Source organism: Peromyscus maniculatus, chromosome 7, assembly GCF_049852395.1.
Source record: "Peromyscus maniculatus bairdii isolate BWxNUB_F1_BW_parent chromosome 7, HU_Pman_BW_mat_3.1, whole genome shotgun sequence".
Lineage (NCBI taxonomy): Eukaryota > Metazoa > Chordata > Mammalia > Rodentia > Cricetidae > Peromyscus > Peromyscus maniculatus.
In genome coordinates, this window is record NC_134858.1 from 5,446,708 (window position 1) to 5,518,796 (window position 72,089).

The 72,089-nt window shown below is 40.4% G+C and overlaps 1 pseudogene; it reads left to right on the forward strand.

Moving 5' to 3' along the window:
* Nucleotides 1–354: 354 nt before the first annotated feature.
* LOC102909935 (prostaglandin E synthase 3-like) lies at nt 355–7,368 on the forward strand (annotated as a pseudogene).
* Nucleotides 7,369–72,089: the final 64,721 nt, after the last annotated feature.

The following is a 72,089-nucleotide window of genomic DNA, read 5'->3' on the forward strand; positions in this document are numbered from 1 at the left end:
ACAACAGTAGCCCAAGAGATAATGGTATCAGTACCTGGACTATTGTTGGAAGTTATATAGTATGCTGTGACTCCAAGTTCAGAAGACGAGCTCAAGAGAGAGGGCTGCTAACGACCCCTTGCACTCACACATGCTAATTCTCTGTCCTCATGCTCCTTCTCCTCCACTTTCCTCTTCTGAACTGAGGGAGCTGCTTTCCACGCAGTGCATTCTGGGCATCCAGGTTGAGCCCATGGCTGCTGTTGCCTTAGGGCAGCAAGAAGAGGCCTCAACTGGGCAGAAGATGTTGGAGAGGAGTTGACTCACATGCTGCTGCCAGTGAGACCCACTTACCTGCCCCCTGCCCCATTTACCATGCAGCCTGCTTCTGCAAAGTGGTACAATAGAAGGGACCATGTAGTCACTGAATTTTGTGTTGAAGACAGTTAAAGATGTTAATGTAAATTTTGAAAAATCCAAACTTATTTTCAGTTGTCTTGGAGGAAGTGATCATTTTAAGCATTTAAATGAAATTGATCTTTTTCATTGTATTGATCCAAATGATTCCAAGCATAAAATAATAGGCACATCAATTTTATGTTGTTTTTGGACAGGAGAATCTGGCCAATCGTGGCCTAGGTTAACAAAGGAGAGGGTAAAGCTTAATTGGCTTAGTGTGGACTTCATTTTGTTGGTATCCATGGCTTTTCTTGTCCTGCAGAAACAAAGCAAAACCCCTTCCCCAAAATAGTTTTGTTATCCTGGTTTCCATTCTGAGGTCAACACATCTTTGAAGTAAACAGGTTGGTTTAGCTCAGGAATTTTTTCTGTTGTCCAATGTCTCTCTGCAGCTGTTCGTTTCTCTTCAGCATTGAGAAAATTCAAGGTTACTAAAGCATTATGCAATCTATTTCTAGGGGTCATTGTTACCTCTTTCTGTTTATTTAGCATATCCTTTAAATTTAAATTAGATCTTTCTATGACTACTTGGCCTGTGGGATTGTAGTATTCCTGTAATATGCTTTATATTGTAATATGCAAAAAAATTGTCTCATTTTATTTGAGACATATGCTGGAGCATTGTCAGTCTTAATTTGTACAGGTATTACCATGATGTCCATAACTTCTAATAGGTGTGCAATCACAGAATCAGCCTATTCAGAATTCATAAGAGTTGCCCATTGAAATACTGAGTAGGTGTCAATGGTATGGTTATTTTAATCTTCCAAATTCTGCAAAATGAAACACATCCATCTGCCAAATTTTATTTCCCTGTATACCTTTAGGATTTCTTCCTGCAGATAATGGAATTTGTTTATAGAAGGAACAAGTAGGACATTTTTTTTTTTTTTTACAATTTCCTTGGCTGTTGTGAAGTGATGGAAAAGTCCCTTTTCAAAACCTTTGCTATTCACATAGTGTTTCTGATGAAATTCTGAGGCTTCTAGCACATTACCTATTAATAATTGATCAATCTCATCATTATCTTGTGCTAGAGAACCTGATGTGTTATATGTATATATATGATGTTCTCTACTTCTGATGATTTCCTGTAATTGTATAAATAGTGAAGTTACTTCTGTATTATCAGGAATAAATTCAGCAGTTTCAGTATGTAAAACAACTCTCTCTGCATATTGAGAGTCAGTGACTATATTGAAGGGTTCTGTGAAGTCCATTAGAACCATAAGAATGGCATACAGTTCTGTCTTTTGTACAAAATAGTAGGGGATTTGACCCACTTTACTTAAGTTTCCTGATTTATATCCTACTGTTCCTGATTTATTTGCTTCAGTATAGAATGTGGGGACTCCAGAGATTGGCTTTTGCCATACAGTGTGAGGAAGGACCCATTCAGTTCTTTTTTATGAATTCTATTCTCTTGCATTTGGGATAACAATTGTTAATCTCTCCCAAAAAGTTACTGCAGGCTCTTTGCCAGTATTAATTATATTTCCATAAAGATGAAATTTCCTCATTAGTTAAAGGTACTACAATTTCTGCTGGGTCCATTCCTGTCAACTGATGAAGTCTTAATTTTCCTTTTAGTATCAAATCAGAGAGATCTTTTCTACATAAGTCATTTACTTCTTACTCAGTTTACATGGTAGAAATATCCATTCCAATATAATATCTTCCCTCTGCATCAAAATACCTGTGGAGGAGTGTATGGAGGGGAGTGTGACCAGAATGCAGTTAAGTTCTGGATTCACATGATCCACATGTGCTTCTCATATTTTTTTTCTACCAGATCAAATTACTTCTCAGCTTCAGCTGATAATTCTCTTGGACTATTTAATTCCTTGTCCCCTTTTAAGATATTAGCCAAATTTACTAGTTCATCTTTAGATATTCCAATGATCACACCTGTAAGTTGAAAATGCTTCCTAACATATTTTTTTCAAAATCATTAAAAGTCTGCAATTGATCTCTCCTGGGTTATACCTTTTGGTGTCTAAGATTTTGGAGATCTATCTTATATCCTAAGCAATTAATAGAATCTCCTTTTTGTATCTTTTCAGAAGCAATTTGTAGTCCCCAGTGAGGCAAAACTTGCTTTACTTCTTTTAACATGCTTTCTAAGGAACCTAACTTTGCATCAGTTAATAAGATTTACCCATATAATGATAAATTATAGACTGTGGAAAATTTCTCAGAATTATTTCCAATGGTCTGTGCAGGGTAGGGCCATTTAACATTCCCTGTGGGAGGACCTTCCATTGATATCTCTTGACTGGCTGGGAATTATTATAAGTAGGTACTGTGAAGGCAAATTTTTCTCTGTTCTTTTCTTGTAGAGCTATGATAAAGAAACAGTCTTTTAAGTCAATAACTATAATATGCCATTCTTTGGGTAACAGAGAGGGCAAGAGCATCCCATTCTGTAAGGAGCTCTTAGGCTGAATTACTTTATTAATGGCTCTCAGATCTGTCAGCATTCTTCATTTACCAGATTTCTTTTTAATAACAAATTCAGGAGAATTCCAAGGGTTGGTATATTCTTCAATGTGTTGAGCATTTAACTGCTCCTGAACCAGCTGTTCTAATGCTTGTAATTTCTCTTGTGTCATAGGTCATTGTCCAACCCAGAGCAGTTTATCAGTTAGCCATTTTAAAGGTAGGGCCCTTGGTACTTCTGAGAGTTCAACAGCAGTTGTGCTTTGTTTATGTACAGCCTGAATGGTTGGTGGCTGTTTTTTATAGCATGCTATGATATTATTCCTAGGAACATGCATTGGTCTGTATTCTACTTCTGAGATTGGAGGAATTTCAATCTGGGTATTCCACTGTTGTAACAGATCTCAGCCCCAAAGATTCACCACTACATTTGCCACCTATGGCCTCAGCCTTCCTCTCTGTCCTTCTGGCCCTGTGCATTCAACCAATCTCAAACTGTGTTTTACCTGAGATAGGGTTCTAATTCCTAGAAATTGGACATCTACCTTTTGAAGAGGCCAATTCTGATGCCATGATTTGGTGTAATTATTGTCACATCCACACCTGTTTCTACCAGGCCTTCCAGAATAATGCCATTAATTCATACTCTAAGCTTTGGTCTTTGTTCACTTATGGAAGTCTGCCAAAATATTTGTTTTATAGTGTTTTTTTGGAATTTTTGATTCATCTATCAGAACTGTTCTATCATCCAGTGCAGTATTCTTTACATTAGACACTGAGTTATTTAATTGTCCTGGGGAGGAATTTCTTCCACAGTGGCTGGTAATGTTTGGACCCTGTTCAATTTGGGGGCCTGTGAGAGGCCCCCTAAGTTGTTTCCTGCTGGTAAAGGGTTGCTTTGTATGTCTATTGTTGATCTGCATTTATTGGTCCAATGTTGACCTTTGTGACATCTTCTGCATAATCCAAATGGTTGGGGTCTCCTGTTTGGGTTATTTATAGAAGAAGCATTCATTTTAGGAGCAACCTTTGTACAATTTTTCTTATATGACCTGGTGTACCACAGTTAAAACATTTGGTACCTTGAGGCCTCCTTCCACCTTTGGAAATTGATTCTCCTATCCAAGCCTCATTGCCATAGTTAAGAGACTCAACACCATTTGTATATTGAATCCATTCCTTCAAAGGTGCTTATATTGTCTTTAAAGGTGTATGTATTCTTTTGCATTCTGTATTAGCATTATTAAAAGCCAAAGATTGAGTTAATACTTGTCTTAATCCTTGTCTGATACTGCCTTGTTTATAGCTTTGGCCAGTTCTTATAAAAAATTAGTAAATGGTTCTTTTGGTCCTTGGAAAACCTTCATATATAGCTCAGCTGGTTTTCCTGATTCTGGAATTTCCTCCCAAGCACTTAAAGCTGCTGTATGGCATAGGGATAATATATGCTCATCAAAGGTAGCTTGTACATTTATATCAGCAAAACAGCCCTCACCAAGAATTTGATCTTGAGAGATCTCCAAACCTCTGGTCTTACTTTGTTGTTCAAGGATTTTAGTCTCTTCTCTCAACCAACTTTTCAATTGTAACTGCTGGATGTATTCTAAGACAGCTGAGATTAACTGATTTCAGTCATCTGGTATTATTCTATTTGTAGAGGATCATGTATTTAACATCTGTTTTACATATGTTGAATGTATACCATAGCTGACCACTGCTTTCTTAATGTTTTTTTTTTAAATCTCTCATATAAATAGGTTGCCAGAAGTATTGCATGTATGACTCAGGATGTTTATCATCTGCTGGCTTCTCTCAGATGGTGACAGAATAAGCCATTTTATAAGAGCCACCTGGAGACATTACGACTTGTATGGCTTTGCCCTTCTGCTTATTAGTTTCTTTGTTATCTTTACTGAGAGACTCTCCCAGAGCTTGAAATTGATTAATTACCATCTTTTGCAGCATTTGAACTTCCTCCATTGTAAAGGATTCTAGAGATTTCATAGAATCATACAATTTTATGTGTTCATCTGAAACATATAATTTCATAGACTTTATTCTATCAATTAGTGATGATCTTTCCTCCTTATAAATTATCTGAATTGCATTAATATTGCTCTGAAGAGTTATTGCTTCATCCATCAAATATTCATATTTATTTTCAATAGAATTAAATCTGGCTGTCCACTTATTATTAATGAACTGAATTTCTTGTGGTAAGTTAGCAGATTCCAAAGAAAGAACCCATTTTTCAAAATCCTCACTATTACTCTGCAAAGCCTGATGTTCTTGTGGTGAATTAGCAGTTTCCATAGAAAGAATCCTTCTATTTAAGTCTTCATTACTACTTTGTAAAGCCTGTATCTGTCTCATTAATGTTTCATTTTTGCTGTTATTAAGGCAATTTTCAATGATATGATGTGAATCACTATGCTAATTGCTATTATAGTGAACATTGTATACATCCCAGGAAGACTATATATGTTCTGTAAAATTTCATTCATAGTGCAAACAAAAATGTCTTTAAATTCCTGATATATGATATTGTCTGTCATTTTTTGAGAAATATTCAAAACTTATACAGAAAAATTTTATTAATTTTTTTTATTTATTAATCAGCTTAAGGTGCAAATTTATTGAGTAAATTTACCTTAGATGAAATCCTTGAGAGCTGGTGTCCCAGTTCTCATGGTGGTTTTTGGTTGTAGGTATAACGCTAAAGCAGGTCCTGAAGCGTTTTCTGAAGACCTTGACTTGTATTGGGCTTAAACAGCTACTGAACAAGTTTAATAAGTAGCTGCCTGTTGGTGGAGATGCTATGGAGCCAGCTATGTGCATATGGAATGGGGGATGCAGACTTGGGGGGAAGCAGACATGGGCAGCAACACGGGCTGGACTCAGTGGGGGTGGGTGGGCACCTAAGGTGTGGCGGTGAAGGCTGCCCAGTGGGGAAGGCTGTACAGCGGGCAAATAGGCTGCGGGGGCAGCAACGAAGACTGGAGGCACCCCCGAGGGGGTAGGGTTGCCACGGAGGTGTGCTAGCTCACTCTCACACTCGCATGCACTCTTCCTAGCATGCATTCTCCCTAGCTGCAGCACTAGGCATAAGCAGTATTAAAGGATAAACAGTATTAAAGGATGCAGCAGCATAAACTGGCTACTCTGGGTGCTATTCTGGGTACTCAGTGGTGTTTCCGGGACTGGTGGGGGCGCGCGGTTTGAAAGCAGAGATCTGAGCTACTGCTAGTTCCCTGCAGATTGTGGGGACTGCTCACCGTGTCTGTGGGGACTGCTCACCGAGTCTGTGAGGACTGCTCACCAGTCTGTGAGGACTGCTCACCGAGTCTGTGAGGACTGCTCACCGAGTCTGTGAGGACTGCTCACCGAGTCTGTGAGGACTGCTCACCGAGTTTGTAGGAACTGCTCACCGAGTCTGTGGGCGGCATCCATGGAAGCTATCTGTGTGGGTAAAGGGCTGCAGATGGCTCACCCATGCTCCCATCTAGGAGTACCAGGTAGAATGAGAAATGAATGGAGTCTATTTAATGAACAAAGGAATTTATTAGGGTGTAACTCACTATAGCACGGGAGATATATCGTAGTGTCTGGGAAAGCCGAGCTATGTCCCACGCTGATCTTCTGCCTGGTCCAAGCTCTGCCTGGTCAGTCTCAGCATCCAAACCATGAGGGAGCCAAGAGAGCATCATACATGCATCCCAGGTCTTAAGAGTCCTGAATGGCCATGCCCAGGGGTATGTACTTGAAGGTCATAGGCAGGTGTAGCAGTCACCTGCTGCCTCTCTCAAGGTGGTGCTTCAAGGTCATAGCTAGACCAGCTACCCACTACAGATATTAATGCAAATTTTGAAAAATCCAAACTTACTTTCAGTTGTTTTGGAGGAAGTGATAATTTTAGACATTTAAATAAAATTGACCTTTTTCACTGTATTGATCCAAATGATTCCAAGCATAAAAGAATGGACAGATTAGGGATGGAGAGATGGCTCAGAGGTTAAGAGCACTGACTGCTCTTCCAGAGGTCCTGAGTTCAATTCCCAGCAACCACATGTTGGCTCACAACCATCTGTAATGAGATCTGGCGCCCTCTTCTGTATATATAATAAATACATAAATCTTAAAAAAAAAGAATACTGTGACTTAACAGAAGTGAAGTCACTTTAACAAAGAAAAAGAATGGACAGGTTAATTTTATGTTGTTTGTGGAAAGGAGAATCTGGCCAGTCGTGGCCTGGTTAACAAAGGAGAGTACACAGCTTAACTGGCTAAGCATGGACTTCACCCATGGGAAAGACTGGGAGGATGATTCAGATGAAGACAATTTTGACTGTTTCTCTGAGATGATGGATCACATGGGTGGTGATGGGGATGTAGATTTACCAGAAGTAGATGGAGCAGATGATGATTCACAAGACAGTGATGATGAAAAAAAAAAATGCCAGATCTGGAGTAAGGAATGTTGTCATTGCCTGGATTTTGTGGAAGTGAAATAACTTCTGTAAGATTTAATAATTGAGAAAATTCCCGAGTCGGCAACTCTAAAGGCAGGTGGTGTATTTGCCTCCTTTAACCCATTTTTAAACCTGTTTTTTTTTTAAGGCTTCACTGAGGGTTGATAATGTATCATTGTATGGGGCAATGTAAGTCAGCTAAGGCAATATCCTTATGCATGAACATTTCCCAGGATTCCAGGAAGCAGTTGAGATCCTAGGCAACTGACACAGCATCTCTGATGAATAAACACACTTTACCTAGGTCTTCTTTCTGTGACAGTTACTTACGTGTTAGGAAGCTCTCGGCTTAGGGAAGAGAACGAGTTTTAGATGCTAGACCGTGGACTTGAAGGGGCTGAGATAAATTGGCTGACATCTTAACCTGACATCCTGCCATTTTTCCAGTGTACCTTTCAGAATTATTCCACTAAAGTTTATTTTTCAAAAAATGTACTTTACATTATTGTGTGTGATCACTTGTCAGTGGTGAGGTGTATTTTAGCTAAAACCAGTGAATGCCCTAACTTAGATGGTTCTTGAAGCCTATACATTTGGTATTGTTTGGCTCTTAAGCTCTTACATCTCTTAGCATGGAGGACGAAGAAAGCTGTACATTGTTGCTTGAGAGTCTGTGCACGTTAGACCAGATCTGTATTTGCACTGTCAGTATGAGTGGAAAATGTTAATACACTATCGGATTTTTATCTCGTGTTTTGATTTCACCTTATGCCTTGGCTGGAAAACCTCAATTTACATTCATGACAGTGGGAATGTTTTTAAATGTCTACATTCTTTCTAATAAACTGTTGGAAGAAGAGCTAAGGCTGTCTTTTCACACTGTTGCCTTGATGTCATTATTATAACATTTCTGTAATGAATTGGTTCCAAGAGTTAAATTTAAGATTTTATTTCTGAATCTTTTCTCTGATTGCAAAGCAACTGGCTTACAACTCATAGTTTCCACCTGATAGAATTTTTTTAAAGCTAGGAAGAGACATGATTTGGTTACAAGTGGTTATTTGGAAAAGAATGCTGGGAAGCATTGATAAAGGAACATGGAGGCAGGTAACAGGAGGAGAAGCAAAGGAGGCATAACAGAAGGAGGAGAAGACAGGGGGCGCTGCTCTGTGGACAGCTGTGTCTCCATTCCTCCGGGAAATGACCACCTCAGAGCATCTCCAACCAAAGGCTTCCATGAGGCTTTGGCTGATGTCTGCTCCATGGTGTAGTAAACCTCTTCTCATTGTGCCAAGTGAGCCTGGTGCCCAGAGGAAGCCCTCAGACATAGACTGGCTTGCTGTTAGGCTTTCATATACAAGGTAAAAAGGGGGTCTTGCCACTTGTGTGAGCTTAAACACTTATGTCTTCTCATCCTGTGGCTAAATGAGAACATTTACTGGGATGTGCTGTGAATCCTTAAATGAAATTCCCTCAAGGTTTTAGAGATGTAGTACTGATGTAGATGAATTTTAACAGAGTCAGAAAGCTAATGGCATATTTATTTATTTTGTTTCTACATTAGCCTTTACTCTGCAGGTCCTATTGTGCAGATTCTGTCAATCACTTAGGACTATTCCAATGAAACACAGAGGGACTGGTGAAGGAGCCTCATCTTCTCACTATCTAACAATCCCTGAAGGGTTGGGTCAGCTCTCGTTCTCCAACGACAATTTAGCCTTGAACATCTCAGTACTTTTCCATTATGGAATGCTTGTAATAGAGACAAGTCACACAGTACTATATGGTTCAACTACTGTGATCTTAGGTATCTCATGTTCCAATAATAATAGCAGAGACAAAGGTCATAATTTCATAATGGAGAGCAGAGTACAGAAGCATGTGAGCCACAGGGCAGTTAAAGTCTTGTGAGAGGGAGGTCATTTGACTTCCACACCTTCCACCAGCATTCTGATCTTCAGAGAACCTCCCCTGTTGTACTTCCCAGATGTGTGTCTCTTCTGTCACGACGAGGAAGGCATACATCATCTGTCTTCTAATAGTGTATAGCTGAAGGTAGAAGTCACCTGATATCACTGTCTGATTCCAGTGGGACAAACCACTCCCATTATTTCTGTCTTGTAAGATACTTTGTTGACAAGGAAGTTCTTTGTATCAAGACTCTACAAGATCCAGGAAAGTGACCTCAGCTGCTTGGGCTTTTACTTTTGAATCCATAATGTAAGTACACCCATCACCAAATAGAACTTGCATCAAGATTTGGTCCATGCTGGATTCACAGTCTGATGTTTTCTGGCCTAATCTCTCACACCCACTTCATATTTAAACTTTAAACAGCAATTAAAGTTTCCTGCTATTGTTTTGTTGGATGAATTTTCACTTTTTAAATGTAAGCCCAGATTTTCCTCTACTGCCACTCTGTGGTGGATTTATAAATGTGTCACGCTTCAATTTTTTTTTTTAAAGTAAAAGCAATCATACTAGATTCAGGGTACCTTCACTTTCTTATTTCTTGGATTTGATTCATTTCTGTGTATTTGTTTCCATGGGTCTGAATGTTTGCTTGTGTAGGTATGTGTGCACATGTATGCATGTGTATATGTGTGTGGAAGAGAGGGCATTTTCAGCTGCCTGTTGGTTGTAGATATCATTTATCTTGTTTTTTTGAGACAGGCTCTCTCATTTGTCCAATGTTGCCCAATTAAGCTAGGCTGGCTAGAAATCAAGCACCAGGGATCTGGCACCAGGCCAATCTCTGTCTTCCCAGCACTGGGACCACAAATGGCTAACCTAGATGCTCATGGGGCAACTAGCCTGGAGTGCACAAACAGCCCAGCAGGAATAAGAAGAGAGTCCTTGCCTCAAAAACAAAGTAGAAGAAGAGAACTGATTCCTGAAAGTTGTCCTCTGACCTACACGTGCACCCTGTGACATGTGCACATGTGCACACACACATCATACAACTCACAGCAATAATAAATAAAAACATTAAAAAAGAAAACCATAGTTTATGAAAACATTTCTTAGCTCACTGCCTATTGAGGTTTTGTCTGTATTAAATTCATGTTAATTACCTGTAAATTTTGTATCAACCAACATTTGTGCATTTGTTTTTTGAACATATATCTAAAAACCGGGCATCGTCACCAGCATGTTCATGTTCAGTCCTAAGGTTAGTAAGTAGCTGACAGCATTTCACTGGAGCCACAGCAGGTGGCGCAGTCTGGCATAGTGCAGCTGTGTTGACCCTCATGCTAGAAGCATCTTGTCAGCCATCTGGGGAGATTCCCCATGTTTGGAAGTTAGGACATGTATTGAGTTCTGTTTCTTAGGCATGGGATCCTAACTACCCTCAGAGGGGTAGAGTACCACATTTTTATAAATATAAGCAACTAACTTCCTTCCTAATATTTCTTCTATGTACATATATATGCATAAAACTGTGGGGCATACATGGGCTGCAAAGAGGGTGCTGAGAGAAATTCATATAAATAGAGCTTAAGCTTTAAGGTGTTTATGCAGAGAGTGGATACAAATGGTGAGAAAGAAAGTTAGCTCAAGTTATTTATGCTAAGATAAGATACTAAAAACAAGAGATAGTGTCAGGACATAAACAACTTGTAAATAGGGTGCTCTTTAAAATGATTGGTTGGTTCCTTCACCCCTCCTAGGGTTCTGAGGTTTTCTGGTATAAAATAAGCTTACTGCCTATCAATAACTGAGTTCTTGCTTGACTTGACTCCCCGCTGCATCTGATTGTCTGCGGGGTAAGAGGGAGGCTGGGGAATGGGCGAGTGGCACACACTAGCCTTTCCTCGGTTCCAGGCCACCTCTTCACACGTGACCTAAGTTCCTGGTGGGGCAGGTCCCCACGTAAAACTGAACATTTATGTACATACATATATAAAATTAATTTTTGTGTCTGCCTCCTTTTTTTTCTAGTTTAAACCAGTTGTTTTTATGTGAGTGCTGTAGCTGTGAGACTCTCCAAAGCTGAGTTTGCCTGCCTTAGTCTTCAATGACTTCACAAAAGAATAACCTCTATCCCCTCGTGGAGCTTCCTTACAGAATCATAGTACAGGCATTTTCTCAAAGTCCATTTTGTCACATGCTTTCACTCTGTTGTAGAATTATACAATGGCTAGATGTTTTTGTTTTATGAGTTTAAAATTTTTAATCTGAAATATGATGAACTAGAAAGCACTCAGTAGGAGAGTACTTGTCTAGTATGTGGGGAGGTCTTTGATTCAATCCTCACTCCTATAAAAATCAAATAACCTATCAATAAATTTATCAGTCTGCTGTAGGATGTCTTTCTGTACGCTGTGGATATATGTTTTCCCATAGGTTAATAAATAAGCTGCTTTGGCCTATGGCAAGGCAGTTAAGAGGCAGGCAGGAAATCAAGCAGAGATACAGGAAAGAGAAAGGCAACAAACATGAGGAGATGCCAGCCCACCACCTAAGGACCAATACGATTTCAGCAGACCTGTAACGCCACAGCCATATGGAAACACATAGATGAATAGAAATGGCTTGATTTAAGATGAAAGAGCTAGTTAGCAAGAAGCCTGAGCCCCAGGCCATACAGTTTATAATTAATACAAGCCTCTGTGTGTTTATATGGGACTGAGTGGCTGCAGGACTGGGCAGAACACAGGAAAACTTCTGACTACATCAATCTATCTTTGCCCACTGTGGTGGGGCAATCCTCTAATTCCAGTTTTTTCATTTAGTAAAAAAAGGAGAATGTTTAATTCTTTCTAGGACAGTGAATACATAGATAAACTTAAATTTGGAGATGACTAGAAAATGATAAGTAATGGTTAATTAATATTGATATTTCAATAGTCTCTATAGATGGCAGGCTGAGTATTAGTTTAACCATCTAATAGGTATAGTTATATATAGTTAGAATATCTCTGTCTCAAAAAGGGAGCAGAGGAGTAACATAAAAAAAAATCTATCCTTAGCTAGTATGGCATAATATGGTCAAAAGTGTCCGAATACTATGATTGTGACTTGTCAAAAAGAAATGGTTAGTTTGGAACATTAACTCTATCTATTAATCTTTGGTTAGTGGTATTAATTTGGTTAACCTGTATTTTAAGGAGGCATAGTTAAAGAGTTACCTGAGATAATAGTCTGAGCACCTGTGGGACCAAGGCTGCAGCTGCAGCTTACCTAATTTAAATTTGTAATCAATGCAATATTAAACCACTAGCTATGAGAAAACAGTAATAACCTGTGTCAGGGTATACATAACAAGACTTACATACAGAACAATGTCATAAGTACATGAGAAGAATATCTGATAGTACATACATTTCAGGATCATGGGCAGAACTTATACAATTGATAATAGAGCATTTTTAAGGGCAGTCTAGCCCCTGGGCTGGAGAATTCAGTTCAGAAAAAGGGGTACATGACAAAGGGGGCTTTAGAAATCTCTCATGGTTACTTCCTGCTGATATGGGGGTGAAGCTGGGGGTCTTGAGGCCTGGAATGCAGTGGAAACTCAGGAAGTGTAGACTGTTTCAGGCTCTGTGAGACATGTGCAGCAGGCTTCCTTGTCTCATGGGCTGGAGGGTGGGATGCAGACCTGTAGCTAGACAGCATGTCTATGGTCCAGAGGATGAAGACCTGTAACTTTTTTTTTAAATTTAATTTAATTTATTTATTTTTCTATTATCAGCTTGATACAGTACAAATTCTTATCCTAATAGTGAAATGTTTTTACTGAAGCTTGCCCAGTGATTGAGTAAAACCAAAACTTATTATAAGCAAATGATTAGAATTTCTACCAGAAAGAATATATGTATTAATGGTAGAACATGGAGTTGAGTAGTTTTAAAGAGGGAACTTTTTCTCTTTGGTGTACCTATGGAATATTAAATGCATGGTTAGTAGAGGAGAGAAGTGGATTTTAGGCCAGGGAAAGGGAAGGCTCCCTACCCCCAGAGAAGAAAAAGAAAATTTGTAAGTGGGAATATAAACTGCAGTCAGATTGCATTCCTCTTGGTCCTTCTTGGCTTGTGATCGTTGGCAAATTGTGATCTCCTAGAGCTTCTAAGAACCTTCTTAATAGACAAAATCTTAGACATGTTAGCAATATAACAGTGATAAAGTTTGTCAGAGCAAAATTATGAATCTTTGGAGCTTTGGCCTCCATCATGGCAGGGTGAGTAGGCAAGCTAAAAGTGAAATGCTGACAGTCTTTAGGGTGAGGAGGTGGCAAAGAAGGAATCTTGTAAATTTACAACAATTGTTATCTTGATTCCTAGGGATGACATGGAAGATAGCAAGCCAGGCTGTGAGATTCCCCTTGGCTTTAATAAATTTCATTTAATTTCTTAAGGTCTTATAACAGTCTATAAGCCTGATTTTCCTAAATAAAAAGATATTGGGGTGATTTAAGGGCTGGTGGGGGGCTTTATATGCCCAGTATTTAAGTTTTTTCTCCACCAGACAGGTAGCAGTTACAATTCTCTCAGCATTTAAAGGTCATTGCTTAACCCAGATCTGTGCATCAGATTTACAACTAATGGGGTCAACAGCGGACAGTGGTCCCTAGGATAAATTTTGATACCTTAGGCCACATCTGTCATTTATAATTTCTGGAATAATGGGTTCAGTTATGCCTTAGGTTTGTTTACCCAAGTTCTTTTAAGTTAAAAACCCATCTAATACCTTTGAGCTGATATTAGCTCACAGCAGAGATTAATGGTACATCCATTAGTTACAGCATGTCTCTTCTCCATAATGTTATTAGGTATGGAGGATGACATATGGGAAAAATATGTCATAATTTTATCTATCTGACCACCTTAATATTTTTGAGCTGCTAGCAATAATATTAGGTTGACCTAGGCCTATAAGAGATGAAGGAGTAATAGTTGTCTTAATTATTTGATCAATCTTTTCCTGAAGTATAAGGAATATCTGTGCTAATGTCTAGCAATTCAATAGTGTTTAGTTGGTCTGGAATATTTAATTTCTGAACCCAGAAAGCAATATCCCTAGAATACAAAATGGCAGCTCCCTAAGGTGCTGCCCTGTATGAATCTGAATTGTTTTTGTGGTGGGTTGTACAATAATCCTAATTTCTTTAGTAAAGTCAGGATCAATCATCAACCTTTTCTGGGACAATTTTTATACCTTGTACAGCAGAGGAGCTATGATCTATTATTAGTCCCAGTGTCCCTTCTGGGGAGGTCCATAGACTCCTGTATTAAGGCATATGTAAGTTCATTCTTAAAGCTGATATATCTACCTCAGACCTCAATAAAAACTTTATTCATAGATCTAACTTAAGCATACATCCTCAGTATCTCTAGGCTATTTACTGAGATCCATGTATCATTTACAACATATCTAAATGTTCATATGTTATATTTCTCTATTCCAAAAAATGGCAATTGATATCATAAGTTATTTTTTAACCTTTCTAAACATTTTCTATATCTAAACCTTTATATCCCTATAAAAACTTTATACCCAAAAGCATCTATGTATTAAATTCATCAGGAGAAATGAGTGGTTGGTTACTGAGAGCAGCCAATGTAAAGTGAATTTCTTTTGATAAAGGAACAGTAAAAGGTTATTTTGAAATCTGTTAGGTGAGCTATCTTTTACTTGATATTGGATAGTAAGGCAAATTATCTTTTAGGCCTGGTAAATGGGGATATAATCTAAATGATCTCAAAGCATAGTTTGGACAAAACCCTGTCAATAAGGGGTATGGCAGGTTTTTCCAAAGCTTAAACATTTTAAATGCTAGGGGGCTAAGTAATGAATTAATTATATGAAATTTAGCATACTTAGCATGTACATAAATATGATTTTATATACATTAGAGAATTTGATCATTCATAAGATGATCAAGTTTTAATTTGTATCCTAATAATTATCTCTACTAGCTTATAGCTTAAGTACAGCTTATCCTTAACAGTTGACAGTTCAGGTTGGCCAATCAATCAGTAAGTTTTATTTCTTAATTATCTCTAATTAAGGTAAACTTGTTAACAATTTATAATTTAGTTATTTTTATAAACTTAGAACTTAGTTTTTATACCAGTCAGGTTTAGCCTTAAAAATATTAAGTTTGTACTGAAGTTATTTTAATATAGAAACAAGAACTTGTATTCAAAAATATAGTATACAAGGAGAGTAACAATTGGATAAATCCTTTAAGGTGTATCATGAAAGAAGCATAGTAAAAAATGGGGATTTTTTTTTTTAGCAGCTGCCACTGTTTGTCCAGTCTGTATCAAGCCAGACAGCCACTGGGAGTGGCAAGGGGAGGGGAAGAGGGAGACACAGGCCCAAGTGAGCTGAGATGCAGATAGCAGACAGTTGATTCAGAGGGAAGAGGGCAGATGTGTAGGATTCCAACGGGGGTCTGAGGAATCCATACAGGTTGTAGTAGGGCATCCCCTAACCAGGACCTGCTTTTTTTTTTTTTTTTTTTTTTTTTTTTTGGTTTTTTCGAGACAGGGTTTCTCTGTGTAGCTTTGCGCCTTTCCTGGAGCTCACTTGGTAGCCCAGGCTGGCCTCGAACTCACAGAGATCCGCCTGCCTCTGCCTCCCAAGTGCTGGGATTAAAGGCATGCGCCACCACGCCCGGCTATTTTTTTTTTGAAATGGGTTAAGTGAAGTTCTTGGACTTGGCCAAGATTTTTGTAAATTACCAAGAACTTAAAAGTCAACCCAAAAAGAGGAAAGAGAAAGAAAAAGACATTTTTTTTTTTAGGAGAGCTGTTCAGGCGCCAGGTATCAAGGACTATGGGGGTCCAGCCCCTCTATAGTTCCCTTCCAGGGTCCAGAAGAATCTACAACCAGCTGATAATTAATCTTTGATGAAAAGAAATGAATCTATGTACATGAAACTCCTTAGTCCATACACTTTACTCTTCTGTGTCAGTTTTTCCTCTGCACTGCTTCAGTTCTGCTCTCATGTCTAGCTCCTTTCTTGCTTGGTTTCTCCCTACATTAATCTGCTGTCCCCTCTAAGTTCTATTTTAATTCTCTCATCTTAGTTCTGCCCCATCTACATTCTCATCCATCTAGCTCTTTCCCATCTTAGCTCCTCTCCCATCTCCTTTCTATCTTGTTCTTCCTCATCTTGTTCTTCCCCATCTGGCTCTTCCTCATCTTCCATCTCATTCCTCTAGTCCTCTCTTCTCACCCTTCAATCTAGTTTTCCCCATCTCAGTTTGGTTCTCTCAAGTTCTTACTCATTTAGTTCTTCCATTCTCTTTTCTCCTCTTTGTCTCCTTATTCTCTCCCTCCTAAATCTCTCTGGAATCCAGTTATAAACCCAAGCAATAACAATTCTTTGGCCTAACAAAGTCACCAGGCTTGAATTCTATGGGGTCATAAAGGCAGTTAAGAATTTCCCTCAGGCAGTGACTGTCAGGCTTTCTTTTACAACCCAAAATGGGAGTGGTAAAAGAGGAGGTCAACTGAGTGCTAATGACTGGTTAGTAAATCAAAAAGGGGATCTATGTGCTCAGTCTACATTCCTAGAAGTGGTCAGGTAAGAAGTTAGGGGTCTATTAGTAAGGTTATATTAGAAAGGAGGGTCTTACCCTAAATTGCACAAGAAATAAAACTATCTGCCTGACCTAGGAGACAGGTGTTGTTTCATTTGGCCATGGATGCTTGATAGGCATTTTAGATAAATACACTGTTAGGAGTTCTTTGGAAGCACACAAGAAAATCATTTTAGGAACCAGCTAATATATATACAAAAGCTAAAATATCACCAAGACTACTTAAGCCATGGCTTGACCTTTGGAGAAATGACTTTTCCAAGTAGTAGCTTTTGTGATAGTAGCTGAATTCCATTACATTTTCCTGTGGCTTGCAGCACCCTAATCACAGCAGTGGGGAGACAGAGGCAGGAGAATCAGGAATTCAGAATCATCTTCAGCAATTTAGTGACCTTGAGGCCTGCTTAGGCTGTGTGAGGCTCTGTTTAAAAAAACCAACCAACCAGCCAGCCAACCAACCACCAACCAACCACCAACCAACCAACCAACCAACCAAACAAACAAACAAACAAAAAGTGAAAGATGCATCACTGAACTTAGTAGCAAAAAGTTTAATTTAAAATAAACATCACACTATATGAGATTCTTAGAAGATCTACCAGCAGATGGCAACATAGTCTTAAACATTGCTGGTAATAGCAAACAAAATAATTTATACCAGCTGGAAATGGTTAACACTATAGATTAAATTATTAATATGACTTACTTTCCTGTACTATAATTAAAATTATAACTTAAAAATATGTCATATTACTAGAATAAAACTTAATACAATTGAACTAAACTGTATATGCTTATTCTATGTTTGTGACAATTTAGATGTGGTCTGTCTATAAGTATTACTGATTTGTAAACTTCAAATACTCTTTTAATTGTCAGAACATTACTTACTAGTAAAATCCTAAAACTGTGCCTTGTTCAGTCAGTTAAAAATTTCCAAGGGACTTGGGCAAGTAGCTGCTAGCTTTTAGAACTGCACAGTTGTTTAATTAGAAGAGCTTCCATCTATGATAAAATCTTAAATCATTTATATTCTTCTTGTATAATATTAGAGGGACCAGCCTCAATATTATACATCCCAGGGGCTCAGGAGAGAGAACTACTAACGGCGAGAACTATTATCAGGAAATATAATCTCAGCACACCGAGTTCCATAGTCCACTTGCTTTAATTCCTCTGGCATAACATCCTTTATACACAGCTTCAGTTCTGTTCTTATGTCTAGCTCCTTTCTTGTCTGATTTCTCTCTATATTTATCTACTGTCCCCTCTAGGTTCTATCTTAATTCCTTCATCTAGTTCTGCCCCTTCTAGGTTCTCATCCATCTTGTTCCTTCCCATATCACCTCCTCTCCCGTCTCCTTCTCTCTCATCTGGCTCTTCCTCATCTTCCATCTCGTTCCTCTAGTACTCTCCTGTAGCCCTTCAATCTACTTCTTCCCCATCTCAGTTTGTTCCTCTCAAGTTCTTACCCATCTCGTTCTTCCATTCTCTTCTCTCTTTTCTGTCCTCTGCTTTATTTACAGTTATATATCTCCCCAAAATCACAATCCTCCCCTCCACCCAGGACACTCAGCCTGAACTTCCTCAGGCAGTGATTGTCCGCTATCAGGATCAAATGGAGGGTTGATAAGAATTACAAAGAAGGGCACTAGTTGTTAATTACCATTTGTGACCCAAAGGGGAAGTGACTAATGAATTAACTAAAGGCTAAATATGGGTAATATCTAAGAAGAGGGGTCTTACGTGCGTCTTAAATGTGTTTGGTAAAAGATGTTAAAAATCTATTAAGTTGCTAGGTCAATGGGAGAAAATAAAACTGTCTTCTTTTTTCCTGTGGCTCCTATCTGTCCAAGCTGTCTGCCGTTTTTCTGCAGGGTGGGGGAAAGTGTGCTCAGTCTCTAGGCAACCGGTGTACAGCTAGATGCCTCTGGTGATAGCTAAAGGGAGATCTGGAACTGGAGGTAAGGTTTGGGAAAGGAGGAAGTTAAGCTTAATTAGCACATCCACCAGGCCTTTTCAAACAGGTGGCCTGGATGCTTAAGTCTGTTCTTAGAAAGTACAGAGGTATCTCTGATAAGGTACTTTCCTCCATCCGGTGATGGACCTGGCTGGATGCTATCAATAATGATCTACCTGACTTGGGCGGTGTCTCCTTGTGGAATTTACCTTAAGTCAGGAGACTCGCCTGTGGGCTGTTATCACTGTTAATCCTCGGAAATTGGGTGACCACCTGGGTGATGTCTCCCCTAGCCCTTGAAAGTGGCTAGGGGAGATATCTGATTCCAGAGAAGGCCTTTCCTGAGGCTGTTCTCAAAATGCCTGGAATGTGTATGTCCAGAGAGTGATCAGTCCACACTGTTAGCTCTTCTTAGGGAAAAGTCAATTGGGAAAACTATGAAGGCACACATGATTTTCATAACAGAATACAGCTGATATATAACAAGCCAAGTAACACCAAAAACTCCTTGGGATTTGGCTTCCTCTGGAGGAATTCCCTGATCCTTCCAGGTAGTGACTTTGCCATAACCAGCTGAGTTCTTATGATATATTTCTGCGGCCCGCAGCATATTCTGTTGCCTCCTCCTATAAGATACACTTACAAAGTGTGAGAGCATAAATACAAAGTGAAATTAGTGAGACAATTTCTTCAAATATGCTTTTCAAATTTCTTCAACCAGGTTTGCTTTAACTCTGTAGGTAGAGACCATCTAGGAATTCATCTTCATTTACAGAACAGGGATCAGGAGCCTAGAAATTTCTTAGAGAGTACTGATTCATCCACCTGTCTCTTAGAGTTACCAGACATTTCTTAGAGAGTACTGATTCATCCACCTAACTGTCTCTTAGAGTTACCAGACATTTCTTAGAGAGTACTGATTCATCCACCTAACTGTCTGTTAGAGTTACCAGACATTTCTTAGAGAGTACTGATTCATCCACCTAACTGTCTCTTAGAGTTACCAGACTTTCTTAGAGAGTACTGGTTCATCCACCTAACTGTCTCTTAGAGTTACCAGGGCTGCTTCAGAAGCTCTTTGCCCAGGGTATTCCTTTCCAGACCGAGTGTTTGTACAGCCCCCAGTGTGCTTCTAAGGGTTTGTGGCTGGGTTGGTGTTTAGGTCTCTCCGTGTAGTCTGTAGAGTATAGCCCTGTACCAAGGATGCTAGAATCTGGGGGTGAAAGCTCTCTGTTGGCACCAACGTTACTTCTCCATGTTCAGTAAACTGTGCAGGTGTTGTCTTTGACAATGGAGCTTTGCCGTCAGTTTGTGGAGAGCAACTTGTTGTCTTGGCAGCAGCGGGAATATTTGAGGGTTCCCATGGGACTCCACTGGCCAACAACTCAATCCCAGTACTGGAAGGTTCACTTGGTGACGAGATGCGCAGTTAGGGCTCTGTCTTCTCCATTATTTGGTGATATCATTAGATTACCTTCATATATGTACATGCTTTACGAGGCTTCTACTGTTGTTAGATTTCTATACTACTCCTCAAATGGTCCTTAATTTTTTGTCTCTCCCTGTATTCCCACCCTTTCCTCCCTTTCCTTTCCCCTGTCCCTTCTTGATCTTCCCATTCCAGCCCCCTCATCTACTCATAGATATCCATTCTATTTCCATTTCCTAGGGAGATCTATCTGTTTTCCCCACCCCCAAGTTCCTTACTCTATACCTAGCCTCTGTGGACTATGGATTGTAGTTGGGTTGTCATTGACTTAACAGTTAATTTCCACATATAAGTGAATACATATACGTAACATGAATTGCTAAATAGTCTTATGATAAAAAACCCAGAGCCAGATATTGGGGTAAATGCTGAAAGATCAGAGAGACAAAGGAACAAGCCACTGCCACATCTTACCCCTAGGACTCCTCAACCTGAAAAGGCTTCTAGTTCCTGTCTCCTCACGCCTTATGTACCTTTCTCTGCCCAGCCATCACCTCCTTCCTAGTGCTGGGATTAACGATGTGTGACTTCCAGGCATTGGGATTAAAGGTGTGTGCCACCACTGTCTGGCTCTGTTTTGTCTCCTCGACTGAGTCAATCTCATGTGGTCCAGGGTGGCTTTGAACTCACAGAGATCCAGTTGGATCTGTGTCTTCTGAGTGCTAGGATTAAAGATGTGTGCCACCACTGCCTGACATCTATGTTTAATCTAGGGGCTTGTTCTGTTCTCTGATCTTCAGGCAAATTTTATTAGCGTACATAATATATCACTAAACACACATTTGTCTTTCTGGATCTGGGATACCTCACTCAGCATGATTTTTTTTCTAGTACTCTCCATGTACCTGTGAATTTCATTCCTTTCTAACAACTGAACAATATTCTATAATGCAAATGTACCACATTTACTTGATCTATATATCTGTTAAGGGTCATCTAGGTTGTTTCCAATTTCTAGCTACTATTAGTAGAGCAGCAATGAACATGGTTGAGCAAGTGTCTCTGTGGATGAAGTGGCCATTGGGCATATGTCCAAGAATGGTATAGCTGGATCTAGTGGTAGATTAATTGCCATCCTTCTGAGGAGCCATCACACCTTTTTCCACAGTGGCTGTGTAAGTTTATATTCCCATCATCCTCACCAGCATGAAGGTCATTTGTTTTATTGATCCTGTAAGGTGTAAGATGAAATTTCAAAGTAGTTTTGATTTGTATTTCCCTAATGACTGAGGATGTTTGGACATTCTTTAAGTGTTTCTCAGTCATTTGAGACTCCTCTGTTGAGAATTGTTTGTTTAGAGCTATATATTTTTTAATTAGATTATTTGCTTTCTTGATGTCCGTTTTCTTGAGTTCTTTATATATTTTGGATATTAGCCCTCTATCAGATATGTAATTGGTAAAAATCTCTTCCCATTCTGTAGGCTGCCACTTTGTCCAAATGATGGTGTCCTTTGCCATGCAGAAGCCTTTCAGTTTCATAAGGTTCCATTTATTAATTTTTGATCTTAGTTTCTGTGCTAACAGAAACAGTTTAGAAAGTCCTTTCCTGTGCTAATGAGTTCAAGGCTATTCCCCACTTTTTCTTCTATCATCAGTGCATCTGGTTTAATGTTGAGGTCTTTGATCCATTTGGAGTTGAGTTTTGTGCAGGGTGATAAAGAAGGATCTATCTGGATTCTTCTACATGCAGCCCATCCAGTGTGACCAGCACCATTTGCTAAAGATGCTGTTTTCTAATGTATATCTCTTTCTTCCTTATAAAAACAGCAGATGTCTGTGTGGATTTATGTCTGGATCTTCAGTTTGGTTCCATTGATCAACAAGTCTGTTGTCTGTGCCAATAGCATGTGATTTTTATTACTACAGCTCTGCAGTTCAACTTAAAATCTGGGATAGTGATACCTCCAGAAATTCTTTTATTAAGCTGGATTGTTTTAGCTATCCTGTTTTTTTTTAAAATATGAAACTGAAAGCTGTGCTTTCAAGATCTATGAAGAATTGTGTTGAAATTTTGATGGAGATTGCATTGAATCTGTAGATTGCTTTTGGTAGGATGGTCATTTTTACTATATTAATCCTACCAATCCACGAGCATATAAGATCTTTCTATCTTCTCATATCTTCTTCAATTTCTTTCTTCAATGACTTGAAGTTTTAATTTTTAAAAAATTTTATTTTTTTTAAAGTTTTTAAAATTGATTCCTTGGGATTTTCACATTATGCACCCTGACCCTACCCATTTCCCAGTCCCTCTGCCCTTGCCCCTCACTCTTGTAGTGTCTCCCCCAACTGAAAACTAAAAAAGAATAATAATAAAAAATAAAAAATAAAACTAAAAAAGAAATAATAAAAATAAGATAAAGAAAAGAAGTAAAAAATAAAAAGTAATAAATAATAAAGTACAAATAAGAATGCCAATTTCAATTAAAAACAAACCAAAAAAAAAAAAAGCAACAAACACAAAACGAAACAACAATAGCAGCAACAAAAACCAAACAAAAAAATTCTCACCTCTGTCTTCACCTCTCCATTGCCTCTTCATTGGTTCTAGCGGCACTGGGAGCTGCGGTGTATCGTGCAGCATTCCCTTTTCTCCAAACAGCTTTCCTTGCCAATATCATTTTGTAATGTGTTGTTGGTCAGGTTCAAAGCCTCTGGCTTCTGGTACACCATCAACACTAGACCTTCATGGAAACTCCCAGGACTCCTGAGTCATGCAGATCATGTGGCCATGGCTCTTTGGGATCAGTCTATTCATGCATTCTAGCATGCCGTAGATGGGGTAGATGGTGAAGCATGCCAGCTCAAAGCCCTGGATGTGTAGCTGGGTGGCTGCTGGGTTGGTCAGTCCGGGCCGCTGGGACCATCCCCCTTGTTAGCTTTCTGGCCCACGCTTTGGCTTTGGGGAGCCACCCAGCATCCTGACATCATCTTACGTAAAATCCCCATAAGAGAAAACACTTTTCTCTTGCTTGCCCTCCCCCTTCTCCTTCCCCGAGGCTGCACGCACCTCTGCTTTTCTCTTTTCCTTCTCTCTCTCTCTCTCTCTCTCTCTCTCTCTCTCTCTCTCTCTCTCTCTCTCTCTCTCTCTCTCTCTCTCTCTCTCTCTCTCTCTCTCTCTCTCTCCTCACCCTTTGATAATAAAACTTTCCACGTGGATGCCGTGTCTGCACGGTGTGACGTTCACCATGCCATGCTGCGGCCGCATCTCCATGGTGTGGCTGTCTTTTCACGTTGGCTTACACCCGCCAAGGCCACGGCATGCTCTTTTACAACATTGGCCCTCCTGGTGCTTTCTCCTGCTGCCGGCAGTCTGAGACACACAAGGACCCCCGGAACCTTCAATGCTCCATCCAACACCTCCATAATCAGTAAGCCTTTTTTCTGGCCTTTTCCCATGAGTGAGGACTCCTCTTGTCTCAACCATGTTTTCTTGCCTTTTGGCCCTGTTTGTAAGCCTTGGTACCACCTGGCTCCCACTCTCTGATGAATCATTGAGGAGTTTACACCATTTGAATTGATCCTCAATTATTCTCTGGGCTGCCAGAGATCAAAAGCCATTGGATCTCATATTTCTCTACCTCACTCATGGAAAACTCGCCTACCACCACATTCAGACTTGGTCCCACAATCCTTCTCCATGGAAATGCCTGCCCCTCCCTCCTATTGGGAGATTTATTAAGGCAACTCCACGTAATTAAGAAGGAGGTTTATTTTGGGGTAACTTACAGCCAGTAAGGGGTTGGTTACAGGATCCAAGAGAGGTGGAGTACAGTCCAGTGGTGTTCTCTGGAGAACTCTGCTCAGTCTACCATCCAGCATTCAGGATCACAAGGAACCAAGAGATGCCTGCACATCTGGATCTTGAGTCTTAAGATGTGCTCTTGGCCCCACCCCAGGGGCAGGTCATAGGTAGGCATGGCAGTTACCAGAAGCCTCACTGGGGCAGTACTTCCAGGTCAAAGCTGGAACAGCTACCCACTACATGTCCCTCTTTTGTCTAAATAAGAAAGTTCTAACCTAATACAAAACTATATACAATAGGAATGATGATCAAATATTGTCCAGGAGGAATAAGGGATAATGACCTAGATGAGATGGAACTACAACCAACACAAACAACATCAAACAAGAGACACATACTAAAATCCAGAGAAGTCTGGAGCATAGGTAAATGGCACATTACAAAGGTCATTCCAAAAGGTGTTCTATCCTAAAGAACTAAATCTAATACTTAATATGGTCTAGCTAAGATACAAGAAGGTTGTAACTATAACTGTTAGTGTTCAATCCCATCAAAGACCCAAGAAGGAATATAAAAATACCTAAGAAATGGGAGATGGATGCAAACAATGTCGGGAGTCTTTTGAGAGTAGACAGAGACAACTGGTACCTAAAGTTTCTCAGCATCATTGGTACATTCAAATTGGCTACAGGCCTAGAGTATCTGTCAGACCATTTTACTGTCAGCAGTTGAGGCAAGGGCAGTTCTTTGCCCAGTAGGCCATTTTGTGCCAATGTGAAGACAAACAAACTTCCAAATGGAAATCTCAGCAGCCCAACATTCTCTCAGGATCAGATCAGTGCTGCCAGGAGCAATCATGTCTTAAGTCAACAGAATTTCAAGTTATCAAAACATTTAAATTCCATATTCTCCAGGTCTATGAAGTGTTTGAAGATCACCTATTCATCTGACATATGTTTTTGTAAGTCTGGAGAACCTAACTAACATAACTATAGAGATGACATGCATTGGTGACTATAAATTTGTAAGTCTTATCTACCTGGATAACCTAAGGACTAAGGCTTCATGTAAACAGGATAAACAGTTTGTAAGCAAATGTACAGTAAAAGGACAATGACTTCAAAATTGTGACAATACACAAAATATCTAAAGCAGAGGTAGGAATGTATAGTACAATATGCAATATGACAATAATCCTAAATATGTATCAATATACCAAATATCCTAAGCAGAGGTAGAATATACATACAGTATGACAAATATAATTTTATATTTGTATCAATATACAAAACATTTCAAATAAGAGTAGGAATATATGTACATCACAACAAATATGGTTCTATATTTGTATCAATATACAAATAATCTGGAATAAGAATGTAAAAATAGCTTACATTTGTATCAATATACAAGAATCCACAACAGTGCAATTTATCTAAGGCTGATATTTTACTAAATTGTTTTACTATTATATACAATAATCTACCTTAATATCCTATACCTATCCACTCCCCCCTTTTTTTTCTTAAGGGGAATACTGAGTCCAATGTTTTCTTCCACCCCCAACCCTATAACCATTACCCATAACCCTTAGAAATATGAAACCTTTAAGAAAAAGGGGCATCATTTTCTTAGAATTGCTTACTGCTGTTCAGAGGGTGATAGTATCTCTGTGGGGTCCTGTAAGAAAGCTCAGATAGTTGGGTCTCAGTTGGACTAACTGTAGATTCTGCAGCCAGTCTCAAAGTAATGGGTAAGGTTGTCTGAGGTTCTGTCTATATGTGTAGTATGATGGACCATCTTATAATAAAATTATCTTGTAGAGTTTTCAATCTAAGGTTGATCATTCAATAACGTTTGTGAATGAATATCATGGCATCATTCTGGCCTGGGTAGAGTTGTGTTGGGGCCCCATCTTCCTTCTGGAGACTTCAGAGATTGCTATTGGAAAAACTTTTTTTTTTACTATGAAAAACTTGAACATTATTAATATCAAAGTGGAAAGTTTGGATTTAAAGATGACATGACATGTAAGAAAGGATTCCAAGAAATCAAGAATAAGCATGGAGAGAATTAGAATCTTGAAGACAATGACCCCTTTTTATTGGTTTTCTTCTGTCCCACACCAGGCGGTCCTTCTGATATGAGACAGAATCTCTCAACCTTTTCTTTTAGCAATATGCTTGGGTTTAGAGAAGGAGTGAGCCAATTACAACTCCAAAGCCAGCTTGGTAGATAATTCAATCAGAACCACAGCTTTTTTAGAATTAAAGAGATATAAATGGTAGGCAGTGATATATTACCCTGTGCAGACTGGTACCAATAAATTCTTTCTTTCTGCTGTAGATGTTTGGATATCAAAGGCCTTATAATTTCTGGAAGATAGGTATTTCCATTATCCTGTAATGACAAAAACAGAACCCTACTCCAACATTTGTTTGTTAAATTTCCTCTTACAACTGGTAGAGATGTCACATTGGTGGATAAGCGTTTACTTCTCCTCATCAAGGGGTTTCTCCTGTTTGAATCAAATTTTTATTAATTATGTTGGTATCCATAGCTTTTCTTCTCCTGCAGAAACAAAAGCAAAAAATTCTTCCCCAACTCAGGATGTATCCTGGTTTCCATTCTGAGGTCAACACATCTTTGAAATAAACCAGTTGATATAGTTCAGAAGTTTTGTCTGTTGTCCAATGTCTCTCCATAGCTGTTGTTCCTTTCTCATCAGCATTGAGAAAATTCAAAGTTAATAAAGAATTATGCAATCTTTTTCTAGGAGTCATTGTTACCTGTTGCTGTTTATTTAGCATATCCTTTAAAGTTTGATTGGATCTTTCTATGACTGCTTGGCCTGTGGGATTGTGTGGTATACCTGTAACATGCTTTATATTGTAACAAGCACAAAGCTGTCTCATTTCATTGGAGACATATGCTGGGGAATTTTCTGTCTGTATGCCTATGATGGCCATAACTTCTAATAGGTGTGTAATCACAGAATCAGCCTTTTCAGAACTCATAGGAGTTGCCCACTGAAATCCTGAATGGGTGTCAATGATATGGTATACATATTTTATTCTTCCAAATTCTGTGAAGTGAAACATATACACCTGCCAAATTTCATTTCATTGTATACCTTTTGGATTGCTCCCTGCAGGTAATGGAGTTTGGTTAAAGAAGGAACAAGTAGGACATTAAAAAAATATCCTTGTCTTGTTGCCAAATGATGGAGAAATTCTTCAAACCTTTGCCATTTACATGGTGTTTCTTATGAAACTCTGAGGCTTCGAGTATATTACCTATTAGTAACTGATCAATCTCATGATTACCTTGTGCTACAGGTCCTGGCAGACCCGCATGGGATCTGATATATGTTATATATATATAGGCTGTTCCCTATTTCTGATGATTTCCTGCAATTGTATGAATAATGAAGTTAATTCTGTATTATCAGGAATAAATTCAGCAGTTTCAATATGTAAAACAACTCTCTCTGAATATTGAGAGTCAGTGACTATATTGAGGGGTTCTGTGAAGTCCTTCAGTACCATAATAATGGCATAGAGTTCTGCCTTTTGTACAGAGTTGTATAGTCTTTGTACCACTTTACTTAAGTCTCCTTATTTGTATCCTGCTTTCCCTGATTTATTTGCATCAGTATAGAATGTGAGGACTCCAGAAATTGCATTTTGTTGTACAATGTGAGGAAGGACCCATTAAGTCATCTTTATGAATTCTATTCTCTTGCTTTTGGGATAACTGTTGTTAATCACTCCCAAAAAGTTACTGCAGGCTCTTTGTCAGTCATTATCTTTCCATAGTGAAGAATTTTCCTCATTAGTTAAAGGTACTACAATTTCTGCTGGGTCCATTCCTGTCAACTGGCAAAGTCTTAATTTTTTCTTTCTGAATTGAATCAGAGATCTTTTCTATTTAAGTCTTTAACTTCTTCCTTGGTTTACATGGTAGAAATATGTATTCCAAAATAACATCTTCCTTCTGCATCAAAATACCGGTTGGGGAATGTCTGGAGGGGAGTATGACCAGAATGCATTTCAGTTCTGGATTCACACAATCCACATGTGCTTCTCAAATAGTCTTTTCTACTAGAACCAATTCCTTCTCAGCTTTGGCTGATAATTCTCTTGAACTATTTAATTCTTTGTCCCTTTTAGAGTATTAGCCAAATTTTGTAGTTCATTTTTGGGTATTCCCATGATACCCAGTAAGTTGGACATGCTTCTGAATAATTTTTGAAAATCATTAGCAGTCTGCAATCGATCTCTCCTTAGTTGTACCTTTTTGGGGTCTAATTTTTGTAGCTCTATCTTATATCCTAATAATTAATAGCATCTCCTCTTTGTATTTTTTTAGGAGCAATTTGCAGTCCCCAGTGAGGCAAAACTTTCTTTACTTCTTCAAACATGCTTACTAAGGTATCTAACTTTGGATCAGATAATAAGATATCATCCATATAATGATAAATAATGGGTTGTGGAAACTTCACATGAATTATCTCCAATGGTTTTTGCATAAAATATTGGCACAGGGTAGAGCTGTTTAACATTCCCTTTGGGCGGACCTTCAATTGATATCTCTTAACTGGCTGGGAATTGTTATAACTAGGTACTGTGAAGGCAAATTTCTAGCTATCATTTTCTTGTAACAGTATGGTAAAGAAACAGTCTTTTAAGTCAATAACTATTATTGGCCATTCTTTGGGTAGTAGAGAGGGCAAGGACATCCAATTCTGTAGGGAGCCCTTAGGCTGAATTGCTTTATTAATAGCTCTCAGATCTGTCAGCATTCTCCATTTACCAGACTTTTTTTTTTAAATAACAAATACAGGAGAATTCCAAGGGCTGGTAGATTCTTCAATGTGTTGAGCATTTAACTGCTCCTGAACCAGTTGCTCTAAAGCTTGTAACTTCTCTTTTATCAAAGGCCATTGTCCAACCCAGACAGGTTTATTAGTTAGCCATTTTAAAGGTAAGGCAGTTGGTACTTCTGAGAGTTCAACAGCAGTTGTGCTCTGTGTACAGCCTGAATGGTTGGTGATTGTTTTTTATAGCATGTTATGATATTATTCTTAGAAACATGCATTGGTCTGTATTCCTTTCCTGAGATTGGAGGAATTTTAATCTGGGTATTCCACTGTTGTAACAGATCTTGGCCCCAAAGATTTAACGCTACATTTGCCACATATGGCTTCAGCCTTCCTCTCTGTCCTTCTGGCCCTATGCATTCAACCCATCTTGAACTCTGTTTTATCTGAGATAGTGTTCCAATCCTTAGAAATTGGACATCTACCTTTTGAAGAGGCCAATTTGGATGCCATGATTTTGCTGTAATTATAGTCACATCTGCACCCATGTCTATCATGCCCTCCAGAGCCAGGCCATTAACTGGAATTCTAAGCTTTGGTCTTTTTTCATTTATGGAAGTCTGCCAAAATTCATTTTACTGTGTTCTTTGGAATTTTTTTTATCCATCTACCAGAGATGTTCTATCATCCAGTGCAGTATAGTTCTTTACATTAGGCATTGATATATTTAATTGTCCTGGAGAGGAATTTCCTCCACAGTGGTTGGGAATATTTAGACCATGTTCAATTTGGGGGCCTGCAAGAGGCCCCCTGAGTCATTTCCCACCAGTAAAGGGTTGCCTCATATATCTATTATTGATTTGCACTCATTGGTCCAATGTTGCCCTTTGCCACATCTTCTACATAATCCAAGAAGTGGTTGGGGCCTCCTGTTTGGGTTATTTATAGAAGGAGTATTACTTCTAGGAGCATTCCATGTACAGTTTTTACTTATATGATCTGCTGTACCACATTTAAAACATTTGGTACCACGGGGCTTTCTTCTACCTCTGGGAATTGCTTCTCCTATGCAAGTCTCTTTAATATAGTTAAGAGACTCAACACATTATTATACTGAATCCTTTCTTCCAAAGGAGCTGATCTGACCTTTAATGGTGTAAGTATTCCTTTCCATTCTGTATTAACATTGTCGAATGCCAAGGACTCAGTTTATAGCTGTCTTAATTGTTTATCTGACATACCTTTTGTTATAGCTGTGGTCAGCTTTTGTAAAAAAATCAGTGAAATGTTCTTGCAGCCCCTAAAATATCTTTGTGTATACCTTAGTTGGTTTTCCTGGTTCTGGATTTTTTCCCCAAGCATTTATAGCTGCTGTATGGCATAGGGATATTGTATGCTCATCATAAGTGGCTTGTACATTCCTATCAGCGAAACATCCCTCACCAAGAATTTGATCTTGGGACATCTCAAAACTTCTGAGTTTACCTTGTTGCCCTAAATTTCTTGCCTCTTCTCTCAACCAGCTTTTCCATTGTAGCTGCTGGCTGTATTCTAGAACAGCTGAAGTTAACTGATTCCAGTCATTTGGAATGATTCTATGCGAGGTAGACCACATATTTACATATGTTGAGTGTATTTCATACAAGGCTATCACTTCCTTCATATTTTTAGAAATCTCTCACTGAAATTGGTTGTAATGTATATGTCATATATGACTCAGGATGTCTATGATCTGCTGGCCTCTCATGGATGATGACAGGATAAGCCATTGTATGAGAGCCATCTGTATGTTACAACCTGTATGGTCTTGCCTTTCTGCTTATTAGGTCTCTTGTCATGTTTACTGAGAGTTCCTTCCAGGGCTTGCAAATGAGCACCTAGGGTCTGTTCTAGGGAGTGAACCTCCTCTCTTTCAAGGGATTCCAGATTTCTCATGGAATCACACAACTTTTTATGTTCTTCTAAAACACATGATTCCATAGACCTTATTTTATCAGTTAACAACAATCTTTCTTCCTGATAAAGTGTCTGAGTAGTGACAACTTCACCCTGGAGAATTATTGTTCTATCCATTAAGTATTAATATTTATTATCAATAAAATCAAATTTGAGCATACATTTATTATTAATGGATTGAAGTTCTTGTATTAAGTTAGCAGATTCCAAACTAAGAAGCCTGTTTTGTAAATCTTTATTACTGTCTTATAAATCCTGGTTAGCAGATTCCAGAGGAAAAAAACTTTTTATGTAAGCCTTCACTGCTATCTTTTAAAGCCTGTATCAGTTCCAATAATGGCTAATCTTTGTTATTATTATTAAACCAGTATTTGTATGCTGTGTAAATTATTAGGGTAAATGCCAAAATGGTACAGGCCAGATAAGCCTTAGGAAGGTCGTATATTTCCAGGAAAATGCCATTCATCATACAGGCAAAAAAGTTTTTACATCCTTGTGAAGTAATGCTTTCAGCCATATTTTAAGAATTACTCAAAATTTGTTAGTCAGTTTCAAGGTGTAAAACTATCAAGTCCTCTTACCTGAAATAAAACACTGGCTTGCTTATCTTACCATGCTTGTGATGGTTTGGGGGGTGTAGCAGCACATTTTAGCCAGCAGGGGTCGCTAGTGTAGCACTAAAGCAGGTCCTGCTGAAGGCTTTGTCTGATGGGAGCTGCAGGTGGGAATGGAGTGTCCTGTGTGCACGTGTGGAGGAGCTGCGGGAGGCAGCAGCAAGGTGACGATCTTCCTGCGACTCCCTGGAGCTTCAGGCCTTGGCTTTCATGGCCTTCCTGGCCTTTCAGCGCCCTCCCTCTGCCCAAAGCTGGTGTGTGGGGTTGAGTGGCCTGAGCTCAGGGCCTGAAGAACTCCAGGCAGCAAGGATGACGGCCAGCAGTCAGGGCTCTAAGCCCCTCTCAGTGCCTCTGCAGCCACGGGAGCAGCACCCTTGGGGAGCCAGCCAGGGGGAAGCAGCGGCATCTATTTTATCAGGCAGCCTCTGAGCAGCTTCTCAGAGAGATGGTGAGATGGTGGAAGCCCTGGGCTCGTGCAAGGGTCGGTGGGGGGAGGGGGGTCAATCACGCGGCTCTTGCCTGTCTGGGGACTGAGCTTGTTGGGGGAATGAGGACCCAGACTCAGCTGCTCCCTTGTGTTGGGTGCCTGAGAGCCGGGGAGGAGGAAGGAAGGGAAGGGAAGTAGAAGTACCTGGTGGTCATGGACTGAACTGGTAAGCACTTGGTCCCCAGGAGAGGCGGGGATTTTAAAAGTGTGGGAAGTGTGGAAAGTGTGGAAAGCATGCCACAGCAGCCACAGAGGAGGCTGAGAGTGGAAGCCACCCAGGCCCGTGGAGTTGGTCTCACGTGAGCGCCAGATACTGGGGGATTTATTAAGGCAACTCCATGTAGTTAAAAGGGAGGTTTATTAGGGGGTTTTACTTACAACAAGTAAACGGATAGGTTACAGGGCGTGGGAGAGGTGAGGTGCAGTCCAGCGGTGTTCTCTGGAGAGCTCTGCTCAGTCTACCATCCAGCATCCAGGATCACAAGGAACCAAGAGAGCCAGCACATCCGGATTTCAGGTCTTAAGGGCTCCCGTCTTGGCCCTGCCCCAGGGGCAGGCCATAGGTAGGTGTGGCAGATATGGCTCTTGGCAGCAGCCCAAGCCTGGCTGACTATGGTAACAAGTATCAGTGCAGGCCAAACAGGTTGACATGGCCCCAGCAGCTGTATGCCTCTCAGATCTCATCATGATCATCGGTGGCAGCCTGGAAGCTGGACATCCTTGTGGGCTTTGGTGGGAATGTGGGCCATGGGCATCAACATAGACCCCAGCTGCAGTAGAACCATGGACCTAGGTATGGTCCTCAGCAGCCTCTCAGCCCTGATGTCACTCTGGCCCTGGGTAACTACCTGGGACTCTCAGATCAGGATTGCCCCAGATGCAAGGTGGCCTTTGGACAACAACATGGCCCCGAGTGGCAGACCAGACTTCATGCATTCATATGTCCCTCAATGGTATTAGGAGCCATGGATATCAGCTCAGATCCTGGCTGCAGTGGGGCCATGGATCTAGACACAGCCCCTGTCTGCAGCCTGGGCCCTGACACCACCATGGCCCCAGGTGATAGTACAGTCCACTCAGATCTTCATGGCCCTGGCCACGGCATGTCCCTCAGTCACCAACATGGTCACAGGTGGAGGCCAAGAGCCCAGGCATCCATGTGGCCTTCAGTGGTGACACAGGCCAAGGGCATCAACACAGAACCTGGCTGTGGTAGGACCCAGATATGGTCCTCAGAAGCAGTGCAGGTTCATGTGCTACTATGACCCCGGGTGGCAGTACAGGCTACTCAGATCAGCATCAGTCCAGCTGCAGGGTGGCCCTCAAACATCAACACAGATCTGGGTGGGGGTTCAGACCCTGGAACCCACCCACTCTTTGATGGCCACAGGTACTTTGGATATCAACACAGGCCCTGGCTGTGGTAGGGCCACAGACCCAGACATGCCCCTCAGTAACAACCCTTGACCCGACATCACCATGGCCCCAGATGGAAAGCAGGCCTCCCACATCAGCCAGTTCCCTACCGCCTTCACCTCTACAGATCTGCCTCTCTCCACAGGACAAGAACCTCTCTGTCTCCCTCTTTCTCCCATACTCCTCCATACACCTGTTTACCATAATGGTGCTGGACCAGCCAGCACTTCAAGGCGCTGGACAGGCCCTTAGCTTTTTCCCACCAGCTCAAGGCAACTACCCCAGGTGGTGTGCGTGAGTCCATCTTTGCTGCTCCATAACTAGAGGTGTTGGGTGCTCTGGCCCTTTGACTTGAAGTTTTTATCATACAAGTCTTTCACATGCTTTTTAAGAGTTACCCTAAGATATTTTATGTTATTTGAGGCTATTGTGAAAGGTGTTATTTTCCTGATTCATTTCTCAGTCCATTTGTCATTTGTATATAGGAGGGCTACTGCTTTTTGTGAGTTAATTTTGTATCCAGCTACTTTACCGAAGTGTTTATCAGCTGTATGAGCTCCCTGGTAGAATTTTCAGGGTCACTTTTGTACATTATCACATCATCTGAAAGTCAAGATACTTTGAGTTCCTCCTTTCCTATTTGTATCTCCTTGGTCTCCTGCAGTTGTGACTGCTCTAGCTAAGACTTCAAGTACTATATTGAATAGGTATGGAGAGAGTGGACAGTCTTGTCTTGTTCCTGATTTTAGTGGAATTGCTTGAGTTTCTCTCCACTTAAATTGATGTTGGCTGTGGGCTTGCTGTAAACAGCCTTTATTATGTTGAGGTATGTACCTTGTATCCCTAATCTCTCTAGGACCTTTATCATGAAGTGGTACTAGATTTTTCAAAGATCTTTTATGCATCTAATGAGATGATCATGTGTTTGTTATATGATGGATTGTGTTTATCAGTTTACATATGTTTAACAATTTCTACATGTCTGGGCTAGTGTTTTTGGTACCAGAAGGTATTCTGTAGGGTATCAAAGGATAAATGTAAACGCCAACCCAGGTACAAACCTTTTATCTACAAAGGTATCCTCCCTGCAATATGTGCTAATACAATGGAGGAACAAATTTGTGGGAGTAACCAACCAATATCTGATTTGATTAAGGTCTACTCCATGATATGGAACCCATACCCGATGCTGCTTGAGTGACTAAGAACCTGAGACTAGTTAGCCTAGGGACCTAAGGTAAAACTAAATATCATTGTTAAACAAAACAAAAGCATAGCAATAAATTGACTCATAATGGTATTTTCCTATGCTCAGATAAGCGCATTGCTCATCCATCATCAGAAAAGCTTCCTCCTGCAGTAGATGGGAAGAAATACAGAGACCCAAACCAAGCAATATGCAGAGTGAGAGACCTTGAAACACTCAGCCCTAAATAGAATGTCTCCATCAAATCCTTCTCCTCAGGGCTCGGGCAACCTTGTGGAAGAAGAGGAGGAAAGAATCTAAGAGCCAGAGGGAAGGGAGGACACCCAGGAAACACGTCCATCTGAACACAACAGGACCAAAGCACATGTGAAGTCACAGAGCCCGAGGCAGCACACACAGGTTCTGCACAGGTCTGCACCAGACAGGGTCCTAGAGTTTAAAGGGGAAGAGGACACCTGCCCCCATCCCTGACCCAGAGGCTACCTCCAAGTGATAACCACTTCAATGAAAATACAGTTTTCTCCAAGGCAGTCTCACTGGGAAAACAAACGACTCATAAGGGTGGGCTGTGCGCCCAGCAGCAAGTAGATGGCCAACAGAAAATGAACTCAAAGGCATCTTTGGAGGTTTCTTGTCTCATAATGTCTTATCAGGGCTTTTTCTCTTTAGTTTCTTTTCTAAAATTTTAAAGTTTTTAATTAAAATTTTATGTATTTTGCATTTTATTTCTCCCTCTCTCCCTCTCTCCCACACCACAGGCTCTTTGTGTATATGTTACGGCTTCTGGTTTTTGTGTTTTCATGGATTTCCTGAGTGTGTGAAGTAGTGGGTCTCTGCATTAATATCTGTTTCTTGTGCTTTTTCTTGGGCTCTTTTTCTCATGTTTTTATTTTATTATTATTCTCTAGATGATTCTTTGTTTTCTAATGAGAGGCAGAAGTGAGTGGATCCAAATGGGAGGGGAGGTGAGAAGGGACTGGGAGGAATAGAGGGAGAGGAAACTGTAATCAGGATGTATTGCATGAAAAAAAATCTATTTTCAGTAAGAAAGAAAATTCAACTAAAATAAATTGTGCACATGTCACCTGGAATAATTGGTTAAAACTAGCCCAGACCCTACTGTACTTAAGCGAGCACTGAGTGAGTTTTTAGTTCACCTGGAGATCCTGATGCACATCACAGCTGAGAATGGCCGATGAAGGCGCCCAGAATCTCTGCAGTTTAGCAGGGCCCAAGATTACACTTGAGGTATTTATTTCTCTGTAGTGACTTTGCACTTGGCCACAAGCTGATCAACCAGATTTGCCCCCTTTCTTCTGGTTGTAGAAATCCTGTCCACCTTCATAGCCCTGAACGAAGAAGGACTTGTCTGGGGTCTCTGACAATCACCTCACGTGGGTATTATTAGGCTTTCCTCCTGCTGTCCACCTGCACCCTTTCTCCTCTTTCAGGGTCAGGATTAAAGCCAGCCACTGTTTTATCATGTTTCTGATTTTCTTTCTTCCTTGGGAAGCTCCCTTGATTACATTTACCTTTTATATTCCTCTTCATCTCCATGGTGGCCCATATTTGGTACTTGATGGTATGAGCATTTGTGTTTCATAAATGGGCAAGTACCCAACTTCCCCAGGAAGAGGTAGCGTGTAGTGGCTGCATCCAGTCACACGTGCTCCAGGATTCCAGATGACTTGTGTGACTTACCTCTACAGTCACTGTACCTGTGCATTTTGAGAGGTTGCCATCGGCAACATTTGAAACTTCAGACAAGCCGACTGGAAAGAAATGAAAGTCAAGTCCCACAGGCATTTCATAGTGTTATAAAGATTTGAGAATCTATCTTGAAAGCACTATTCTTGATTTTGTTGATCGAGAAATAGTGTGGTTCATTTTATATTATTCTCGATGTTGGGAGCTTTGATAATAATAGGCATAGTGGGCTGAGAGGAAAGAGACAGGAGACAGAGTTCTGTTAGGAAGACATCATGATAGTAACAAATAGATTATATGTTAGGTATGTAATATAGGTTACCACCATTTGATTGAGTACCTTTGATGCACTTAGATGTTAGGTACATGTTAGGTACATGGTATATAGTTGTGTTTTACAGATAATGAAATCTAGGCTTGTAGATTTGTAATTGAATTGTCAAAAGACATCCATGAATATTGGAAGTTGTACTCAAGACCACTTAACTCCAAACTCTTACAATACAATAATAGTAATAACAATAATTGCTATGCCTTGGATATAGTTTGTCCCTTCTAAAACATGTGTTAAAACTTAACCCTTAAGGTAAAGTATTACATATTCTTCATAGATACGTGGCCAGTAGTCTGGGGAAGCACCAAAGGAAATGAACTGAAAGACTGTGGATAAGGACGCTTGTGATAGGGGAGTGTGCATAGAGAGTTGGGAATGGATATGAAGTGTGAAAGATTTTAATTATAAGTAATACTCACCAGAAAGTCAGGATCCAGCACGGAAGGAAATAACAAGTAAATTGGAATAATTGATCCATGAGCAGTACCCAGACTTGATGTTGGTCATCTTGAACTGGAATGGATGTCCCATAATGGCTGCAAATGGGGTCATTAACATGACAGTAATTTTTCCATTAGCATATATGTAAAAGTGCATCATTCCAGAACTGCAGTGGTGGTAGTCATGAAGATCTACTGTTTAAGATACAATACTGCAAATTATTTGTGAGTTTAGTTAGCTGAGAGTATCTGGCTGTGCTACCTCCTAGAGCATAACGACTCATGGCATGCTGATGTGTTTTCAACACAAACCAGAGTCACCTGGGAAGAGGGAACTTCAGTTAAGGAATTGTCTAGATCAGATTAGCTTGTGGGCATGTCTGTAGTGCATTTTCTTGATTAATGATTAACATGGGAGAGCCCAGTCCGCTATGGGTGGTGCCACCCCTGGGAAGGTGGTCCTGGGGTGTATAAGAAAGCAAGCCAGTAAGCAGCATTCTTCTATGGTCTCTGCTTCAGTTCCTGCCTCCAGGTATTTGCCTTGACTTCTTTCATGATGGACTGTAAGATGAATTAAATGCTTCCCTCTTTAAGTTGTTTTGGTCATAGTGTTTATAAGAGCAACAGAGAAGCAAAGTAGGACATGGCCATTCTGTTTTATCAGGAGCCATCACCACTGAGCCTGGTGAGGACAACAGGGCATGGTCCTTTCAGCCCAGTGCAACAGTCTCTCCCCAGGAATCTTTGTGCAGAGCTAATAGGCAGTGTGAGACTTTCCTACACAGCATTTCTCCCTTTTTTGTCTTTTTCTTTCCTGTCTTACAGGAATCTTCCCAGAGGATCCAGTAGCCCCAGGGTCTTCCACTATTGTGACACAGAACTTAATATTTCAAAATACATAATATTTGAATACTTATGTTCCTGGCTACTTGCCTGTTTGTACTAGTTTTTATTACAGAATACTTTTTATCGTAAATCAGAAATGTACTTGAAAACATATAAATCATTCACAAAACATACTTGAGTGTATCACTAACAAGGGCTTAGTATAGTAACTCTCTAAAGCAGATAATATCTATAAATGATAATTATGATGATTATTACATAAATTCCAACCAGTGAAATGTATCTCCAATCTATTATGTATATAGACACTTCAGACAGATGTGTCAAGTGGGTCAGACACTCAGTTATTACAGAGAATGTCCTAGAAACTTTACATGTAATCGCAAAGTAGTTTGAACATTTCATAAAGCTTTGGATATATGAATGTCTGGCATAGGTAAGTATTGAGTAAAAATTTGCTGAATGAATGCATGAAGAAAATAGTTGGCATGTAACAAATTGGCCAAACAGGATTTTTTTAGTGTTGAGTTAGTTAGAAATTATTTTATTCAAATTATATAAAATGACTGGAACTAGATAAGAAGTTATTTTATTCAAATTATATGAAATGACTGGTTTTAGATAATTATGGATAATTATAAAAAAGCTTGGACATTTTCAGTAATCCAGCAATTCTTTCACATATTTCTATTTTTAAAATGTTTTTTTTCTGGACAATTTCATATATATTTACAATGTATTTTGATTGTCTTGATGCCTATTACTCTCTATTATTTCCTTCCCACTCCTGAACACCTTCTTCCAGAAATCCCCTCTGTATACTAACTGAGGAAAACGAATGTTGCTCTAGGTGTGCTGCATAAAGACTTTTTATATTGAGATAGATTCTTTGTATTCCTAGTTTCTTCAGGCTTTTGTTCATGAAGGGGTGTTAGATTCTGTCATGAGCCTTTCTTGCATTTCTTGAGATTATCATGTGATTTCTGTTCTTCAGTCCACTTATGTGATAAATTACATTTATTGACAGTGTGTTGAACCACCGCTGCATCTCACTAAAAAGGGAACTTGGTCATGTTGAGTAATCTTTTCAATGTGTTCTTTCCATGTGTGTGCATGTGTAGATGTGCGTGTATGTTCAGGTTTATGTGCTTATGTGTATGTGTGTGCAGTTCACATGTCTAAGAAAGCATATGGTGGCCAAAGGACAAACTTGCATGTTGTTCCTCAGATGCTCTCACTTTGGTCTTTGAGAAAGAATCTCTCATTGGTCTGGAGTTCATCAAGTAGGCAAGGCTGACCAGCTAGTGATCTCCAGGGATCTACCTTTCTCCTCCTCTCCAGCATTGGGACTGCAAGTGTGTGCCACCATGCCCAACTATTTTTAAAAGTGTATTCTGAGGGTCAAATCCAGGTGTTTATGCTTGCAAGGCAGGAACTTTGCCAACTGAGACATATACCCAGCCCTTGATATGTTATTGAATTTGTTTGTAAGTATCTTATTAAGATATTTTACATGTATGTTCATCACAGAGATTGGTCTATAATTTTATTGTTTCTATGTGTGTCCTTATTATGTTTGGTATCAAGATAATACTAACTTCATAAAAAGGACTTGGTAATGTCCCTTCCTTTTCTGTTCTATGGAGTACTTGGAGAAGCACTGGTGTTGGTTCCTTGGAGGTCTGATAGAAGTCAGCAATGTGTCCATCTGGACCTGGGTGTTTTTAGTCAGAAAACATCACTGCTTCAATCTTGATGTTTGTTATAATTTGTTTGAATTACTATTTTTTTTGGCTTTTGATATGATCCATTTTAGGGAAAGTTCCATAGACTACAGTGAATATGGAAGAATATGTATACTGTCTTGTTTGGATGGAATGTTCTGCAATGTCATAACTCCATTTGGTCTTTGATATCTTTATGCTTGAGAATTTCATACATGTGTGCAATAAAACATAATTGTATCTATCCTACCATATCTCCTCCGACACATTCCCCTTCCAATTTCATGTTTTTTTTTAATATCCCCAAAATCTAGTTAATTATGTGTGTGTGTGCATGGTTATAGGACCATGTGCTGGAATGTAAAAATCCTATCAGTGTCCACAACCTCTACAAAGGAAGATTCTCTACTCAGAAACCAACAACTGCCAACAACTCTTCAGTTAGGGATGGTGACCTGAGGATAATTTGCTTCATCTTTGCTGGAATTTTTTGCTGGCTTGATCTTGTGTAGGTAACTCCAGATGCTGCAGGTTCATAGTGTGGGAGCCCCCTCATGTCCAGAGGACAGCATTTCACAGTGATTCTCCCCACATCATCCAGCTCTTACATTCTTTCCACTTCTTCTTCCTCAATGTTCTCTGAACCTCGTGGGTGGGGTTGATATAGGTGTCCCATTTAGGGCTGAGCACTCAATCTCTTCTCATCACTGTGACCAGAAAAGACACCTCCTTGATAAGGGCCAACAGCAGCCCAGGCCTATGACTATAAACATAAACATTCAGAAAGCATTTTGACAGCATGACTGTGTTGCAAAATAGTAATAATGGCAGGTTCTACTCCAGGGCCTCTGACCATCCCAGCTTTTGATGGGGTTACAATATCAGGTAAGAAACTTCTTCCTGTACAGTAGATCTCAAATCCAGTCAAGCAGTGGTTCATTACCTCGCAACAGTGTTGCCATGATTGCAGTAGTGGGCACATCTTGCCTGGCAGGTTGATGTTGCAGCGTGCAGGGTCCAGTGCTGGGTCAGACCACTGATGGCTTTTCTTCCCCAGCTCCCTGCACAACACCTTCCAGCACGATGAAAGCTAGCCAACATGGAGGAAGTTTCCTGGTCAGTTAGTGATTGTTGGTTTATGTTCTGCAGCTAAAGTGTGTCATTTAATTTATTGTTTATCTGTTTATTTGTTGTTGGGTGCTCTGTTGATGGTGAGAGTATGGTATTGAAGTTACCATTATATTAATAGGTTAATTTTTACATCTAATAGATTAATAGGCCAATTTTTACATCTAATTGAATTTGTTTTCTTAAATTGGATATACTCCTGTTTGGTGTGTATGTTTAGAATTGTAATAGTCTCTTGATGAATTTTTTCCCTAACAACTGTGATACGACCTACTTTATCATTGCTCACTACTTTTGGTTTACAGTCTATTTTATCCAATATTAGAAAAATGACAACTGCTTAGTTCTATTTGCTTATAATATCATTTTCCACATTTTCATCCTTAGATAGCAACTTTGGACTATTTTTGCTTGAAGTCTACTTTATTAGGCACAAATGTAGTTATTGGTTTATTTTTTACTTCGGTTTACTTGATGTGCTGACAAACATCCATTCATTCACTCTTAGTCTGTGCACATATGTCTTTGCCAGTGGGAACATTCCTTATATAGAAGAAATAGAGCTTAAGTTTTAATTCAGTCGCTAGTCAGTTTACTTTTAGGGCTAGAGGGAGGGCTTGCTGGTTCTTTCCTTGGGAATGTGATTATTGTGGTTTTATTCTTTCTTCTCTATTTATGTTAAGAGTTTACTAAGTTGGACATGATTTATTCTTTCTTAGTTTTTCTGTGTTCTTGTCTTCCTCTCTTGAAATTTATTTCTTCCTGGGCTATCATGATTGAGACTATTTTTCCTTTCTCTATATTAGGATTCCTTCAAGTATTTTTTGCTTGGTGGTCATAAATTCCTGTACTTTGTGCTGGTCTTGAGTAGCTTATTTTTCTGCTGATAATCACTTCAAGCACGTACTTGTTTTCAGGGCTTCAAAGATGCCATACCACACTTTCCTGGGCTTTAGAGTTTGTGCTGGGTGGTCTGGTGCTGTTCTGCCAGTTTGTTTTTGTACATTGTTTAGCCTTACAGCTTTTCATTTTATTTTTCTGTTTTGTAGTTTTGACATTTTGACTCTAATGTGTTGTGGAGAAGTCTTCTTAGCTCATGTCCTTTTGGGGTTCCAAAAGCTTCCCGGCTTGAATGTCTGCCTCCTCCCTTAGATTTGGGGAAATTTCTGCTATAATTTATTTAATACATTTCCTCTGAACTTATTTTTTTGCCCTGCAGGCTTCAACGGGTTCTCGACCACCCTAAGGAGGGAATGTAGCGACAGGAGATACAAAGGAAAAGACACCAAGTCAAGATTCTGATCAAGGTGCAACTTTATTTTCTTCCAGAAAGGTTTATATAGTTCCACAGGGTGGGGGGAGCAAGAAGCTGTCATCTGCATAAGGTGGGGCAAGCTAACAGGATGTTTGTATAGGATGTTTACAGGGTGAAAGGGTCAAGGCTCTGACTCAATGTCCTGTTGCTAGGCAACCTGACTGTAAGCTGATCTAGTTCCCTGTCTTATTGGGGGTCTGTATTTTTCCACTAACTAGAGATTCTGTCCTTGTCCCTGACAATTTTTTATTTCAGCTCTTACCTGGTGAACTCTTAGGTCTGGCCTCTTGGCCATATCCAAGTCACTGAGTGTCATGACAATGGTTTGGCATTTCTTTGATGTCTGCACCGGTGTTTCCTCGCCTCTTCTTGTTCTTGATACCATTGTTCTGCTTTGTTCAGTCACTGGTAATGCCTTTCACTGTGTTTTTACCTAATTGACTGACTTTTGTTTCTGACGTCTATTTGTTTTTCAGGATCTTATTTTCACCACCGATTTTGTCATCAATATTGCTGACTTTTTGGGCTACCACCTAAATTCATTTCCTTAGTTGATTTGTTTATCTATTTAGTCCTTGAAGTTTCTAATTATTTTTAGAAGTAGAGCATTTTGAATTCTTTGCCACTATTCCGGTATTTGGGATTATATAATTGAGTTACAATCCCTCAGTGGTGTTGTGCTATCTTGCTTTTTCATGTTTCATGTACTGTGTTATGATTTTCACTTCTGTTGTGTGTAGCTAGTTTTCCTGCCTTGCCCACAGTCAGAACAAATCTTTGTCACCCACCAGTCCCATAGGTGCTCAGACCCAACCAAGTAAACACAGAGACTTATATTGCTTACAAACTGTATGGCTGTGGCAGGCTTCTTGCTAACTGTTCTTATAGCTTAAATTAATCTATTTCTATAAATCTATACCTTGCCACGTGGCTCGTGGCTTACCGTTACTTTACATCTTCCTTGTCCTGGTGGCGGCTCCAGGCAGTCTCCTTCTGCCTTCCTGTTCTTTTATTTCTCTTCTCTGTTAGTCCTGCCTATACTTCCTGCCTAGCCACTGGCCAGTCAGTGTTTTATTTATTGACCAATTAGAGCAACTTGACTTACAGACCATCCCACAGCACAGCCAAGTGCAGACCATCTCAGACACCTGCACTCAGGCCCGTGGTCCTAATCATCTTCTATGTGGACCTGCTGGGTAAAGCCACAAGGAACCCGAGAACGGGCTCCCACAGGACATACAGAACATCCCACAGCAGTTGTGGATGTCTCTTCCAGTCTTATTTGTGGATCTTAGTGAATAGCCCACTCTTTAGGGTTAAGTGAGCCTCCTGCCACTTAGCACTTTTCTGTGGGTCTGCATCATGTCTTGTCCCTCTCCAACATGGCAGGTACTCATTTTGTGAATCTGGCAGGTTACCTCAGGCTCCCTGATGTGAGATTGTTCCTTGATATCTGACCCCCAGGGTACACAGTCTCAAGCAATTAGTTCCACCTAAGGATGGCACCCAGCCATATCCCCTCTGAGAACTGGGAGTGACAAAGTGGATCTCCTTCCACTTCTGACTCACCACACTGGATTTGAAGGTTGGGAGAACTGTGGGCCTTTCCTGTGGGTAGAGTGCCTGAGGTGGTTTCAGAGAAAATGGCCCTCCAAAGGAGTGGCACTATTAGGAAGTGTGACCTTGGGGAGAAGATGTGGCCTTGTTGGAGGGAGTGTGTCACTGTGGGGTGGCTTTGAGGCCTCCTATGCTCAAGCTACTCCCAGTGTCACAGTTTACTTCCTGTCACCTTCAGATCAAGATATAGAACTCTCAGCTCCTTCTCCAGCGCCATGTCTGCCTGCCTGCCATCATCATACTTCCCACCATGGAGATAATGTACTAAACCACCAACTGTAAGCTAACCCAATTAAATGTTTTCCTTTGTAAGAGTTGCATGGTTATGGCGTCTCTTCACAGCTACAGAAATCCTAACAAAGATAGGAGGTGATACCAGGGACTGGGGTATTGTTGTGGTGGCCTGACCATGCTTTTGTTTGAAGGAATATGGATCTTGTTATTGTGGATTAGAAGAGCAGTTGAACATTTTAAGTGCTGCTTAATGCACTATACTATTAGGAGTATGGTAGACAGTGGTGCTGTGATTTGAACTTTGGGGGCCTGGCTTAAGAAGTTTCAGAGGAGAAGAATTTTAGTTTGTTGCCTAAAGATCATTTATGTGATGTTTTGGTGAAGAATGTAGCTGCTCTTTGGCCTTGTCTAAGAAGTCTGCCTAAGGAGAAAAGAAGCGCCAGGAATTGGGACAGAGCCAAGTCCTGTGTTCAAGGAGAGAAACAGATTAAGAAATGGAATAAAGGGAGTAATGACCTCAGGGCAAGACCCCACCCAGCTACGTTTCCAACCTCTGAAAAGGAATTAAAGAAAAGCCTAGAGTCAGGTGTGGTGGTGCATGCCTTTAAATCCCAGCACTCAGAAGGCAGAGGCTGGTGGATTTCTGAGTTTGAGGCTAGCGTGGTGTACAGAACAAATTCTAGAACAGACAAGCTTAGGCAGTGAAGGAAATCATGGAAAACAGAAAGCTGGTGAACTTGGCAGCATTGGCCACATGGTTCTGGCTTTAGAGTCAAGGATAGAAGAAAGGGGCTATGTAATCTTCATTTGGAACTAAGGAAAGCCACTGAACTCAGGCACTTGTCACTGAATGGAGGTCTATAGAGACCATTGTGTAATGCTGTAAAGGCGAAGCCTGGATTGCCTTGGAGACCCCAAGATGTTGGAGAGTTCAGAGCCGTAGACACCTGCCAAGGAGAGCTGCTAACAGGGAGTGGAAACAGCCCAAGAGAAAAAAGTGTGCTGAAATCAACAAAGCTGAACTGAATTGGAGATCTGAAGAGTGTTTTCACATTGGACATGGAGATGCAGTTCAGAGTTTGCTCAGCTGGTTTTCTGTCTTGCTTTGGTCCAGTATTTATTCACTATGCTCCCTTCCGTATGTTTTGGAATGGTAATGTATATCCTGTTCCATTATATGTTGGAAGTATGTGATCTATTTTTTGATTTTGATTTTATAGGCAATAACAGTTAAGAGATTTCCACAAGTCTCAGAAGAGACTTTGAACTTTGAAACAAGTTTGAAACTATTATAGACTATGGGGACTTTTGAAGTTGGACTGAATGCATTTTTGCATTATGATACGACTACAAGTCTTTGGGGGTCAGGGAGTCGAATGTGGTGGCTTGAAAGAAAATGATCCTTAAAGGGAGTGGCGCTATTAGGAGGTGCGGCCTTGTTGGAGGAAGTGTGTCACTGTGGGGGGTAGGCTTTGAGGTCTCCTATGCTCACAGTTCACTTCCAGTCACCTTCAGATCAAGATGTAGAACTCTCAGTTCCTTCTCCAGGACCATGTCTGCCTGCGTGCCAACTGCCATGAAGATAATGGACTAAACCTCTGAACTGTAATCTAGCCCAATTAAATATTTTTCTTTATAAGAGTTGCCTTGGTCATGGTGTCTCTTCACAGCCATAGAAACCCTAACTAAGAGAAAAGGCCATGATAAAAATAATTTTTAGTATCTCAGTTAGCGTGTTGGTTTTGTTTTTCTCTTGTAATCATTTTCAGATAACATACAAAATAGAAAAAATATAAACATAAACATACAAAAACTCATCTGTATATTCTTGGTTCTTAATTTACTTCATCACTGGGGAAAAGTCAGTCTTATTTTTTTTAATTCATTGGGTAAATATATATGTTTTTCAGATTTTTATATGATGGAATTCAAATAAATAATTTTACTATATCTGTATTTGACTTCTATTGTCATTATTTCATTTCCAAATAGCTGTGCACTACCCAAGTCATTTCTTCTAGAAGGCAGTTCCAAATTTCCCATTTTTAAATATAATTTTGCCTGTTCTGAAAATTTGTAGCACTGTGTCTAAAATATTTCATTCTAGAGTGGTTATTCAAGAAGCCTTAGAAAGTTACTTCGTTTTAGCTAGATCTCAATTTTGTTTAACTAATTATAGGGAACCTAGCTGTCGGTTGGGTAAGGTTTCAGAGTATGACAAACCCAGGGTGATTAACTCCCTGAGACCTGGACAAGCTTGAACAGCTTGCCCAGAAAAGGCAGGGACATCTCTTGGGTCGCCCTGATACGTGTCCTGTTACTGTTGGGTTTATTGTGTTTCTACTCTAATCGATTTAGCATGGCTCCCACCACCTGTGTGCTGTCCAGGCTGGCGCTGAGTTGCTGGGCTCAAATGATCCTCCTCTACCAACCTCTGAAGTAGCTGGACCTACAGACATACGTCACTGTGCTGGTTGCTTTTGTCTTTATACCACAGATTGGAAGAATGTTTCTATAAAGGAGGTGCACATCCTGAGATGCCCATGGTTGGAAAGTTGTGTTTATCATGATGAGGGCTGAGGTGGTCCTTCCCCAGCACAGCACATCTGTGTTCTAGGTCATGCTGCTTTTTGTTGTAATATAAAGTTCATTCCTTTTTCTGACTTCCAAAAAGCAGTGACCCAAGGCCAGAAAGGATGAAAATATTTATTTTAGCATTGTCTTATAAATAGAAGTTATTCTTATTCCTGTTTTGAAGTTTAAAATAGTATGTGTGTTACGTTTTCATCCATTCTAATTATGAAATATTTAACCACAAAAATCTGGCTTTTCATAATTAACAGATTTAACAAAAGAATCCTGTAGTTAGATTGGAATGGTTTCAACAGCTCATTTCTACCACTGGCCCTGTCCTTTCATAGAGTTGTGGTCTGCTGGGTCTATAGCATTTCTACCCTCTATTTCACTATTCACATTTGCATTTTTGTAAAATTAAAAAAAAGTTTTTTTTTACTGTGTGTGTGTGTGTGTGTGTGTATGTGTATGTGTGTATGTGTGTATGTCCGTGTGTGTGTCCGTGTGTGTGTCCGTGTGTGTGTGTGTGTGTGTGTGTGTGTGTGTAGGCCAGAGAAGAATGCTAGGTGTCCTCCTTTGCCATTTCTGCTCAGTTTCCCTGAGCAGGGCCTGCACTGGACCTGGAGCTGAGTGAGTTTGGCAGCAGTGCTCGTCTGTGACCACCCTGTAGCACTAGGTGACAGGCGCATACACCCCTGTTTACAGAGGTGCTGAGGATCTCCCCTGCAGCACCAGGTGACAGGTGCATACACCCCTGTTTACAGAGGTGCTGAGGATCTCCCCTGCAGCACCAGGTGACAGGTGCATACACCCCTGTTTACAGAGGTGCTGAGGATCTCCCTGCAGCACCAGGTGACAGGTGCATGCACCCCTGTTTACAGAGGTGCTGAGGCTCCCCCCCTGCAGCACCAGGTGACAGGTGCATGCACCCCTGTTCACACAGGTGCTGAGGATCTCCACTCAGGTCCTCATGCTTACACAGTAGAAGTTCTTACCAACTGAGCCATCTCCCCATGTCCATGTCACAGTTTTTACTGCACAGGTATAAGCATGTATATGTATGCCTTTTTAAAAACTAATCACTGGCCACTAACCTTCATCCAGAGGTTTTTTCTCCTTGGCTTTTAAGAATAGAAAATGCATTTTTAAAAAATTAAAAGCATCCTCATCTATGAGAATAGTACTGGAGGGGATTTTTAGAAGCAAAATTATTAACCTATAAACAGGTCACATTTCAGACATTCAAGTAACTTTTACTATTCTTCATCAATATGGCATAAGAGAGAGAATACAGGAATAGAAGACAGATTGATGAACTATGTAAATAAGTAGCTATTATGGATTTTAGTTTCTTGTCAGCAAATCAAAGGCTGATGTAGGTAGAAAGCATCTTGCAAATCCAGTTCAAGTGCCTAGTCCTGGGGAATTTATGGTATTGTTTAAGAACACTCCCAGTCTTCACCTCTCAATTTACATACAAAAATTTTCATCACACTTAGAATATTCTGGAATTTTATGAGACAAAACTTGTCACCTCACTAAGGCAGTCAACACAAAACAATCACGGAGCACAGGTGTGCCCTATGTACACAGTTCTGTCACAGGCAGACTCCAGCTTGGTGACTTGCTCTGTTTCGTGTGACATACAAGATGCTGAGCTGGGTGCAGAACCCTGGGCAGCTGGGCCTCTCCAGATCAGCACTGCTGCACTGCAGGGCGGTCCTATGTGCCACCAATGTGTTGTCTGCTTCAAAGTGCTGGAAGAAAGACATGGAACTCCATGTCTGTGCATGTATGTCTGTGCATCACATGTGTGCTTTGTGCCTGCAAAGGTCAGAAGAAGGCATCGGAGCCGCTGGAACTGAAGTTACAGATGTGTGAGCTCTCATGTGGGTGATAGGGAGCAAGCCCAGGTCCTCTGCAGGAGTAGTGAGTGCTGTTAGCTGCAGAGCCATCTCTCCAGCCCCCAAAGTATTTTCTTTAAATCATGAAGAAATGGTATTGTAGAGATGGACTAATTAAACATATCACAGTGTTTATACACCTCAAAACACCATATTAACCCAACCATTAAAATAGTTATTATATTTCTATGTACTAATTAAAAACACTGTAAGGATAATAAAAGTAAGGTTAACATAAAACCATCAACTGGGCGGTGGTGGCTCACATTTTTAATCTCACCACTCAGGAGGCAGAGGCAGCGGATCTCTGTGAGTTCAAGGCCAGCCTGGTCTACCGAGTGAGTTCCAGGACAGCAATGGCTATACAGAGAAACCCTGTCTTGAAAACCAAACAAACCAAAACCAAACCAAACCAAAAAACCGCAACAACAACAAGAAAACAAAACAAACAAAAACCCACCTAAAATAAACAACAAACGTCGCTGGGTCATGGTGGGAGAGGCTGCTGTCTGTGCCAGTACTTGAGCTGCCCCTCGAAGGGGAAAAGTGATGCGGAAAACGATGGATTTTTTTAGGTGATTCAGAGAGAGTGATCAGGACTCAGAAGGAATTTACCCAGCTGACACTACTGAGTGCAGAGTTACAGTGGCCATGGAGCCTTCTTGGCATTTTCTTGTCTCTTATGAGAGTTGCATTAATTCTAGCCAGCAACCCATTGCCTGCTCAGAGCTCTCCCCAGCATCCCTCCTAGTCGCATGCTGATACCTCCTCCAGCTAAAGCCATAGCTCACTGTGTTTCAAATGGAACCCTGTGCCTCTGTTCCACCTCATCTCTCCTGGGCTCCAGCTTTTCTTAGACAACGAGTGAAGGCTATACAGACAAGCATAATATTGGGGAGAACAATGATTGTCTTTCTTCTTGATGGTGTCTTCTCTTTGAGCCTTAAAAATATCTATAGCCAGCTCCAACTGGACCAAGAGAGTCTTCATCCAGTAACTGATGGAAGCAGATGTAGAGATCCACAGCCAAGTACCAGGCCGAGCTGCGGGAGTTCAGTCAAAGAGAGGGAAGAGGGATTATATGAGCAAGGGGAGGGTCAAGATCATGGTGGGGAAATCTACAGAGACAACTGAACCAAGCTTGTAGGGACTCATGATCTTTAGACCCATAGCTGTGGATCCTGCATGAAACTGGACTAGGTCCTCTGCATACGGGAGACAGTTGTGTAGCCTGGTCTGTTTGAGGGGCCTGTGGCAGTGGAATCAGGATCTATCCCTGGTACACAAGTCCGTTTCTGGAGCCCATTACCTATGGTGGGACACCTTGCTCAACTTGGTTCTGACTCAACTGAATGTCCCAGGCTTTGCTGATTCCCCATGGGAGCCCTTACCTTTTGGAGGGGGGGATGGGAGGGTGGGTGGATGGGGGAAATGCTGTGGTAGGGGGAGCAGGAGGAGGGATGAGAGGGGGAATCTGTGCTTGGTATGTAAAATGAATAAAAAATTTCTTAAATAAAAAAGAAAAAAATATCTATAGCATGGTTTTTTTTTTGACATTTTGTGAAAACATTGTTACATTCTTGTATGCTGGTTCTGTTATTAATTCTGAAAATGTACATAAATGCATTTTCCTAATAGGTTAATTTTGTGTGCATATGCCATCTGAAATATGAACTATTTTTTCAAGCTCCACAGTGAACATTTTATAGCATTACATAGAGCCAACTGAAGTTAGCAGCTCAATCTAATTAACTGTTCTTTAATGATTGTGCATATCAATGGGACACATTTGATATGTGCATAGGATGTATAATGGAAAAATCAGGATGTTTATTATTTCTTGTATTGGCAATATTGAATTATTTTCTTCTGGTTATTTTGAAATATACAGATTATTGTAACCTGTAATCACTTTTCTGTGCTATATAAAATTAGAACTTTTCTTCCTCTTTAACTGACTGTTAGTATTCTATAGCTTTTATCTCTGCTTACCCTTCACATTCTCTAGTGATCACTGTTCTGCTTCCTACTTTTGTGAGTCAAATTCAAGTTTGCACACGCCTAGGAATACACATCCCTAGTTATTCATGCTAAAGTTATTTCATTTAACTTAATTTCCTCCCATTTCATCCATGTTGCTTCAAACAACAGGATTTCATTCTTTTTTTTTTTAAAAATTACTGAATTGTATCAGTCATATTTTCTTTATTTGTTCATCCTTTGATGGACATGTTGGTGGATCTTTTTACTGAAACATTTGGCTACTAATTAAAGTACTTCTAGGCATAATCATTTCTTATTTTAAGTATGTGAAGAAAATTGGTGTAAGATTTTGTACTTAATTGGTGTCTGGTAGGTCAGGAGACAGCATTTCCACTCATGGTGAGGAGGTCTTCCAATATCTACTCATTAAGCAGCACAAACCCAGCATCTTTTAAGATTCTGTGCTAAGATCTTCTGCATGCCGGGACAGCGGGAGGCACAAGTGGACTGAAATGGAGATGCCATTTCTTCCTTCACGTTAAAGCATGCGTGCTAGAATCCACACTGACTACTGCCATGTTAGTTTTAGAATAGTGGTTTTTTTTCTTTTAAAATCAAATAAAGGGTATAAATTAGTTTGAGCACTCAAAAGTAAGGATGAAATTTAATCACATATAAATGTAAAATTTAAATGCCATCCTTAGTTACATAGCAAATGAGCCATTAAACTTTAATTTAAAAGTAGATGAAAAGTTGTCATTTTTATCTGTGGTTCCTTCCACTACAATCCATTTAGTTTTTGATTTCTAAATAGGAAGCTGTCTTTCATCATCTAGTTTGAACAAATAGAAGATCACATTTCTAATAGACTCTCTCTAAATAGCTCTATAATTGTTTCCAGTTTGCATTTTTAAAAGGTACACTAAATAATGAGAATCATTTTTGTTATTTTTTTCATGTTGCTGGAATTTATGCTAAGTGAAGAATATTTAATGAGCAAGAAAGAGCTGGAATAAGAAGAACAAGAGCAGAAACAACCTTTTTACAACTTAAAGATCTTCCTCAAACATCGCATCTGTACAGCTGACCTGAGAATGCAGGATTATTTAGTAATTAAAACACAGAAGTCTGACTGGATGATTTGCAGCTAGTGCTTGATGAAGGGGGCAGTTCTGAGGAAGTTTTTAACCTGAGGGGAATCAATTGGTGTTTGAAGGGCTGAGCGCTCATCTATACTTGCTATCTTTTATGGAGCACAGAAGTTTTGACTTTATAACGGCTCATTCTAAATAACTTAAATTTGTTTCTATTGCAGAACACACATCTGTTTATTGTAGCATGTCTGGATGTCTAAAATTACTTAACAATTACTAAGCTCTGACAATGAGATTACAGACCAGTGTTTTAGCTTATACCTGTGGTCTCTTACTTGTTCACATACATATTTTTTGCAAAACTATAATTTCAAAGTTACTACTTGTTTTTCAAAATGCAGTATAATATTCAGGAGATCTTTTATGCCAATTAAAAACATTCTATATTTAAATGATTGGTTTTAATGTGCCACAGATGTAAAGGTATTATTTTATTAGACATTTAAGAGTTTATAATGCTTTAAAAATAAACCTTGCTTTGATGAATATTAATGTTGCCATGAGTTTGAAGGTACAGTTGTGTTTGTTTCCCTTAGGATAAATTCCAAGAAATGGAGTCAAAGAGAATATCCTTTCCAGAAGCTTTGGATTTACATAGCCAGATTGCTCTTCAGAAATATAACCCGAGTTCTCCCTGAGTGATACCTTAGGAAGTGTATTGCTTTTGTGTAGTGTCGATGGGGTCTTGTTCAGTTGGAAACGTCACCAGGAATTTGTTACTGTTACAAAGTAGAAGGACAGAAGGAGAGACAAATTACATAGTAAAGACTGGAAAGGTTATTTTCAGGACGAAGCCAGCGTCTACTCTTGACATTTGGAATAAACCTTTAGCAGACGGTCAGATGGTCAGGGTAGCAGATCATGTGTGAAGCTTTGTTTTGCCCATTCAAAGCTTCATTTGCTCAAAGCCTTTTTCTGTCTTCACTTTCTCCTCTTTTCTTGTTTAGACATTCTTGTTGAGGGATATTTGATCACATTGTGAAACCTGAGACTCTTAACAAAATCAACCTTGGTTCGGGGGCAGAGCCAGTGACTAGTTGATGGGAATTAGACATAGAGAGGATAGAGGAGCCAGGAAGATGGATAGAGAGACACACAGGAAGCAGTAGGGCGGGACTTGGAGTTTTGTGATCTTTTTGGTTTGTCTGGACCTCTGGCCTAAAAGGAAGTTCAGCTGGTTGCTTATGGGCCTCCCTGAGCTAGCAGGTTTTCACCCCAACATCTGACTCCCAAGTCTTTATTGGTAAATAAATTGATATAGACTTCATTACAAAACTACATTTGGTGGCAGGGGCAGAGCTTGTGCAGCCGGGACCAGAAATCACGCCAGGCTGCTGATTGCAGGGCTGCAGAGGATGGTTAAAACATCAATAAATTCAGGTGCAGACGCTAGGCCGACAGGAAAAACAACATTATTTCCTCCAGATAGCAGCACTGATGTTTGGCAGGTTGTTCTCTGAGGGTCTTCAATAGGCCCAGGTTATAGGCTAGAAACAGCCATCTGACTTGCCATTTTGGGACAGTGTCCTGCATTTCGCCAACTGACTATCTGACTTTTACCGAGACATGCATCCTGGTTTCACCTTTGTGTTAGATTCTCCGGAGACGAACCCTGAATTAGAGGACAGGCTCACAGGACCACAAAAACTGTTCTTTAAGTCAGAGAGCCAGGGAAGCCAGATGCTTGGCTCAATCCATGAAGATGGAAGCCTTAGACTCAGAACTGCAGCATCAGGCTCTAGACCAAGGCCAAAGCTCAAGGTCTCCTGGAGGACCACTGGTGCACGTCTCAGAATTCAGAGCCGGGAAGAACCCTGCATACAGTATTCAAGACATAGCAAGAGAAGACAACCCACTAAGGGAGAGCCAGAGAGCTTTCTTTTGCTTCCCTGTTCTGCATTCCTAGCCAGTTGGATGGTGTCTTCCCTTGTTGACAGCAGTTACCACCCAATTCATCTCAATCTTCTCTGGAAATATTTTGTAACTATTACAGCTTTGTACTTTGAAACAGCTACTGTCTGAAACATCTAATATAAATGTCCTTACCATAATACAACATAATACAGGGCTATCATTTTTGAATGTTTAACTGTTACTTTCCCATAAAAGTGTGTTGATATTAGAAGGTGATATCATAAGCTCAGTAGCCTATTTAAGCCTCCTATAATCCTTCCTCCTATAATCCTCTGGTCAGGAGCACCAGAGTCAAGTGACCTAATGTACATTTATAGGCTTATGCTACTCCTAGGGAGTCAGACACTCTGGGGTGGGGACCTGCCTCCCTTTCTAACAAGCTTTCCAGGTGATTCTACTGCATGCTAATGTTGGAAACAGCACTGATCTAGGATGATATCCAGTGGCTCAGGAGGTTTTGTTATGCCGGGATATTTGTAGGAAGCTTTTTTTTGTTATTTCTGTCTGTATCTGAAGCAACTGAGGCACACAACAAAGTCTCAAGACAACTTTAAAGTAGACGGAGAATCATCAACTTTTGCAAAATTAATAGGAAACACAATACTTGTGCATATGTATGTATTTATATATATATATACATATATATATATGTATGTGTTTGTGCATGCATGTATGTGCATGTGCAGGTGGAGGTCAGAGGATAATCTCAGCCATCATTCCTCAGGGCCTGTCTGCCACTTTCTGAGAAAGCTTCTCAATGCCCTGGAGTTCCCCAGGTAGTCTAGGCTAGCGGGTCGCAGCGATCTGCCTGTCTCAGCCTTCCCACTGCTGGTTTACAAGTGCTCGATGCCTGGCTTTTTTAAAAAACATTTTCCCCCATGAGTTCTAGGAATTAAACTCAGGTTCTTGTGCTTGCAAGACAAGAATTTTACAGACTAAGCTGTCTCCTCAGCTCTGGACAGTTAGTACTTCTAAAATTACTGAGACTGCTCAGTTGTCTCTCACAAGTGTGCTGTAGTCGCTGTTTGGCATTGCTCAGCTGAAGGTGGATTTCCTCCGACTCCCCCTTTCTCCAGGAGTCAGACTCACCCTTTCCTCTAGATTTGTGATGATGAGGGGTCTTGGTTTGGTGGCTTCATTCACTCTACTTCCTCTTGCAAAAACAGAGACTTGAAAGAACAAGTATCCACATTAGTGCTTTTCTCACACGTGTTACCCAGTTGGGCCAGTGAGATGAAGTTTGGATTGTGAGAAGATCTTGCTTGAGTTAACTTGGGTTAAAGTGAAGTCAAGTGCTATTATCTGTGAATTTGAGGTAGCGTAGAGTGTGTAAAGACAATGTGAGTCATAAAACGTGTGTGCTCACTGTATCTTACTCATGAGCTCCACAGGAGGTCCCAGCAAACCAGCTGCCCAGTGAGGATAAGGACCTGCTACATCAGTCAACTTCCTCAGACTGTGGTGAGGTCCAGAACCCAAGCACAGACACAAGGCAAACAGCCCCAGGGTTCCCCTCGGTGCTTCAAGTTCCCTGGGACTGGTCTATTTAGAAACTGCTTTTATGCATTTCAGTTCTCCCAGGTATGTTCAGAGCCACTTTCCTTGAAGTTGTGAACAGAGGCATGGGAGGGTGTGATTTTAGAAGGTCTAGTGGGAGTGAGGAAGGGGAACTGAGAGATACAGAGTGATTTATTGCTTAAAAGTCCCCAAGTCTTCTTTGGGTTGTTGATAAATATGCTTGCCAACTAAAGATGCATGGGATTTAAAAATCCATAAAATGCTTCTATCCAGTTTATCATCTCACTACTTGACTTTTTCTCAAGAATATTTTTACTCTTTAGAATCTTGCATAATATGAAGCAAAAAATCACTTATGCTCTATGCACAAATACAAGAAAGTGAATTTTTGTTTAAAGTGGGTAAAGAATAAATTGAACTGTATAAAAAATGTATAAACATAGCCAGGCACAATGCACAATCTTATCACTCAGGAGGCTGAGATAGTAGGATTGCAAGCTTGAGGTTAGCCTGGACTACATTTGCACACACAATAATCAAAGATCTACTATCAAGTCATTAGTTAATTATTAGACCAGCCATGAGAACTGAGAAAAACAACCCCAAGTTAAGGATGAAGGTACAGTGTTTAAGAGAGACCTTGTTAGGTTAACCAAAACCATCAGGAAATAATAGACTTACCCTCTTACTTTTCTTGTCCCATAAAGTCAAGACAATATTGATTGCAGGAAAGGCGCAAAGCTACACAGAGAAAGAAACTCTTCTCGAAAAGCCAAAAAAAAAAAAAAAATTAAATGATATCTATCTATCTGTCTATCTATTATCTGTCTATCTATCTATCTATCTATCTATCTATCTATCTATCTATCTATCTATCTATCTATCTATCTATCTATCATCTATCTGTCTATCTATCTATCCATCTATCTATCTATCTATCTATCTATCTATCTATCATCTATCTATCTATCTATCTACCTATAATTTATAAAAAGCAAATAGTTAAATGATGTAATTGCAGATCCTAGACAATGTGCTTCTTATGGCAGAGGACTTGGAATATTGTGAATAATAAATCTTTGTCTTCTGGAAAAAAGAGCTGACTCAGCTAATCCATTTAGAGTCCTTAAGGAAGTACTGATAAACTGATCTGAACGCCCACCTCATAGGTTCCTGTCACAAACTTTAGGTTCTCTTTAGGTTATGACTGAAATAGACCTCAACTTTTAATTCTTGATGCACATAGACCATCTTAGTATTTCCAGGAGAGTTTGCACCTACTTTGACTTTATCTGTGCAGATGATGAGTTGTAAATAGAATTTATTATGTTAGCATTCTCCAGAAAATGAAATTATCACATATCTCCTTACCCCTCCCCATCTCAGGAAAGGAGAGAGAAATTTATTATATGGGATTGGCTCATGTACCATAGAAGCTGAGAAATCTCAAGGCATGCAGTGGGTAAACTGGAGAACCTGGAGAGGTGGTAGTTTAGTTCCCATTCACATAAAGACCTGAGAGCCGGGAGAATGGATGTTGCCTCTTAGAGTCATTACCATCCAAGTGAGAATGCATGAGAAAGTCTAGACTAATGCTTGGCCTGCAATGGGTTTCAGAAATGATTTTCTTCTCACCTCCTTCTTTTGTTTCTCCTGGGTCAGGGGATGGTTCTAAGGCTCTGAAATTGTACATTTTATACAATAGTACATTCTATCCTGACTGACTCTGACAAACGACAAAAACCAGAATTCACTTTGTAAGTGGTTCAGACAGGAACTTCTAGAAGGACTTAGAATCCTAAGAAAAGTAAGACAATTGTAAATATAGTTTTGGCAACCTAGAAGATTTGAGTAACTATTTAGAATGTAGCTTTGGCCAAAAACAAATCCCATAAGCTCCTGGGGGATTCATGCGGTTATATTAGTCACTTTGGTGGCTGTGGAAATAAAACAGTCTCTCTGAATCCCTCAATTTTAATATTCTCTCATGTTCTACTCTTCATATTTTCTCCAGGGAAACCTGAGCGGATCCACATATTCTAAAGACACACTTACACAAACACATAGAAGCTAACTATATTTTTGGAATTATTCACATATATAAATAAACATAAAATATGTACTAAATACATAAACCAAATTGTTGTAGTTGAGGTTTCTATTGCTGTGATTAAAAAACACCATGACCATAGGCAACTTGAGGGGGAAAGGGTTTATTTCATCCTATGGTTTGTACTCTATCATCCAAAGACTTCAGGGCAGAAAATTGGAGGGAGGAATGGATTCAAAAGCCATGGAGGAGTGTTGCTCACTGGCTTGCTCCTGATGGCTTGCTCAATGTTCTTTCTTATAGCACCCAGGACCACCACCCCTGGGGTGACACCACCTGGAGTGAGCTGAGCCATTCCACAGTCAGTCACCACTCCGTGCACCACAGGTGTGTCCACATCCCATCCAACAGGACCGCTTTTTCAATTGAGGTTACCCCTTTCAAAATGACTCCAGTTTGCGTCAAGTTGACATAAAACTAGCCAGCACCCAAATATAAATTATAATAAGTAATAGTACATATATAGACCACAAACCATTTAGTATGCCTAGATAAACTATAATATAAATAAAGTGAATATCTATAGTAATATCTATATTTATATCCATATTTATCTATTTTCTACTATACTGATGCCTTGATTTCTTACTAGGGGCTAGAAATTGTGCCAGGGATAAAAGATAAAATATATTCTCTCATCTTATGGATTTCTTATTTTATTTGAGAAAATATATAAAGAATTATATATAATTATTGTAGTGCTCGCACCCAACATCACAGACATCTAACAAAATGAAATAATGGCAGAGGAGGGGGTGGTTTGTGTGAAGAGCTGGCAGTCTTGGACAAGGTTCTAGAATGCAGGACAATGGACTCACGGCGCTCAACAAGAAGAGATGAATTGGGGAGAACCAAAGTGGCATAAGAGCCTCATTAGCATAACAGCTTGTGTTTGGGGGACAGACAGGTTGGGTTGGGAGTGCTGTAGCAGAAGAGGACCCCACAAGTAAACTGAGTTTGTCTATGCTGAGCTGAGGGGGACAGGAACTAACACAGAGGCAAATGTACAACAGGGAATATGAGTGATAATGACCCCTCTCCTTTGGTTCCTCACTGAAGATAATATACGTTGTGGTGAAAACTCTGGCCATAGGAGCCTGATATAATGCCAGGGTGCACTGTATGTGCATATGCCAGGGTTCATTGTATACACGTATGTATTCCCAGCATGCTCCCAGATGTTGCCTAGGTTGCCTGTCTCCATCATTAGAGCAGGGAGAGGCCAAAGAGAGAAGTGAATCCAAGCAAGAATTATGGGTAGCTGCCCTCTAAGTGCTGGGCTTCTGAGCTGTGGACTGGTGGGAAGGACAGGGACAGAGGCAGGAAAGGCATATCTGAGGAAAGCCTAATTTGGAAAAAAAATTATTGAACTAGCATGGTGGGAGCAGGCCCACATAAACCAGTGACTCACAATGACTGTGCCTGTCCTAAAATAGCACGATGAGGATTAGTAGCTTCATCTTTCAAGTGCGTGAGTGGTACTTCCTCCAGTGACAAGCTGTTACTAATCCCATGTGCCGGAAGGGTCAGAAGTTAAGCCTTTGATCCATACTTTGTTGATGGAGACCTTCTCATCCTTTGAACTCCCAAGTCTTCCCACGACCCTGCATGCTCCAATGGCTCTCCACCATTCTCTCCCCTCTTCACATATTAAAACTACCCTCATATCTTTGCATTTTGCATTTAATTCATCTTCTTCATGCCTTGTCCCTCTTTCATCAGATGTCTTGAAACGGCTGGTGCACCCTTGGCCTATGGCAAATGTACCAGTGCTACGAATTCTTCTAGGGACCTGGCTTCACTGATTACTTAATCTCCGGGTTCTCAAATCTCTTCCTTTATTAAGGCTCTTTGTCCTCTTTGTTGCTATCTGTTTGTCATACTCTAATGTCTTTCATGGCAGACATCATCTATGGCTGTGTTAGTGACGGTGGACCTCCGTCTCTTCTTTATCACCCTGCTTTGCCTCTAATCAATACACTGCACACTGCTTTTCAATCTCTTCTCAAAATGACTTTTCTGAACTGAATCTTACCAAGTAGACAAGGAACCTTTCAATGAAGGGGGCATTTAAGTATATTGTTTACTTGCTCTGAGGTTCAATTTTCATGTTATTATTCCTATTTAATAAGAGGCGTATTCCTGGACTTTGTGATTTTCTACCTTTTCTTTAATTTTTTTCTGCACATGAAAAATATAAATTGAGGATCATGCCAATTCTCTGGTGTAATGTACACGGCAGCATGCTAATTAGTGATGTAGAGAGTCAGGATTGTGGTCCAGACTTTATGCTCTTAACTCTGAACTTCCTGAATTCAGATCTTGTACCTGTGACTTTGGTAGTTCTTCAACCTCATTTCTGTATCTCAGATGAGTCCACAATGGCATCTATTTTATAAAAACTTTAGTGTCTAATGTATAGTGTGTGTAACACACTTAACTCAGACCCTGGGAAGTTATAAGTACTCAACTTGTATTACCTATTAATTAAATTTTATCTTATTACTCCACATGGTTATAAAACATTTCCCAGACTAGTTCTTACTTTCTATTTTCTATCCCAAGCTTTTCCAGCCTTAAAAAATTACTATTATTTGTACTAAGTAGCTTTAATTGATCTTTTAAGAAGGAATTAAAAAAATTCTATCCAGGTGTGGTAGTGCATGTCTTTAATTCTAGTACTTGGAAGCAGATGCAGATGGATCTCTGTGAGTTTGAGGCCAGCCTGATCTATACAGCAAGTTCCAGGCCACTCAATGCTACACATTAAGACCCTATCTCAACAACAACAACACAAACCCTGAACACCTTTGCTCACACAGTTCCTATTTCCCTCCTTCAAGAGCCTCCTGCAGTCTTGTGGAGGAGGCAGGTGCATCTCATCATCAAGTTTTTGGAACCATTCCCAGGGAGTGCAGGCAGCTGAAAGAGGAACGGGACTGAGAACTCAAGGCCCCTGATTTCACATCCAGACTCCTCTACTACCTCCTCATAGGACCTTGTTGAGATAACTGAAAAAGGAGAATATTTGCCATTAATATAAAAGCACACATAAATAACACTTGGAGTTATAGTATGTGTAGAATGAAGAATTACGAAGCAGTGCATGAACATGTATGAAGGCAATACAGACTCCATCTTAGGGAAGGGCCACCATCTTAGATCTCCTGCTGTACTCAGTTCCAGGAAGGACCTCAGGAATGTGCCATGACAACTTGAACAGATACAGGGCAGTATGCTCCTGCAGACCTTCTGTCTGTGGTTTACAGCCCACGAAAATATCCAGGTAATCCTGCTGAGCAGCCCAGATAATCCTGCTCAGTAAGTTGTGGTTTCTTGCCTAAAGTCCAATTCAATAGTTTCAAATGTGGTTTCACACCTAAAGTCTAGACCAATAGTTAAAAAAAAAATCACCTTGCCCCATATCCCTTCTACCCAATCCCAAGATGCCAAAGCATGTAATTCCCAGCTTGCGGGTTTTTCCATATAAAAACTCTACCCCTGGGCCCACCGCTGCTGCCGCATTTCCCTCCATCTGCTGTGCAGTGGCCCAGATTCGAACCTGACAATAGAAGGACCCTTATGTGCTTGCATTGGAAACCGACTCCTTTGTGGTCTCTGGGAGTCTAGCAATATGGGTACAACATATTAAATGGTGGCCACCTGCCTTGTCATGGTCTCCTTCAGGCCTTCAGATTTTGGTTTTTGCAATGAAGTTAGTTTGGATGTGGTAGCATTCATGTAATAGTGACTGCAGCTTCCTGTATTCAGTCTGTTCTGCTTTTCTCACATGGCTGTCCCCATTCCTCTACTCTAAAGGTTTGGTGAATTTGCATTTCAGAGTTTCAAAAAAAAAGTAAAACAATAATGACCTTCCTTTTCTTTTAAATCACACATGGAGAGGAAAAACACAAACACTCTCCTACAGACGTGCCATGGAAAAAGAAATAAAATGTAGCTATTAGCTCCAGACATGACTCTTTAAAACAAATCCATTCTCACTAATTTTCTTCCTGGAACAGTTCTTTAAACTTAGAGGAAAAATTGACATGAAAAATAGTACTGTCCAGTTGTTGATGCAAGGACATTTTTGGTGACCACATCAGCTACAAGAGAACAATATTGGCTGATGAGTCTCCACCCGGGTGTCTAAGCCAACTGTAATTGCACTGGCACTGAGACCAGGCTTGCAGTCACTTCAGACTGGGATGGCACATGAATGCCTGCCACTTCTCTGTGTTCTGTGTAATCAGTGGAATGAGCAGGGTCTGAAATCCACTTAGCACATGCCGTCTAACGGGGAGGAAGCAGACTCTGCCAGCACCGACTAAGATTTATCCCTGATGAGTTTCCAGTATGCTAAAGCGGGAAGCTGGTAATTAGACATCAATTTAGACTCTAAACGTTCTCCAGTGGAAAGTGAATCAGGGGCAGGTGGTTGTAGGCCGAGTTTCTACAGCTCACCGGCATGGGGATTTATGTCTGTGAGTTTCATCTTCATCTTTTTGATGAAAGAAAAATGTCATGAACTTACATGGGTCATAGTTTTCTCTTTTAAGCTTGTAACTTACCAAAATAGAGGCTTTTCTGCAAAGATCACTAAATGGCATTCTCCCAACCTCTACCCTGGTTTAGTCATGTATTCCTAATGCCTTGTTTTCAGGAAACCTTGCCCTTTCCCGAGCTAGGCTTGACCTCTCAGAAATTTTTAGTTGTGGATATCTGTTTTGGCACATGTCACCTCCAGTTTTAGCTTATAGATACTGTGGTGGTTTGAATAAGGAAAGTCCCCTATCAGCTCAGGTTTTAAACGCTTGGTCTCCAATTGGTAGTGTTGTTTGGGGGCGGTTATGGGAGGCTCAGCCTTGCTGGAAGAAATACGTCCCTGCTGGAGGGCTTTGGCTTTATAGCCTTGCCTTACTCCACTTTTCCTGCCTCATGTTTGTGGTTGAAGATGTGATCTCTCAGCTTCCTGCTCCTGTTACTGCCTGCCACTTGTTGGGATTCCCCTCTCTGATGGGCTCTTACACCTACAAAACTGTAAGCTAAAACATTTTCTCTCTTCTATAAATTGCTTTTGGTCATGAAGTTTTGTCAAAGCAGCAGAAAAATACCTAACCCTATGTGTGTTTAAGGCTTCCCGCTAGATTAAAACATCCTTGACAAAAGGGGTTTAATACATTTTATTCCTAGTGTCTTGAGTAGATTAAAATTAACACACATGTGAAATAAGAATAACAAAACACAAAACAAAACAAAAACTGGAGGTGCTAAGAATGAGCAGAAGGGTCCAGTAGGAAATGCTCTTGACTTGGGTGACAGCACTGACCCTGCTGGTTTCTGACTACAAAGGAATGGAGGAGTTGGCGTGTCCTTCCAGCATTTACGTTCCTCTCTAAGCCTCAACTCTTTCCTTTTGTTTTGTTTAATTTCCTTCATTTAATTGACACATAAGTTGATCCTATGATTTCACTTGTGAAATTAAAATTATTTGTATCTAACTCCAAGAGGTGACACAGTCCTCAGGTAGGAAATACATGTCTAGGGGTTTGTGAACCACAGTGTTATGAATGTGAGTCAAACCGCATGTGGAGGGGAATCTGGAGCTCTGCTATTTCTAGGATTAAGTGGTTCAAAACCCTCATGAGAAATTCATGAGCCATACATAAGCATCTGGAAGACAGGGCGCCTCATAGTAGGTGTTTAATAAATAGTTGATGAACTTAATTATTAGTAACAGCTTCAAAAGTATTATCTCAGAGGTCTAGGTAATTGTGTCCCCACAGGGCACATGAAGAAGAGACTGAGAGCTAGCTGTGTGGCTATCTGATGGTTTTTATTCAGGTTCCATGTCTACAAAGCACTAGATCAGTTCCTGAAGAGAACTGCTGTTTGTAAAAGCTGTGTGTAGTTCTACCCAGAGGGCTTAACAGGAACCATTTCTTGAATTGCTCAGCAGAATCAGTGCTCAGAGAGCATTCTTGAGCCACTGAGCATCTGTAGAGCTAAGGTACACCCAGGAAGAAATACCTTAAGGTGATTAACGTAAGCAGATGCTGAAGGCAATTTTCATTAACAATGACTTCCACCTGGAGCATCAGAAGTTTCGAGAATCTATCACTTAATTTATTAAAATATTTATTGAATACATACTATGTGCTAAATATTGTTCACATAGAGGGATTCAGGTATGGCAAGAAGAATGAAAATTTCTGCCACCATGGATTAAACTCCTTCAAGAGTCACTGGGAGTGCTTCCAGTGGCTGCTAGTGCCAATGATAAATAAGGCAGCTGTGACTCTGGGAGCCATGAGTGGCACATGTGTCCAGAAGTATCCTGAGGCATGTACAGCTATTTCTTCTCAAATGAAACATTCTCTCCCACAAGGAGGAGGGGAGACTCAGATTCAAGAAGGAAATGAAACTTATAAGGCTGAGTAAAGGAACAAATATGACTCAGGAAGCACCCGAAGCGAGATTCACAAGACCTCTTCCCAAGGTTACACAAGCAGCACACATTCGCTGGGGAGAAGCAGGGCAGCTTCCAGTTGGGCAGGGAGTTCCAGGGACACAGCCTTTGTGAGCAGTCACCCATGCTGGCGTGGCTTTTCAGGGATGCAGCTGCTCTTGAGTTACTCATGCTCTTGACGGTAACCACCACTCTAGCTCCTGTAACTAACCCTAACAAACCTCTCTGGTTTGTTAAGAGACTTCAATGAAGTAGTTTATTTGGTCTGTCGTGAGTGCTCTATCTGGAATCAGTACATATTTGTTTGTCCTGGGAAAATCACATAACAAGGATTAGAGTGGTCTCTCCAGGATCCCAAATGGACCACCTTAAGGTTCAGTAGAAGAATGGAGGTCATTGATTTTAAAAAGATATTCTTTTCCTACAAGAGAATTTATAGTTCTATTCTCATGTCAACTTGGCTAATTCACATCTGCTGGATATTCTTCCTTATTCCTCTCTATCTGATATGATTGCTAATCTTTCTCTAAAGGACAATAGAGTGGAAGTGAGCATCATGACCACCATAGCTGGACAATAACTGTATAAGACAATCATTCTTTGATAAGAACCCTAGAAGAGACTTGAAAAGTTGGGTGATCTTTAGTAATAATGCTCTTTTCTCACGGTCTCTTGATGTATTATTTTGACACACAATAGACTCCTTTTTAGACATTATATATTTTAAAGTTTACTAAATTACACAGTAAATGAAATTGGAAACTTATTTTCTTAGGCCTTGATCATAAAACAGAAACAAAACCATCACAGAATGGCTTGTCATAAGAGCCTGTTATGAGCCGGGCGGTGGTGGCGCACGCCTTTAATCCCAGCACTCGGGAGGCAGAGCCAGGTGGATCTCTGTGAGTTCGAGGCCAGCCTGGGCTACCAAGTGAGTTCCAGGAAAGGCGCAAAGCTACACAGAGAAACCCTGTCTCGAAAAACCAAAAAAAAAAAAAAAAAAAAAAAAAAAAAAAAAAAAAAAAGAGCCTGTTATGAAATTCCCTGTAGTTACTGGTAATTCATAGTTTCTCTGTAAGACATGTATTAGCATTGAAGATAAATTGATAAAGAATCTTTGAATATGTTGTTTATAAGGAGAGCAAAGAAATAATAGCTAATATTTTCTAAGTGTCTTTTTTATGGTAGATATGGTCCTAAGAGATGTTAAATATCTTCATACCAAGAATATCAAAACATGTTTTAATTAGTCTCCAGTTAAAATAATTCTGAGAAGATATATTTGTCAAACTATCTCATTAAGTCTTCAAAGTTGTACTAAGAAGAAATTTTTCACTGGGAGTAATGAGTAATGGTGAAATTCGCAGACTTGACAATAATTGCCTTGTTAGTGTTCTGTACTCTATTGCTTTTCAGTCCTCACATCTATTTTTGTATTCACCTCTGTCAGCCTGGTTTTATAGCAATGTGAAAATGAAACTACAGAAAATATATACAGACACAGTCCTATGTGCAGAGTCTAAAAAGTTACACCCAGCAAGGGATATCTTCATGCAAGTTACTGGCCAGGCAGGTCCTAGAAGTCTTCCAAACAACGTAGGCTTCCTTCGTTACTCTTGACAGTCGACCTATAGAGAACCCTATTTCTGAAGACATACTTTGCTGACCATGTGCTTTGGCTGCAGGACAGAGAAATTAACCTTACACTGACTAGGAAATGTCCTTCTGGCTGGTTACCTTTCATGATGCCAGAAGAAGATGCTAAGAAGCTTGCTAGACAGAGAAGACATCACTGATCTTACCCAGTGCTGGATTCTGCACCTGGAAATACTGACATTCCAGGCAATATGTGCCTGTTGGTGCAACAGGGTGCACCAGCATGGTGGCATGACAAGTTAGGGATAACTAATCACTTTCTGGTTGGATATGAGGTGAGCTCTTCAGAAGAGAATTTCATGCTTAGTACCCACAGGCAAAATCTCATAGATGGGGAGGTCTTAGGTCCAGAGTGGAACTTGATACTGTTATTTTGATAACTGCTCATGCTGTCAAACTGCTTTCTGAGTATTTATACTTACAGCCATAGACCTTGGCCAGAGAAGCATCTTTTTGCAGTGGGCAGCAGTCAACAGAGAGAGGCATAACTGGGCACAGTGCTGAGAATAAGAGACTGAGGGCTCAGCCCTCATGGACATCTGTATCAACTCCCTTATACCAAGGCTCAGGGAACAGAGAGAGGCAGACAAACATGTAAAAACCAGAGGACGGGAGGAGTCCTGGGAAATGCTGTTTTCTTCATACTCCCGAACTCACAGTAGCTATGGTTACCTACAAAAGTCAGACAAAATTCTCCCATAGATGGTGAGGTACTCCCCGGCCCTCACCCTTGCTGTGGAGCGATTGGGAGCTGATACTTGCTAAGGGAGGAAAATCATCCTTCGTTCTTTTTTTGAGGCTGTGCCCACAGTAGGCTTTGTGTTACTGAGTGCACATGTACATATGGACAGCGCTAACTAGACGTAGTGGGTTATAAAAAAGCCATTAAGTCAAGAGAATGACAAGTTTGGAGGGCTCTGGGGGAGGAGAGGAGGAATGGGGATTGGATATGTTCATATTTCACTGTATACAGATATGAAATTCTTAAGAACAAAGAGAAACTAACAACATGTGACCTAGAGAGCTTGAACAAATAAACCTGGTGAGCAGCACCTGCCTTAGCTACTTTGCTTATTGCTGTGATTAATTACCTGCCAAGAATCAATTTGAATTTATTTTGTCTTATGGTTTATTCTAGTTTCATTCCTGTTCCTGTGATAAAATGACCAAAATTAGCACAGGAGATAAGGTCTTATTTGGCATACAGTTCCAGGTGACAGGCCATCACTGAGGGAAGTCGGGTCAGGAACTCAATGTAAGAGCTGGGAGCAGGAATCATGGAAGAGGCTACTTACTCCCTTGCTGACTCACGCTCAGCTCACTTTCCTACACAGCCCAGATCCACCTGCTTAGGTGTGGTGCCACCCACAGTGGGCTGGGCATTCTCATATCATCAATTAAGAAATCTCTCACAGATATGTCTACAGGCCAATCTCATCTGTGCAATCCATCAGCTGAGACCCCTTCAGATGACTCTAGGTGACATCAAGTCACAACTGGATCTATCTAGGACAAAGTTTGATTGGATTCTGTCCATCACGGCATAGAAGTGATAGCAGCAGGCATGTGAGGTGGCTTGTTACAGTGGCTAAATTGTGCTCAGGTGGCTTTCTCCTTCCTCCCATATGTTTAGTCTAAGGACCCTAGATGATGGTGCTGTTCACATTCACAGCTGTGTTCCCTCAATTAATCCTTTCTGGAAATATGTGACAGACATGTAAAGTTGTGTCTCATTGATGGTCTAGGTATTTCTTTTTAAAATTAACTTTCTTCTTTAATAACTTCGCACATGTGTATAATGTATTTGCATTATTCCTTCCTTACCTCCCCCGGCCCCCGTCAGCCCCCCCCTTTTCTTTTCCTACACATGTCTTTTTGATATTCATGGTGTTTTGTGTGTAACCCACTGAGTTTAACCAGGGCCATCTGTGTTACTTGGGGTTAGGAAGTGTCTGTTGAAGCCTGGTGGGCTTATCAGCGGGTATACAACTGAAGACTACAATTCTTCCTCTCTCCTAAAACTGTCAGTAGCTACAGTCGAGCAGTAGTGAGGAGAGCCCTGAGTTCCTTCCCCATCATGACTGACTGTTAATGCCCAGTACTCATGTCAGATGGGTCACAACCACCTGTAACACCAGCTCCAGTCTGATGTCTTCCAACTATACATTCAGTAGAGGATCAATAGCTGGAATATATAAAGACCCTCAAAAATAAACACCAAAACCCAAGGCATCTAACCAATACGTTTAACCAACTACAAAATGTACATTTGTAGTGGGACAAATGTACGATTCTCAAAGGGAGACATTCAAGCAGCCAAAAAAATATTTGAAAAAGTATTTAACATCATCACCCATCAGGAGTTACACATGAAAACTGCCTTGAGAGTCTCTCTCACTCCAGTCAGAGTGGCTATTATCAAAAGTCAAACAGGGCAGGTGACTGGGCTGGCAGGTAAGAGCACTTGCTCTGCAAGCCTGACAACTGATTTCAATCCCAGTACTCAGTCCCAGTACTCCTGCAGTAACAGGGAAATTGTTGTGAAACTTGAGGCCCAGCTAGTCTGGAGTACAGTGTGACAGAAACAAGAGAGACTCTGCCTCAACAAGGCAAAAGGAGAGAGCACCAACTCCTCAAAGCTGTCCCAACATCCACACATGCATCATAGACATGTGTGTGCCTGCACACATGCACTCCACACATACGCACATTAACAACAATAACAAACAATAAAAGAAACAAATAGCCACAAATGCTGGCCAGGCTGTGTGGGAAACAAGAACCCTTATTTACTGGTAGTCAATCTAAACTGGAGCAGACACAATAGATGTCAGATGGAGCCATACTATTCTTGGGTATATACCCGAATCATCACACCACAGAGATACCTGCGCATCCATATTTACTGCTGTGTTATTAATAAGAGTCAAGATTCAGAACTAGTCTAGATATCCATCAACGGATGAATGTATAAAGAAAATGCTCATATATACAATGGGATTTTTATTCAGCTGTCAAAAAGAAAGAAATTATGACATTTGCATGAAAATGCATGGAACAGAAGACTATTATGCCAAGTGAAATAAGTCAGACTCAGAAAAATAAATATGCTGTCTCTCATATGCGGAATCTAGATTAAAATTTTTTATAGCAATATAGTGACATGTGACATGAGAGCAGAAGGAAGGGTTATAGAAAAGGAACCAAAAGAGGAGTAGAGGCTGAACTAGGGACAGAGATAGGGGATGGGTAAGCACAAGGGATACTGTTCCATGTATATGGAAATGTCAGGGAGAAAACCATTTCTTTGTATGTTAGTAAAAAAGGTTCATAGAGAAATCCAAACAGACAAAAAGATGTAGTTCCAAGACTGATGGGGGTGGGCTGGGGAGGGGAACTTATACTGAAGCAAGGACTTAGGACTAATGCAAATGTTTGCTTGGCCTCAAGAAACTGCCTCGGCCAGTTTCTTTCTAGGAAACAGAACTATGCCAATGCTTGCCGTGTGTGTGTGTGTGTGTGTGTGTGTGTGTGTGTGTGTGTGTGTGTGTGTGTGTGTATGTGTGTATGTGCAGGTGCCTGGCATGTGTATGTGGTATGTGTGGGTGCATGTACATGTGTGTAGGCCCCTTGTCTGACTTTGGGATGATTCTGTTTGCTAGCTTTCCAACATTCTGTTGGATAAGCTAAGAAGCCTTGTTTATGACTTCATTGACAGTGAACTCCTCAAGCCTAATCAAGCGGGACACCTGACACACTTCCTATGCTGGATGTGGTGTTCCTGTCAGAGCAGATTGAAATCACTTTGCAGGCATAGCATACTCTCGGGCTTTAGTAAATGAATTCTTTACTCATAAAGAGAGGATCAGAAACAGCTGATATTCAAAAAGTAGGGTTAACAGCTCAACATCTTATCTGAAGACTATTAATTTTAATTGTCCTAATTGAATTCAGGAGGCCTGGACTGTCTACACACATAGACAATTTCTCCTCTGCTTTAGAACCATCTGGTAAGGAGGTCTGTTAGCAAGAACTAGGAAGCATTCTGGATGTGTCCATAGAACGTTTGTGCTTCCATTGTAGAAGGAAAATCCCAACCTTGAGGTGTTTAGAGATCACACAGGCAGGTTTGTGCCTTTGTACATACTCTCCAGGATACAGGATGATTATTGGATCTTGCATATTCTACTTATAAAAAAGAAGCTCAAAGCTGTTTGGATCTGAAGTCAGCACATTCTAGGCTCAGGGTTACTTTTGTGCCCACCCATTTAGCAAGATAAAACATCTCACTTTGACGGGGATAATCAGAGGGAGGCCAGTCTTCCCTTGAAAACACATCCTTGCCCAAACTCTTCCTCTGGGCTGTCCTACATACCCCATGGTGTTACAGGTCTTTTCAAAGTTTTGGGTTTCTTAGAAACTAGAAATTCAGCTGTGAGTGATGTAGTCAAGTTGCTCAGACAATAAGTAAGATGTTGTGGTATGCTTGCACACTGTGTGAAGATGTATTGCTGTGACTGGTGTAATAAAAAGTTGAACAGCCAATAGTTTTGCAGGGAGTATAGATGGGACCTTCAGGCAGAGAGAGAATTCTGGGAAGAAAAAAGGCAGAGTTGTCAGCCAGAGGAGGAGGAAGCAGGACAAGGAAGAGGGGAGGCAACAGCCACAAGCCACGTGGCAGGACATAGATTAATAGAGATGGGTTAATTTAAGTTATAAGAACTAGTTAGGAACAAGCCTAAGCTATAGGCCAAGCTTTCATTAATAATAAGTCTCCATGTTGTTATTTGGGGGCTGTCTGGTGGGACAGAGAAGGACTGGTTACAGTAAAGTAAGTATATGTGGTGTTTTCAATGAGAAATGTTCCCTATAGTCTTGGATATTTGAGTTCTTGGTCCTCAGCTAGGGGTGCTGTTTGGGGAGGCTTGGGCGGTGTGATCTTGCTGGAGAAGTTTTGTCACTGGTGGCAGGATTTAAGAGTAGATAGCTCCCAATTCTCTTTCTTCTTTGATTTGCATTTGAAGATGTAAGTGCTCAGTTTCCTCTTCCCATTGCTGTGCCTGCCTTTTGCTACCATGGTATACTTGTATTCTTCTAGAACCATAAGCCAAAATGAACTCTTTACATATATATATATATATATATATATATATATATATATTGCCTTGGACATGTTTTTTTTTAAAATCACAACAGAATAACTAAAACAATATCAAAAATGTTTCTAGAATTTGGAAAGTAGGGTAGAACTCATGATTTTGGGACAGAAATCAAATTACTGTGAATTGAAAATGAAGGGAAAGAGTTGGATAAGTCATTGCATTTAGACAAACACACAAAACTTTGTAAACACACAAAACTTTGTTGTGAAACTCAGCAAAGCTATTGAGATAGACAAATTTGGGGCTATGGTCAAGGTGTGTGTGTGTGTGTGTGTGTGTGTGTGTGTGTAAGCATGTGCTTGTGCTCATGGATCATAGATGTTTTAGGATGTTACATTCTTGAGAATCCTGTATGTGTAGAGGAAACAGCAGAGAAGTAGGATAAACCGATGACCTAGCAAAAGCTGTGGGGCCAGTGTCACCTGTGAGAGTCTCACAAGAACGTGTTGAATAGAAACCACAGGCTCAGATTAAAAGATGAATGGCAGCTTGTTTTATTTTTATGCTTAATGAAGCGTACTTTTAGTACACAGCTCAATTTGTAGATGCATCCAAGTCTCCTGAATAGATAATGATGATAATTTTTCTGTAAAACAGACAAACAAGACATTAAAAATAATGGGCTGCTGATTGCCTGATTTGTGTCATATAAAGTACATTTCCTGTTATGAGGTATCAGGTGTGAGAAACAATATGTCCCATGATGGATGCTATTTTAGGAACTTGCCAGTGACTTCAAAGGAGACTGACATATAACTAGATTGGGATGAATTTAAGCAACAGAAATATAAATAAGGAACAAAAGGACTAACTGAGAATTTGAATATTTTAAATTCAGCTGATAGGAATCCACAAGTAGACCAGATATAAGAGATACTAAGATATTTAGACACTAGCCTCTGTCTCAGTAATCCTACCATATACTCAAAATCCTAAGTTTTTTTTTTATTACATGTATGTGTGTGTGTGTGTGTGTGTGTGTGTGTGTGTGTGTGTATGGACATGCTTGCCACAGTGTACCTGTGGAGATCAAAGGGTGACTTATTGGTGTCTATTTTCTCTTTCTACCATGTAGGGCCTGGGAATTGAACTTGTTCTCAGGCTTGGCAGCAAGTGTCTTTTCCTTGCCAAACCATCACTAGCCAATAAAATCCTTATCTTAAAGTCTGTAGGTTACCAGCAGCCATTGAGGCTCATCATGGAAATATTTCTTTATTTTCCATTGCCAGCTGTCTGCTGACGCTCACCCATCTTGTCTGTGCTGTTTTGTAGAAGTCTATGTGGACTCAGCGCCAGGAACTCTCAACTGTTGAACGTGCACACTGCAGGCTCAGTTCAGGACACTTGTAGACTGGCAGCTCTTCTTCATGCTCGGTCACTGTGTGCTGCAGAGGTGCATGTACAAGTTCACAGCGTGGCCCTTGGGGACAAAGATACAGAGCCAGCACCTAGTCTGAAGCAAGAACCATTAGCTTCATAGAGGTTGTCCCTGTGACCTTCGTCTTCCAGAATGTCAAATCATTTTCCTTTCTTCTGTGCATTTTCATTCCCTTTAGTTTGGAGAAGCATGTGAAGAACTCAGAAGCATCCAGATCACAGGCTTGGACAGCAGCTTGGCCCAAAGGTATGTTTTGCTTTGGGAGCTGAGTCAGAGACTCTGGGTCCTCGTGGGTTAGCCATTTTCCATGCCACCGGCTTGTC